The 72,089-nt window shown below is 32.6% G+C and overlaps 1 pseudogene; it reads right to left on the bottom strand.

The window, feature by feature from the left end:
• Positions 1–39,012: 39,012 nt before the first annotated feature.
• On the bottom strand, positions 39,013–65,973 carry LOC139849233 (CENP-B homolog protein 2-like; annotated as a pseudogene).
• Between the last annotated feature and the right edge of the window lie 6,116 nt (positions 65,974–72,089).

Below are 72,089 nucleotides of genomic sequence, written 5' to 3'. Positions count from 1 at the left end.
TAAAAATTTGCAGAGCATGTCCTTTGTGTTAGTGCTCAGAGTGGTTCCAACTTGGATCCGTTGTTCCGGATATTTGGGATTTGGTGACACGTAGCCGTCATCGTGCACTATGATGTTATCGGTGCCTTTGAATATCTGCAGACACTCAATCGGCACCAGCTCTTGTGTTCGGATTGTTGCTATGTCGGCTGGGGTTGGAAATTTCAACATGCCATGTACCGTGGATGTAAATGCTCCAAATTTTTGCATAACGTTACGCCCGAGGATAACGTTGTACCAAGAGTCCATTTAGACGATAGAGAATTCTATGTCTGCAGTGCTCTAAAAAGGTAATTTCCCCAGTACAACTTCCAATGTGATGGAACCTACCGGCCAGGTTGCAGCACTGTTGAACCCTGCTAATGGTGAGGTTGCGACTTTCTTTTGTCGGCGAATGTTCTCCGGGAACTGCAAGAAGCAGTGTTCGAACATGACCTCTGCTTCTGCGCCGTTGTCAGTGTATATTCGTCAAATTTGGCATATGGAGATGTGTGCCCGAATGACAACTGGGTCAGAAGAAGGGTTGATATTGAATAATGATGGGAAGATGATAGGGTCATGCTTCCATTCATCTAGCGCCTCTGTTTTTCGTCGTTGCCCAGCAACCCATGAGTGAATCATGTGTACGTCGGCCATAGCTGTGTTATTTGGGCTTGCTTCCTCATCGTCTAGCTCACTGGGGTGAGGAGTGATTAATTTCGTACCTTTAGATAGCGCCATTTGATCAAACCAAAATCGTTAAGAGTGAAATAGATTTCGGATTTGAGTGCTTGATTTGTGGAAAAGAGTGGATCGAATGTTTTAACTCCAATAATTGTGCGAACCCCGATTTGAAATCTGGATTTCAAGGGAGTAAAACAATCGACGGTATTAATCTTATTCGATTGGAATCGAATAAGTTAATATCTTAGAGTGGAGATTAACTCCGATATCGACCAGAATCTTTATCGGAATTGTATCATCAGCTGGAGAGATGTTACAGCAATTAATTTAGGCAGAGTAACATTAATGCATCCAGTGTTGGCAAATGAACGATCTTGTTCGTGTATGGATAGCTATTATGAGGGAATGGTGATGTGGTACATGTCCCTTTCATGGTCATAACAAACTTTGCTAATACCGAGGGTTGACATGGCACATGTCCCTTTCATGGGAATAACAAGTAGATCCTAACGAACTTTCCTAGATTCGTGGGCTGACGTAGCGTACAGCTTGTTTGTGTATTTGCTCCGGGATCATGTGCTTGTTCCGAGACAATGCACTTGTTCCGGGACAGTGTGCTTATTCAGAGATGGTGTGCTTGTCCCAAGATGGTGTGCTTGTTCTAGGACAGTGTACTTGTTCCAGGATGGTGTGGTTGTCCCAAGACCGTACACCTAAGTTGGGAAGACATCATTGTTCCGAGATTGTGGTAGATCCGTCTAGATCGTGACAATTGGATGCCTTGCTCTTTGTCCAGGCAAGAAGGTTTTGCTTGATGTTTATTTCAAGTGTTTCTTCACGGTAGTGCAATGACCGGGCAGGATTGTAGTCAGTTTATAAGTATCTTTGTAAAGGTTGTCGGATGCTAGACGCTCATAGTTCAGTAGGCCTTTTTGTGTAACGATATGGTTCTTGGCTTCTCAATACCTTTGCATCCGGCTAAGTGATGTTGGTAGCCTACACACTTGCCCAGGTGGGATGAGTTTTATGTAGCGTCCTGGCTAGCCAACGTCCGGTACGCATATTCTCAGATAGCCTTCTGATTGGGTTACTAAAGTGAAGCCGAGAAGGTTCTTTTTTGCCCGGGATGGTTCACATTGGGTACGTTTTAGGCGAAGTGCTGCCAATGGAGTGCCTTTCTGAGACGAATCACTATGCGTGTTATCAATCTCCATTTCATTTTATGTGCCAGGTTGTGCCTTCAGTGTTTCTTTCAAACCCCCGTTATTGCCATCGCCGTTACCTTTTTCAACATCATAATTATTATCATTAATTTTATCATCGACTTTGCTGAAACTCTCTCTTGTTCCCATGCATCTTGACCCTTGATCTTCTACTCTATCGTTAGCCACCGCCACCAAAATCTCTTCCATTACCGGAATACATTGGGTTTCTGGTACAGAACAGAAATTGAAATTTCAATCTTCATCATTGACTGAAAGATTCTCAGTTTCCCATTCATTTTATTGGTGTTATGTTCTTTAACTTGGAATATATCTCTTGGATCTTTAATGACATTGGCATAGAAGATACCTTCATTGGCTTTTACCATAATTAATTCACGAATTAGATTTGGACCCATGATCTTCACCAGAACCCTACCATGTGTTAGATTTTAGTCCCCTTGTAATGAGCAGTTTGAAGATCAAAAATTGGACCCCACCACGATGCTATCTTCCTGAACGTGGATTCTTCCCAACATGAAACGGGTACCCGGATTATAGACAACCAAGTAAGATGTCCAGGGTTTTTGATTGTCACTTACCATTTTCTAATTTCAGTAATCCACCTCCTAATACTATGATTTCCATCTTCAAGTATCATATTCATCATTGCATCCGTGTCACATACTAGCAGGACATCCAACCCTCCCAAAAATTTAATATCAACATCTCTTAAGCCTTCAACATCACATATGGACCTACGTTGGACTAATACCTTCATATATTTTACCTTACCCACAATGGCTTTATTGAGAACCTTCAAATTGTTGGTGTTATCATCCAGAATGACAAGTCTCTCCTTCTCATTACCATTTGCTATCTTTGACCTGGACTGATCTGGAACATCTTCTTCCATGGTAGATTTTCTAACCCACTGACGATTTCCAGTGTTAATTCTGTTACACGCAACCTCGTTATACTTTCTGCAGTCTGTAAAGATATTTGTGTTAATGTGGGTTTTTGGACCACCACCTGTCGCCATTATATCTGGACCCTTATTAGCTTTTGAGGCTTCATGTTCCATATGCACGCCTGTGGGGCCTCTATCTGTTTGCTTCTCTCCATCTTCTTTATTTCTATCAGTGGCTTTGAAGGCTCTTAGTGGCCACTTTTCTATCGTGATATTGTTAAGAATCCTCGGCAAGAAATTGACGTCATTAACCCCTTCGAATCTTATGTATGCGAATTTTTTCCGTTTTGTAATCTCTTTCTTGCCAAATACACATCACGTAGACCTCCATTTTGTTTGAAGAATCTCCAGAAATCAGGAACTTCCCAAGAATTCGGAATGTTTAAAACCATGAACGATGTTAATCTTGAGTTGTTTGATCTCACAAATTGAACCTGTCTGTTGTTACCGTTGTACTGTCCTCGATCTCCAGCAGCCTAATGTACATCTGTTGCCCTAGATGTGCTTTGATTTCTTCTGACAGTGTGCCACTCACCCTCACCCTGTCTCTCCGTTGCTATCATGCCACTTGTAATTTTGTACATTATACCTTTTCCATTAACCACCTTACTATCTACTTATATCTCAAAATAAATATCTATATAAAAAAATTAAACAACATTAATCTCTCATTCACTCTCATTTATATTACTCATAATCATGAAATAAATTCAGTCAAGCTTTATATTAAAATATATGGGAAAAATTTATATTTATCGTACATATTTTAAATTCAACAAAAAATTCTAGTGAACAATTTTTGTAAGACGAATGTATTAGTATTTTTGAAGGACAACATTTTGAGGTATTTTAACATATATAAAATTGGTATATAACAGACTTATGAAAAATAACTTTTTGTCCTTTTCTATTTTCTATTTTTTTAAGTTGTAATTGAGTTTTTTTTTTTTACTAATTTCAATGTGTTTCATACTTTTCTATTTTTACCCTCTTTTTATCAAGCACTATTTCTATTTTTTGGTTGTAAGTGTGTTTTTTTTTACTCTTATATTTTTTTCCCTCTTTTTTATTAAACAAATTTAACAAACGCTTTGCTCGCGAGCACCCCACCTCGTTGATTATAAAACCAAATGAGCATGGTATACCCCCAACTCAAAACACAAACACAAAACTGTCAAAACATGCCTAGTAGTGCAACTTACTGTTTGCAACATTAAAAACCGTATAACTTGTACTAAAATTGTTGTATATGCTCATATTTACCACTCTTAAAATTGTGACATTTTAATTATATGAGGTCATGTAACAAACCAATTTTTATAAAGTATTATTTTATTGTTGTGAGTAGGGTTAAAATGGTAATTTGAGTTAAATATCCAATTGGTTAAAAGGTGGGCAGCAGTCCTTTCTCAGTATTTATGAAAACTTCATGAAAAGTTTAGAAAGAAAGGAGTAGAGAGAGATAGTGACGGTTTGGAGGGGATTAAGCAAGAACACACCAAATATCTTCATACAATTAGATTCAAAGGGTTTAAATCAACCTTCTTGTTACATGCTAGCAACTTTAGAGCTCAAGATTCTTCCTTGTTCATCATCTTCTCTTCATCTGTTTGGTGATTTTGGGGGTTTTGTAACCCTAGACTTGAGGTATGAGTTTTATTGTTTTAAAAGTCGACTTTATATGTTTAGATGATGTTATTAGTGTTAAAATGAAGTTTATAACTTCATACAAACCCTAAATTGAATTTGTAAATTGGGGTTTTTGTGGGTTAAAAGTTGAGGATGATGATGAACTAGTGAAATTGAATTAGTATGTTAAATGGGTTGTGTTTTAAGGCTAATATTTGTTATCAAGTGTTGTAAATTTTTAGAGGTTTGGTTAAACATGAATTTTGGTTAGAAAGATGATGATTTTGTAAAGAAACAAATTGGTAGTTGAAAAGTTAGTATGATTGAGGTCTAAATCTGAGTTGATTAAATTTACTAAAATGACTTTTAAGTATGAAAGTTAAGAATTGATGTTTAAAAGGAGTTATATTGTTTAACAAAATTTTTTGCGTTAGATTAAGGATTAGAAAAGACTTATGTAATAAGTCTTGTGTTTGTTTAATTATATCAAAAATGTGTTTTGTGTGTTTAAAAGATAAATCCCATGTGTAGTTGACCTTGTTTGACCAAATGAGTTTTGTGGATCAAATTGAGCTTTGTGAATTGTGAAGACTTATGGTTATAAGTCATGGGAGTAGTCAAAAGATGTTTAGAGATGGGGTTGAGGGTTTAATGATGAACCCTTGATAATTGGTCTTGAATGACTAAGATGATTATGTTGTGATATATATGTGTGTACGTTTATATGCTAGGTTGTATTGCTTGGATATTGATTGTGGACCTTGCTTTATTGAAGTTGAAAGAGTCTTGCATAGACTCGTGGATTAAATGTGCATTGTTATTGATAATCTCTCAACCAAGGTGGGTACAATAAATATGTACATGTATCTGTATGCGTTTAGGGCGTTCGGGATGCCGGGTATATTATTTGATTGTGGAGGAGTCCTCGGGACAATGGTTACCTACTTAAAGTTATGCGTTAAGTTTGAGGTCAAGCATCCGAAATGCAGGTGGGGCCTTCAGGTGTGCTCGGTACAAAGCACACTAGAGTGTCCAATTTGGCACTTCAGTGTATTGTTGGAAGTCTCTATATTAGTGTTCGGTACAGGGCACTTCTAGAGCCGGCATCCGGGATGCCGAGGGGGTTTGTATCATGATGATATGGTCAAACCTCGGGATGACATGAGTTATCATTGATTGAAGTACGAGATGGATTGATTGTGGTTGACGGTATGCATACACGTATATATTTATTGTATTCACAAAGTGTTTAGCTTATTCCGTTGTTGTTTACATTTTGTAGGGACAAGGCAAGATATGGATAAAGATAACTTAGGTATGTAGCTTATTTAATTGATGATGCGATTGTGTGCTTTAAGATGAGGATGTGTGTGCTATTTGTGAATGCTAGGAGCGTTGAAAGGTACCTTGGGTGGGATAGATATATCCCAATAATCATGCTTTGATCTTTTGATTGTCGAATTGTCAAATGAGTCATGTTTACCACTTAATATGTAACGGGTCCATTTAATATCAAGTTCGGTAGTTATGGTGTAAATTTGTTGAAAGTTTTTGTGTAAATGTGGATTTTGCAACTGTTGAGAAAAATGTAAATTTCAGTGTAATGGTGTGCCGCATTTGATCTTTGTAAAAAAAATGTTGTCGTTTTTTCGAAAATGAGTCAAGGTCGTTTCAAGTGGTATCAGAGCATGGTTTATGGGATCTAGGAGTCTGTCTGTAGAATAGAGTTACCTAGACTTAAACCGTAGAGATTGTGTGCTATGTGCAAATATGTAAGACCTAAATTTATGTCTGATGATATGACCCGAACATGATGTTGTTTATGTGCTTAGATATAAGTTTAGTACCTGTGGGATATATGTGAGTACTTTGTGCATATGTGATTAATAGATTTAATTGTGTTGTGCAAAATGTTATATGATTGGGATTTGTAGTACATTGAAAGACGTACTATGGGTCACTGGCGTAGGGGACACATTTGATGTTGTTTGGCATTGGGTACGCCCATGTCTTGGACATCGGGGATGTCAAGGGATTTGCCAAGTGTCTTGGACAAAGTAAGAACCTAGCGAGCATGAGGTGAAACGTGTATGATGTTTGTATGTAGCTGGTATATATATTAGTTTGGCACTGTAGTGTGCATTTAATGGTTTTGTTTTGGTTTAGTAGGAGGTGACTGGCTAAGGTTAGTAGGTAGGTCGAATGACGAATAATATGCTGATTGTGTTAACTGAACTTCATGTGATGACAAGGTATGTGTGAATAGGTGTGGCTTAGCTTATTGCTAGGTAACGATGTTTCGGTAGGAAATAGTTGACTACTACAAGTAAGTGGATAATAAGATTTGTATGATAATATGTACTTTGTATATGGTATGATGTAAAAGGGGGTAATACCTATAGAAAATAGGTAAGTAAATGACATGGTTATGTGATTCAATTGCAAATGTGAACATGTCTGCATGTAAATGTGAATGTGAAATTGTATGTGTAAGGATTGTGTGACGATCGCTCCAAATCCACTTTGGACGAATACATCATTCATTGATTTCATAGTGAGGTTTTGACCTCTATATGATACGTTTTGTAAACATTGCATTCTTTTAAAAAGGCACACCATAAATGAATATATAAATCCAAGGTTTTCGATGTCTGATTATTTCTACGTATAGACAATTACCGTATATAATAGTTTACAATACTACATCCGTTGACAATGCAGTCAAAATAAGATACACGGTGATGATTTTGTGAATGCAAAGATTTCTTGAATAAAGCATGTATGACTCCATGCACATAGCTTGTATAACGTATAAGTAAACAACGAAAGACTTCTAGAAACCTGAGAATAAACATGCTTAAAAGTGTCAACACAAAGGTTGGTGAGTTCATAGTTTTAATGTTGCACATAAATCGTATGTAAAGGTAGATCACAAGATTTCAGTTGTTTCATCCAGAAACGTTTATCAAATGATTCTACGTAACAGAGCACCCTGGTAACTAAACTTTAACGTTATAATGATAATTACCCCATTCGTTTTAATACACGCAAACCAACGTGTCATAAACTCAAATAGCATGCGTCCGTTAAAAGGCTAGCGCTCTAGCTCGGACGGGGATGTCAAGCCCTATGGATCCATATACAATTATTCGCGCCCACCAGTCCACATCCTATGTACTGGCAGCTACTAGTTACCAAAGCTAAGGGATTTTCGGTTCAAACTCAGTGTAGAATTAAGTATGTACTTGTATCCATTGCGTTTAAATATATTGCATGTATTCTCAGCCCAAAAATATAGATTACAAAAGTAATTAAAAAGGGAGCAAATGAAACTCACCTTAGCAGCACATAAGGTCATTTACCAAAAAGTGACCGAAACTCGGAATGCAAAATTAACCGTAGATCTCAACCTATAGAACATATGTTGATCAATACATGTCTAATAAGCTAGGTTGGGTCATAGTGTATCACAATCCTAATGCTCGTGATTGACATACAAAAGTTATCAAAAGTCATTTCAAAAAGTCAACCTGACCCAATATGATCTTTTAAAATCTATACTATAGTTTGAATGATCATGGTAATCGAAAATAGTTTAACATTTCACATGGTTTCCCAATTCTTGAATAATTAGACTATAGTTTTATAAAGCTTTAAAATATGATAAAACAGTCAATTTTGATAATTGTTCAACAAATCGAGACGTGCCTTATATAGAAATTCATTTACTCGATTAGTAATATTTGAAAATCCAAATTATCAATCTTATAAATAAGTTGTTTACATATCAATTGCAGATTCAAAAGCAATTTCAATTAATGTTAATCATAATTCAGTTGTCCATATCTTTTAATTCGTTCATCGAAATTACGCGGTCTCTAAATGAAAAGTTATTGATTTTTCGCCAGCTTTCCAAAAACATGCATATCATATACCTTATATCAGTAATATATGTATTAAATTCGTGATCTATCATAAACTATTTAAAGACAAAATTAATCGTACTAGCATGCATAATCCTATATACTCGAGCACTAGTCAGGGATACAATATTAATATATAATAGATAAGATATAAATGCTTACGTATCAATATTGTGATTCAATATTTTAGGAAAGTACGTAGACGCAACAGAGATGATAAATACTAGTTTGACTCACGAGCAAAACCCTTGAACAATACCCAAAACCTCCTTAGTAATAACCCATAGTTTCCATAGCTCTATCCCGCTTGAAAACCCATTTTGAAAGTGTCACGCTCATGACCTCATCGTAGTATTTTAAGTGATATAATTAGTAGTAATAATAATACTACTAATAATAATAAAATAAATAATAATAATAATCTTAATAATAATATTAATATTAATAATATTAATATAAATAATAAATAATAATAATATTACAGAGGGAGTAGTATATGTGTAAAAAAAACTCGAGCAAAAACTGGCCTTTTATAGGCAACTTTTTGGAATCTAATGCTCATACGATCGCATGGGTTTTTAGTGTATTTGCCATGCGATCGCATGGCCGCCTGATCCAGCTCAAAATGTTTTTGTTTTCTTGTTTGTCGACATATTATTATATAATATATATAATATATATAACTTAAATAATTAATTATATATTATATTAAATTCATGTGCATAGTTGACTTGTAATTTTCGTTTCGATGACTAGTACGTTGTCACTCGACTTATGTCCCGGTTCCGGTTTCTCGAACGCATTTTCGTACGCTTAGAAAACTCGCAATTTATGTTTTGTGACTCGTACCTTTGTCAAAATATAGTCTTAAATTATCAATAAACTATATCATTCAAAGTGTATCTTAAACTTTCGAGTGTTTTGGTCATTTACTTCTATAAATCATTGTCTCGCTATTTGTTAATATATATATAATAACAAATCGTTTTATGACCAAGTTAATATATATTTTCAACATTCATAAACACGTTTTAAATATACGTCACAAGTTATTCATATAATTAATATTCCAACTTATCATATATATTCAAATAAATATTTAAACCAATAAGTTTAATTTACGGTAACAAACAATTAATACATTGTTACGTTTTCAAGTTATAGTATATATATATATATATATATATATATATATATATATATATATATATATATATATATATATATATATATATATATATATATATATATATATATATATATATATATATATATATATGTATCTATATACATATAATTATTCGCGAATCGTCAAGAACAACCGAAAGGTATTTGAATATATGAAAGTAGTTCAAAAATTTTGAGATTTAGTTTTACAGACTTTGCTTATCGTGTCGAAAATGTTAATCATACAAAGATTAAGTTTAAATTTGGTCAGAAATTTCCGGGTCATCACAGTACCTACCCGTTAAAGAAATTTCATCTCGAAATTTGAGTGAGGTAGTCATGACTAACAATAAAAATGTTTTCATGACGTATATTTGTTGATAAATAGAGTTTTATCACCGTTGAATAATATGGATAAAACAATCCGATTATTCGAAGCGTTTGAGAGAAGTTATCGTAAAAGAGTGAAATGAAGAATAGAGATTCGTCTTAACTCTTGACATATTAACGATTGATTTTCGTAATTTAAGGAATAGAAAATCTTCATAATCTAAATAAGATTTGATTCTTCGGAATTTAAGGAAATTAAGATTTCTTTTGATTAAATGCGTAATTTGCCTTGATTGCTATGCTTGATATTTCGCTATAAATTGACCTCTTTCATTTCATTATTTTCATCACTCTTACATTTTCTTCCTCATTTCCTATTTTCAAAAGATTGTGAAAAATGCTTCATCCAGTTCTGATTCTTGATATACTCCTAACTTTCATATCTGTCATTCTTCTTTTTCATCTACCACCGGAGGAATCTGCTTACTTCTACTTTAACCTTGGGGTTATAGTGCTTTTAATTCTCCTGTGTCTTTATGTTGCGATAAACATAAATATACACGGTTTATAATTTATGTGTTGTTATCGGGCTTTATATTCTCCCTTATATTTCAAAGTTCCTACTTCTGTCTTCTATAATTATTGTCATCCCCAGTTAGTGCTTTCTTTTATTTGCTGCGATTTATACCCCAATTTCTATTTCGGAGTTTTGTCCCTTCCTTTCTTCTTCTTGTGACTAAGCATTGCTTGTAATGGTCCAGAATTCACAGATATGAATCTCAGAATGAACATTGTTAATGTTCTACGAAGAAAATGGTAATGGAACGATTTTGATTTGTTAAATTACCAGAATATCCCGGAAAAGGCCGAATCATCAAGAAAAATATTTTCTTGAGAGGTTAAGTAGGATACAAGAGTCGTGTAACATGGCACATGATGACGTTATGATCTGTGAATCATCACATTCCATTTAGAAACTCAGCATGACTTATTGTAATATAATCACGTTGATCAAGTGTCATTATATTATACTAACTCATGCTTCAGCTCCCAACACCACTTCAAAAATATTCATATTTTAAACTCGAAGGTTTCAGAATTTGGAAACTAAAATAGTTTCTTTTATGATGTAATACAGATATCATAAGGAGAAAATTGATTTTCGATAAGAATGATTATGGAATTATCTCCAGAAATATGGAGGATATTTATAATGAAAGATACGATGATATCTTAGAATTTCTAATATCAGAGGATGATGAAGAATATTGTCCGTAAGGGTTTAGATTCGGAAGCAAGGTATTTGTTAATGGCTTCAGCAAATACTGAATCATTTGGATTCTTGAAAGGCAGGTTTCGTCCTTGTGATTTATCCACAGCCTCCTTCATACTTTGCTCAATCCGTTTTTTAGTTCCAAACCTTTTCTTTTTCTGAGCTTTGCCAACATACTATTCTTTATCATCAAACTTTTTACTGTTAAGGTCGTTTACAGTTTTTGCTGCTTCATCATTACTTTTCAAAATTTCGAGAACTAGTTCGCAGTTTAGGGTGTTTTTCAGAAACTTCACATTCGGAGTCTGTAAGTCTTGGAGGTAAACGTTATATGTATATATATAACTGTTGGCGTAAAATTACTACGAAATTCAAAATACTGATTGCTAATTCCCAATAGTTGGTATGACAATTGTTGTTACAAGTTGTAGATGAGTACTTGATATAGTTTCAATGAATAAGTATCGTGATTTTTTGGAGAGGCTTAAAGATCAATGAAGTTGTTGATAAGTTTACTGCTAATGTGGCAAGATATGAAAGATTCCTCGGTAACAATGATGAAGGGGTAATCGTTAAAATAAGGCTTATTCGAATGAACAATTGAAGGTGATTTGCTGAACTAGTGACAGAACTGTCTATTTTGAAAAGGGATTGAAAAGTTATTTTAGCTAATAAATACCAAAGGGTCTGACACGGATACGTGTTAAACTATGACTTTTATTTCGAGGGTTCTTCAGGTACAAGACTGTAGTGACCCGGAAAATTTCGACTAATTTTGAACCAAACTCACGATACGATTTCATAACTTTGACACGATAAGCAAAGTCTATTAAACCGAGTCTCAAAAATTTTTAACTATTTATATGGATTCATTTACACTTTGACTGTACTCGACGATTCACGAACAACTATTTGTATATAGATATATGTGTATATGTATAAATAATAATTGGAGGTATAATTTGAAATATTAAATTTTGTTGTTATGAAATATGATATTATAATATTTATATTTAAAACATATCTATATATAAATAAAAGTATATTAAAAATAAATATTAAATAATTGTAATACTCGTTTGATGTTTCGATCGATATTAAACAAGTTTAATTCGAACTTATATGATTTTAAAATAAATGGTGATACGAAAATGAGTTATATAACTTATGGGCTTATTAAAAGTATATTTAGGATCTAATTATTTAATTTTAACATTTTTTATATTTTACCCATAAATGAGAGAGACAGTTGATGTAATTTTTATTTAACAAATTAAGGATCGAATTTTATACCATAATGACCGAAATAAATAAATATATTTAATATAAAAATTTGGAATTTTTCTAAAGACTTTTTATCCGCCACTGATTCACAACGGAGTACGAAATAATACCCACTAAAGGTGTCGGTAGTTTAATAGGTACATGTTATCTGTAATAATTGAAATTATTACTTTGTGATTAAGCATCACATGTTTTTATTTATAGTATATTATAATTAATATATTATATTACACATAAATATATCTATATGTAGGAACCTGTGTTATGTACAAACACCCGAGAACCACTAGACAACTCTCCTTGTTCTTCTTCCCCATCATCGCCGGCCACCACCACGCAAACCCGTCCCCTTACGCCTTCCACCGGCCACCATCACAACCTCTCTCATTCTCTCTCTCTCTCCTTTTTCTGTTTAAAATTCGAGTATCATCAAACAACAACTAATACTCCTCTCCTGTTTATGTTCGAACCAAACACTGGAACTACTTGTTGTTTACTGTCATCAACAAAGAACAAGAAACCATCACAACCTGCAAATTGACCGTCCATATTTTACGTGTCTGTTGGTCGACCAGACCATAACATCACCACTTGATAATACATATCACCACTAGACTACCTGAAACATCATCACCTAATCATGTTTTGTCCAAACTATTGTTTTCCAGTTTTCTGTTCGGATCAACTTAGAACCCCAACCGACACTATCGTGATTAAACTACTCCCTGTTATTGTTTGTTTTGATTTATGTTTCACCTGTAAAACACCACCACTTGAAACCATTACCACCTCCACTATCCCCTCTCTCTCTTCTATAAATCCTATTTCTGTTTTTTTTGTTTAGAATCACCATGAAGCACCACTCTCGTCAAACACAAGTCATAATCATAACCTCCTACCGATTCGACTGCAACTGCAGCTGTTGCTGTACGCGTTTATTTTTCTTCTTTAGCCCAAACACCTTCGTCTACTACTGGTTTCTGTTTATGATCGAAGAAGAAGATGAAATAGTAGGATGTTCGATGTTTAATGATGTTGGAGATGGGATAAAGAATATAATAATCGTGAATGATGATCAAGGTGATGATTATTCTCTGATTAAAACAATGATGGTAATACGATTATGAAGATGACGATGATGAATTATAGTTAATAAGCTTGATGAAAGATGTTAGATGATTATGATTGTGACTAGGGAAGATGAAGGAAATAAGAGATTAAAAGAAAAGAAAATAATAATAATAACATAAAGTAATCAGCAGCTCAATGGTGTGGTGGTGTGTGTGTTGAACCGTAGGTCTCGGGTTCGAATCTAAGCCAAGACATATATTTTTTTCTTATTATTCGACTGGGCTGCTGATTGGGCTGCTATATTTGAATTTAATTGGGCCACTAATTCTTGTTTAGGCCGAATAGCAATGATAAGATGAAAACAGATGAACATGGGTTAAAGGAATTAAGTCGTGAATTATAATAGAAAAACGGAATTGGAGTAGATGGTTAGGAGTGTTTGTGTTAACCGAGAGGTCTCGGGTTCGATTCCGGGAAAAGACAGTTAGTTCTTTTTGGAGCTTTTTCTTGTGAGGTAGCATTATTATTATTATTATTATTATTATTATTATTATTATTATTATTATTATTATTATTATTATTATTATTATTATTATTATTATTATTATTATTATTATTCATAAGTATTAAGTATTAGAATTATAAATAACATTAGTATTATAAATATTATTAGTATTATCATAATTATAAGTAATATCACTATTATTATTAACATCATCATTATTATTATTATTATTATTATTATTATTATTATTATTATTATTATGATTATTATTATTATTATGAAAATAATACAATTCATTATTATTAGTATTAGTATCATTTATGTAATTACTAGTATTATAACTATTATTATTAACCTAAGTATCATTTTTAAATAATATCATTACTATTAATAGTATTATCATTATCAATAAAATTATTATTATTATGAGTAAATCATTATTATCAAAACTATCATTTTTTTTAACAGATAAATGTATTGTCCATAAAATATACTTTATACATATACTAAAAGTACATTAATATTTCATATACAATATATCTAACATATTAATAGTATTTATATAAACACTTACATATAACCAACAAATGATATAGGTTCGTGAATCCGAGGCAAACTCTGCATTGTTCAATGTCGTCATATATATTTTTACTACAAAATACATTAGGTGAGTTCATTTGATTCCCTTTTACTCTTTACATTTTTGGGACTGAGAATACATGCGCTGTTTTTACAACTGCTTTATTAAATGCCTTTGAAATATATTTTGAACTGCGAATACATGAAATGCTTTTATAAATGTTTGACGAGATAGACACAAGCAAAACATTCCTCGAATAAATTATTATGCAGACAGAAGTTCTGTGGATTATTATTGAATTATGTGGACATGATAATTGCCACCATTGAATTATGTGGACATGATAATTGCCACCATTGAATTATGTGGACATGATAATTGCCACCATTGAATTATGTGGACATGATAATTGCCACCATTGAATTATGTGGACATGATAATTGCCACCAATTGATATGAATGTTATGTATCGAGAGAATGATTTTTATACACATGTTATGTGTATTATATTTTATGCACGAGATATGTGTACGGTTATTAAGATTTATGAAAGATGATTTCGTACACGAGAAATGTGTACTGTATTTAAAAGATATCGCATGTACATTACAGGTGGGTATAGGATTCGGGCCCATTTGTACCATGCAGCATTTAAATCTTGTGGTCTATCAAAATGATGAATTTTATTGTTTTATGATAAACCTATAAACTCACCAACCTTTTGGTTGACACTTTAAAGCATGTTTATTCTCAGGTATGAAAGAAATCATCCACTGTGCATTCGTTCATATTACATGGAGTCGTTCATGGCATATAGAGGTCAGAACCTCGCAATGGGACCAACTGTTGAAGACTTCGTCCGGATGGATTAGGACGGGTCACTACAGGTGGTATCAGAGTGGTGGTCTTAGCGAACCAGGTCATGTATTAGTGTGTCTAACTAGTAGTCGTTAGGATTCATTAGTGAGTTTGGACTTCGACCGTGTCTGCATGTCAAAAGTTTTGCTTATCATTTTTGTCGGAAATCGTCTGCTTATCATTCTTAGGGAATAACTTGCTTATTATTCTTAGTCTAGACACATTTTACTGCATCGACTGCATGAATAGTGTATAGACGAAATTCATATCTTAGCGAATCTGCTAATTCATATCTTAGCGTATCAGTTATTTTTACCATTGCCTAACAGCTTCCGTAGATTCCTCCGTAACTTATGGGATTTTAGTATTATATATGCATATGTAAATTATGTATTGCAGGGTACTAATCTACATCATATTCTATTCCTTATCGAAAATCCTTCATCTGATCATACGAGATGAGTCCCTCAACCAGTTCGAGTCCCTTAGATTCCGATAACTATTCCGATAGTTATTCCGACAGCTATTTTGACATAGAGTTTCACTCGAGCTCTGAAAGTAGTGTCACCAGAATGAATTAACCAATCAGCCATCCCCAATTCATCTGATGGTTTCGTAGTCGACTAAATCAATGGAGACGAGAAGAAGGCGATCCTTTCCACTCACCAACCTGCACTCTTGGTGAAGAACCTGAAGCACTTACCGGCGAACCTGATCATAACACCATTTTCACCCTCATTTCCCGAATATCTCGCCACGACTATATCATAACTCAGATTCTAAACCTTATTCATCCGCTCGTTTCAACCGAAAATCATCCTAGAGTAATAAGCCAACTAACTTCACGCTCGAATAATCAATTTGAAAAATATGGTGCAAAACGTACCAGCTTCAGCAACATCATCGGCACTAACAGTACCATCAACATTCCATGCTTCAACATCTCATTCTGTACCTCGAGCATAATCATCAATCTGTGAATCGTTCAACATCATTTATCTTCGTTCGACATAGTGATTATGTAATCTCTAATGTTTTAGAGATTATATATTCTTATTCTAACGATAAGTCAAATGAGTTTAATATCATATTGACTCATTAAATCCATGATTACATCTGAAGAAAATATATATGTATATATATATTCATAAGATTGTAATTAAAAATTCTTTTGTACAAACTGTTAATCGTGAAAATATTTTAACAGGTAGGTAATACCCGAGGAATATTGATTTCACATTAAAAAGTTTCACAGTACATTCTTCGAATCTATTTCAACAATCATTTACTATCCTACTTACAACCACCGATATACGTATCCGTTCACCGCAGAATAATCATTTTCATTCAATTTCATATTTGGATTTTGACCTATCAGAATCCAACAAGTGGCAAAATGAAGAAAACATTTGACAAAATAAAATTTGTTAGAAACGGACAAATTAACTATGAGAAATTTTGTTAAGAATCCACGCTAACTGTTCCTAGCTAACTGTTAATTCCGTATTACATTTTAATTATCGCAATTTATTTATCGCAATTTCATTATCGCAATTTATTTATCGCAATTTCATTATCGCAATTTATTTTATCGCAATTTTAATTCTCACAATTTTATTTATGGTCATTTAAATTCTGTATTTATTTTACGCACTTTAAATATCGGGACACGTATACAAGGTTTTGACATATCATATCGACCCATCTATATATATTATTTGGAATAACCATAGACACTCTATATGCAGTAATGCGGGAGTTAGCTATACAGGGTTGAGGTTGATTCTACAATAATATATATAGTTTGAGTTGTGATCGAGTCTGAGACGAATACGGGTCATGATACGTATTAATTAATTCGGATATTATATATTAAGCTATATATGAATTATTGGACTGTTAATTGTGGACTATCAACTGTGGACTGCCGACATTGAACAATTAAAATGAATTAAAATATTGATTATAACATATGAAACTAAACAAATTCTTCAAGTTGCCACTTGATTTCATCTTAGCCTCATTTGTATCTTGACAATTACAATCTGCGTTCAAACCTTTCACGAATCCTGGGAACACCTAAATCAAGTGGATGAACCAACCGCATTTCATCTACGGAAAGAAAGATTGATGCATATAGTTATGCACCTGAAAACACTCGGAACCTGAGCAAACATTTAACATGTATCGGTGCTAGATCCTTTAGCAATATTATTACCCAAGATAACTTTACAATCCCTTTTTAAGGTAGTTAATTTTGTCACCGCTCCAGCAAGTCAACTTCGACTTTTCATTCAAAACAACCTTATTATAATCTTGATATATCTGCGTGCTCTTTTATTGTTACCGAGGAACCTCTTATATTCCACGACATTATCAGAAGATGTACCAACAACTCCGTTGATCTTTGATTTTCCGAAAACCATTATATTCATTGAAACCCTGTCATATACTCATCCGCATCTTGTAACGAGTATTGCCATACCAAATACCGGGAATCAGCAATCATTATTTTGAATCTCGCAACAATTTTACAACAACAGTTATGTGTGTGTGTGTATATATATATATATATATATATATATATATATATATATATATATATATATATATATATATATATATATATATATAACATGTACCTCTTAAAATCATGATCTTCAATTCTGAAATTTTGAACAGCACCCAGTCTACAAATCAATACCACAAATTCTGAAAAAGCTGAATACAGCAGCACAAATTATACACGACCTTAACTGTCGAAAGTTTGATGATAAAGAATGGAGTATTGGAAACACTCAATAGAAAATTTAGTACCGAAAAGCGGATTATGCAAAACTATGAAGGAAGCCGTGGACAAATCACAAAGAATAAGTTTAACTTCAAAGAATCCAAATGATTCTGTTTCTAATGAAATCTTTAGCGAATACCTTGCTTCCGAATCTAAACCCTTACGGATAAATCTTCTTCATTATCCATCGATATTAGAAATTCCAAGATATCATCGTATCTTTCATTATAAATATCCTCCATATTTCTGAAGATATTTTCATAACTATTCTTATCGGAAATCAATAATATCTTCGTGCTATCAGTGTTACATCATATAGAAACTGTTAGTTTCTATATTCTGTAAACTTTCGAGTTTAAAATATGAATGTTATTAAAGTAGTGTTGGGAACTGATGTATGAGTTAGTATAATATAATGACACTTGATCAATGTTATTATATTACAGTAAGTCATGTTGAGTTTCTAATGGAACGTGATGATTCACAGACTATAACGTCATCATGTGCCATGTTACACGACTCTTACATTCTATCTAATCTATAAACACATCCAGAACATATTTTCTTGATAGTTCTATCTTTTCTCCTGAATTCTGGTAATTTAACCAATCAAGATCGTGATATTACAAATTTTCTCTTAGAACATTAGTCATGTTCATTCGCAACTCCATACCTACGAATTCTGGATCATTATTAGTTTGACTTAAAATCGAGAAGAGAAAACAAAAGTTTGAGTTGAGGGAGAAAGAAAGAAGGTGTGAGCTGTGAAAATAAGGAAATGAAGGGAGTGGATTTATAGTGAAATATTAGACAGAGCAATCGAGACAGATTATCGCATTTAACCAAAGAAGATTCGAATTTCCTTAATTACCAAAGAACCAAATCTTATTACGAAGATTTTCTCTCTAAATTCCTTAAATTTCAGAAATCAACCATATCTACATCAAGAGATATGACGAAACGATATTTTCTCATTTCACCCTTTTGTAATAGCTTCACTCATATGCTTCACATGATCGAATCGTTTTATCTATATTAATCAATAATGATAAAACCCTAATTATCAACTCATATTCATCATGAAAACATTTTTATTGTTAGCCATGACGACCTCACTCAAATTTCGGGACGAAATTTCTTTAACGGGTAGGTACTGTAGTGACCCGGAAAATTTCGACTAATTTTGAACCAAACTCACGATACGATTTCATAACTTTGACATGATAAGAAAAGTCTATTAAACCGAGTCTCAAAATTTTTGAACTATTTATATGGATTCATTTACACTTTGACTGTACTCGACGATTCACGAACAACTATTTGTAAATAGATATGTGTGTATATGTATAAATAATAATTGGAGGTATAATTTGAAATATTAAATGTTGTTGTTATGAAATATGATATTATAATATTTAGTATTTAAAAACATATCTATATATAAATAAAAGTATATTAAAAATAAATATTAAATAATTGTAATACTCGTTTGATGTTTGGATCGATATTAAACAAGTTTAATTCGAACTTATAAGATTTTAAAATAAACGGTGATACGAAAATGAGTTATATAAGTTATGGGCTTATTAAAAGTATATTTAGGATCTAATTATTTAATTTTAACATTTTTTATATTTTACCCATAAATGAGAGAGACAGTTGATGTAATTTTTATTTAACAAATTAAGGATCGAATTTTATACCATAATGACCGAAATAAATAAAAATATTTAATATAAAAATTTGGAATTTTTCTAAAGACTTTTTATCCGCCACTGATTCACAACGGAGTACGAAATAATACCCACTAAAGGTGTCGGCAGTTTAATAGGTACATGTTATCTGTAATAATAGAAATTATTACTTTGTGATTAAGCATCACATGTTTTTATTTATAGTATATTATAATTAATATATTATATTACACATAAATATATCTATATGTAGGAACATGTGTTATGTATAAACACCCGAGAACCACTAGACAACTCTCCTTGTTCTTCTTCCCCATCATCGCCGGCCACCACCACACAAACCCGTAACCTTACGCCTTCCACCGGCCACCATCACAACCTCTCTCATTCTCTCTCTCTCTCTCTCTCTCTCTCTCTCTCTCTCTCTCTCTCTCTCTCTCTCTCTCTCTTCTCTCTCTCTCTCTCTCTCTCTCTCTCTCCTTTTTCTGTTTAAAATTTGAGTATCATCAAACAACAACTAATACTCCTCTCCTGTTTATGTTCGAACCAAACACTGGAACTACTTGTTGTTTACTGTCATCAACAAAGAACAAGAAACCATCACAACCTGCAAATTGACCGTCGATATTTTACGTGTCTGTTGGTCGATCAGACCTTAACATCACCACTTGATAATACATATCACCACTAGACTACCTTAAACATCATCACCTAATCATGTTTTTGTCCAAACTATTGTTTTCCAGTTTTCTGTTTGGATCAACTTAGAACCCCAACCGCCACAATCGTGATTAAACTACTCCCTGTTATTATTCGTTTTGATTTATGTTTCACCCGTAAAACACCACCACTTGAAACCATTACCACCTCCACTATCCCCTCTCTCTCTTCTATAAATCCTATTTCTGTTTTTTTGTTTAGAATCACCATGAAGCACCACTCTCGTCAAACACATGTCATAATCATAACCTCCTACCGATTTGACTGCAACTGCAGCTGTTGCTGTACGCGTTTATTTTTCTTCTTCAGCCCAAACACCTTCGACTACTACTGGTTTCTGTTTATGATCGAAGAAGAAGATGAAATAGTAGGATGTTCGATGTTTAATGATGTTGGAGATGGGATAAAGAATATAATAATCGTGAATGATGATTAAGGTGATGATTATTCTCTGATTAAAACAATGATGGTAATACGATTATGAAGATGACGATGATGAATTATAGTTAATAAGCTTGATGAAAGATGTTAGATGATTATGATTGTGACTAGGGAAGATGAAGGAAATAAGAGATTAAAAGAAAAGGAAATAATAATAATAACAGAAAGTAATCAGCAGCTCAATGGTGTGGTGGTGTGTGTGTTGAACCGTAGGTCTCGAGTTCGAATCTAAGCCAAGACATATATTTTTTTCTTATTATTCGACTGGGCTGCTGATTGGGCTGCTATGTTTTGAATTTAATTGGGCCACTAATTCTCGTTTGGCCCGAATAGCAATGATAAGATGAAAAGAGATGAACATGGGTTAAAGGAATTAAGTTGTGAATTATAATAGAAAAACGAAATTGGAGTAGATGGTTAGGAGTGTTTGTGTTAACCGAGAGGTCTCGGGTTCGATTCCGAGAAAAGACAGTTAGTTCTTTTTGGAGCTTTTTCTTGTGAGGTATTATTATTATTATTATTATTATTATTATTATTATTATTATTATTATTATTATTATTATTATTATTATTATTATTCATGAGTATTAAGTATTAGAATTATAAATAACATTAGTATTATAAATATTATTAGTATTATCATAATTATAAGTAATATCACTATTATTATTATTATTATTATTATTATTATTATTATTATTATTATTATTATGATTATTATTATTATTATGAAAATAATACAATTCATTATTATTAGTATTAGTAACATTTATGTAATTACTAGTATTATTACTATTATTATTAACCTAAGTATCATTTTTAAACAATATCATTACTATTAATAGTATTATCATTATCAATAAAATTATTATTATTATGAGTAAATCATTATTATCAAAACTATCATTTTTTTAACAGATAAATGTATTGTCCATAAAATATACTTTATACATTTACTAAAAGTACATTAATATTTCATATACAATGTATCTAACATATTAATAGTATTTATATAAACACTTACATATAACCAACAAATGATATAGGTTCGTGAATCCGAGGCCAACCATGCATTGTTCAATGTCGTCATATGTATTTTTACTACAAAATACATTAGGTGAGTTTATTTGAATCCCTTTTACTCTTTACATTTTTGGGACTGAGAATACATGCGCTGTTTTTACAACTGCTTTATTAAATGCCTTTGAAATATATTTTGAACTGCGAATACATGAAATGCTTTTATAAATGTTTGACGAGATAGACACAAGCAAAACATTCCTCGAATGAATTATTATGCAGACAGAAGTTGTGGATTATTATTGAATTATGTGGACATGATAATTGCCACTATTAAATTATGTGGACATGATAATTGCCACCATTGAATTATGTGGACATGATAATTGCCACCATTGAATTATGTGGACATGATAATTGCCACCAATTGATATGTGTACGGTTACTAAGATTTATGAATGATAATTTCGTACACGAGAAATGTGTACGGTTATTATGTGTATTATATTTTGTGCACGAGATATGTGTACGGTTACTAAGATTTATGAAAGATGATTTCGTACACGAGAAATGTGTACTGTATTTAAAAGATATCGCATGTACATTACAGGTGGGTATAGGATTCGAGCCCATTTGTACCATGCAGCATTTAAATCTTATGGTCTATCAAAATGATGAATTTTATTGTTTTATGATAAACCTATGAACTCACCAACCTTTTGGTTGACACTTTAAAGCATGTTTATTCCCAGGTATTAAAGAAATCTTCCGCTGTGCATTCGTTCATATTACATGGAGTCGTTCATGGCATATAGAGGTCAGAACCTCGCAATGGGACCAAGTGTTGAAGACTTCGTCCAGATGGATTAGGACGGGTCACTACAAAGACTGCGGTTAACATGTGGTTGGATTATCATCTCGATGATTCATTATTTGAAGTGTCTTCAGGAATTTTGAGGGATTTGAACATAGATTGTAATCGTTAATATTCATATGATGTTCTAGGAATTTGAATGATACAAATACTTTTCTGGGTTCTATGATGTTCTAGCACAGTTTTGAAGTCAAAGTATAGCTTCGAAAGATGTAGGAATCTAAGAATGATGTCTTTTGTTAAATCTTGACTTGGATTTTGATTTGTCAAAATCAAAATATGTAATCAAATTTGGATGAGGATGGTTGCTTTGATTTTTATAAAAGAATATATATTGTTGTGAAAGTAGTGAGTATAGTTGATGATTTGTTGAATCAGAATCGAAGAATGTAACATATTAATTGTGAATTTATATATCTCTCGGGTATTACCTACCCGTTAAAATATTCTCACCATTAACAGTTTGTACAAAAGAATTTTCTTAATTACAATCTTTATGAAAATATACCTACATATATATTTTCCTTAGATGTAATCATGGATTTAATGAGTTAACATAATATTAATCTCATCTGGTTTTCAACTAGGACTAGAATATATAATCTCTAAAACTTTTAGAAACTACATATTCTCTCCAAAATATTTCTTCGATGAAGTTATGAATCAATACTTCATCGTTTGTTGTTGTTGGTATTCCTTGGTATCTATGGTGCGTATGACGTTGATGTTCGAGGTACAGATTGTGATATTGAGATGTGCAATGCGGATGTTGTTGTTGGTGGTGGTGATGCTACTATTGGTGTTACTGATGGTGGTATTGTTGCAGCCGGTGCTGCCGCTGGTGTTTGTAACCTTTGCACCATATTCTCTAAAGCCACTACCCGAGCGCGAAGCTCGTTGACTTCTTCTATTACACCGGGGTGATTGTCGGTTCAGACGAGCGGACGAGTAAGATCTAGAATTTGAGATAATATATAATCATAACGAGATACTCTGGAAATGACAAAGAAAATGGTGCTTCGGATAGGTTCGCCGGTAAGTGCTTCAGGTTCTTAGCCAAGAGGGCAATGTGGTGGATGGAAGGGATCACCTTCTTCTTGTCTCCAATGACTAAGTAGGCTACGAACCCATCCCCAATTCATCCAGAATAGATGATGGCTATTTGGTTGATCCATTCCGGTTACACTGTCTTCGGAGTTCAGGTGAATATCCATATCGGAATAGCTGTCGGAATCTAAGGAATTTGAACTAGATACGTGATCCATCTTGTATAATTAGAGAATTGATTTTTGATATGAAATAGATTATAGAATTTAGATTGGTACTCTTCAATACATAATTTACATATGTATATATAATACCAAAATCCCGTAAATTACGGAAAAATTTTCGGAAGATGTCAGGAAAAGTTTACAATAACAGATATGCTAAGATATGAATTTTGTCGGTACACTATCTATGCAGTAAATGTAGTAAGACGTGTCTAGACTTAGGAATGATAAGCAGATAATTTCTAACAAGAAATGATAAGTAAAACTCGGTAAAAACAGATACGGTCATAGTCCAGACTCACTAATGCATCCTAACAATTACCAGTTAAACACACTAATACAAATTCTTGTTCCCTATAACCTCAAGCTCTGATACCAACTGTGACGATCACTCCAAATCCACTTTGGACGAATACATCATTCATTGATTTCATAGTGAGGTTTTGACCTCTATATGATACGTTTTGTAAACATTGCATTCTTTTAAAAAGGCACACCATAAATGAATATATAAATCCAAGGTTTTCGACGTCTGATGATTTCTACGTATAGACAATTACCGTATATAATAGTTTACAATACTACATCCGTTGACAATGCAGTCAAAATAAGATACACGGTGATGATTTTGTGAATGCAAAGTTTTCTTGAATAAAGCATGTATGACTCCATGCACATCGCTTGTATAACGTATAAGCGAACAGCGGAAGACTTCTAGAAACCTGAGAATAAACATGTTTAAAAGTGTCAACACAAAGGTTGGTGAGTTCATAGTTTTAATGTTGCACATAAATTGTATGTAAAGGTGGATCACAAGATTTCAGTTGTTTCATCCAGAAACGTTTATCAAATGATTCTACGTAACAGAGCACCCTGGTAACTAAACAATGATAATTACCCCATTCGTTTTAATACACGTAAACCAACGTGTCATAAACTCAAATAACATGCGTCCGTTAAAAGGCTAGCGCTCTAGCTCGGACGGGGATGTCAAGCCCTATGGATCCATATACTATTATTCGCGCCCACCAGTCCACATCCTATGTACTGGCAGCTACTAATTACCAAAGCTAAGGGATTTTCGGTTCAAACTCAGTGTAGAATTAAGTATGTACTTGTATCCATTGCGTTTAAATATATTGCATGTATTCTCAGCCCAAAAATATATATTGCAAAAGCAATTAAAAAGGGAGCAAATGAAACTCACTCTAGCATCACATAAGGTCATTTACCAAAAAGTGACCGAAACTCGAAATGCAAAATTAACCATAGATCTCAACCTATAGAACATATTTTGATCAATACATGTCTAATAAGCTAGGTTGGGTCATAGTGTATCACAATCCTAATGCTCGAGATTGACATACAAAAGTTATCAAAAGTCATTTCAAAAAGTCAACCTGACCCAATATGATCTTTTAAAATCTATACTATAGTTTGAATGATCATGGTAATCGAAAATAGTTTAACATTTCACATGGTTTCCCAATTCTTGAATAATTAGACTATAGTTTTATAAAGCTTTAAAATATGATAAAACAGTCAATTTTGACAATTGTTCAACAAATCGAGACGTGCCTTATATAGAAATTCATTTACTCGATTAGTAATATTTGAAAATCCAAATTATCAATCTTATAAACAAGTTGTTTAAATATCAATTGCAGATTCAAAAGCAATTTCAATTAATGTTAATCATAATTCAGTTATCCATATCTTTTAATTCGTTCATCGAAATTACGCGATCTCTAAATGAAAAGTTATTGATTTTTCGCCAGCTTTCCAAAAACATGCATATCATATACCTTATATCAGTAATATATGTATTAAATTCGTGATCTATCATAAACTATTTAACGACAAAATTAATCGTACTAGCATGCATAATCCTATATACTCGAGCACTAGTCAGGGATACACTATTAATATATAATAGATAAGATATAAATGCTTACGTATCAATATTGTGATTCAATATTGTAGAAAAGTACGTAGACGCAACGGAGATGATAAATACTAGTTTGACTCACGAGCAAAACCCTTGAACAATACCCAAAACCTCCTTAGTAATAACCCATAGTTTCCTTAGCTCTATCCCGCTTGAAAACCCATTTTGAAAGTGACACGCTCATGACCTCGTCGTAGTATTTTAAGTGATATAATTTGTAATAATAATACTACTACTAATAATAATAAAACAAATAATAATAATAATCTTAATAATAATAATAATAATAATAATAATAATAATATTAATATAAATAATAAATAATAATAATAATATCACAGAGGGAGTAGTATATGTGTAAAAAAAACTCGAGCAGAAACTGGCCTTTTATAGGCAACTTTTTGGAATCTGATGCACATGCGATCGCATGGGTTTTTAGTGTATTTGCCATGCGATCGTATGGCCACCTGATCTAGCTCAAAATGTTTTTTTTTCTTGTTTGTCGACATATTATTATATAATATATATAATATTTATAATTTAAATAATTAATTATATATTATATTAAATTCATGTGCATAGTTGACTTGTAATTTTCGTTCCGATGGCTAGTACGTTGTCACTCGACTTATGTCCCGGTTCCGGTTTCTCGAACGCATTTTCGTACGCTTAGAAAACTCGCAATTTACGTTTTGTGACTCGTACCTTTGTCAAGATATAGTCTTAAATTATCAATAAACTATATCATTTAAAGTGTATCTTAAACTTTCGAGTGTTTTGGTCATTTACTTCTATAAATCATTGTCTCGCTATTTGTTAATATATATATAATAACAAATCGTTTTATGACCAAGTTAATATATATTTTCAACATTCATAAACATGTTTTAAATATACGTCGCAAGTTATTCATATAATTTATATTCCAACTTATCATATATATTCAAATAAATATTTAAACCAATAAGTTTAATGTACGGTATCAAACAATTAATACATTGCTACGTTTTCAAGTTACAGTATATATATATATGTATCTATATACATATAATTGTTCGCGAATCGTCAAGAACAACCGAAAGGTATTTGAATATATGAAAGTAGTTCAAAAATTTTGAGATTTAGTTTTACAGACTTTGCTTATCGTGTCGAAAATGTTAATCATACAAGGATTAAGTTTAAATTTGGTCAGAAATTTCCGGGTCATCACAGATTGTGTGAATGCCATCTTACTCCACGTAAAGTACTTCTTATGTAATGCAAAGGCGATAAGGTACGTGTTTGTAATAGTGCTTGATCAACATTATTACAAACATGTATTTTGTCACACGAGCATGATATATTGAGTATCGAACGGAGGTACGTGACATGGTTAGGAATGAGTGTGGTGAATAGGGAGTCATGTAGTGGTTCCTAGAATGTAATGACTTGTGAGCTAGTGTAATAAAGGATCGTTGAATCCTAGACAATCCTTGGTGTGAAGTTTGTTGGATTAAGAAAAGTTGTGAATTGAGAGTATTAATGAGTTATTAGGTAGAGTCTTGTAAGGACTCATTTTTACCCTTATGGGTTTGTTTGATGAGGACGGTGGGCGTCAATTGAGAGAAGTTTGAGGATAATGCCCATTCTGTAGGGCATATGAAATGAGAGATATGTGCCAGGGAGCATGTATTCTAGAAACGAAGTTGATGGACATGAGTACGTCCTTAGAGGTGAGCCTGTTGTGCTTATCAGAAAAATGAGACCAATAATAGTAAGTAATGTGATGTGGAGGTTGGGTAGCCTTTCGCGTTAAGGCGTTATGTGTAGGAATCTAGAGTAATGTTCGTTATACACCAAATGAAATATTGTAGATATGTGGCAGTGTTAGTGCTCATCAATATGTACGGGAGAAAATGACCTTAAAATTATCCTTGGGAACTTTTTGTGGATGTGTATAGAAAGGCTTGGTTCAGTAGCAAGCTGTTCGTAAGAGGTAAAGACTCCTCCTAATAAGTGTAGTGGGATTTCCATCCTAACAAAGTGAGAACTCTTGATGATGATAGCTATGACGAGTTTAGTTCTTGTGCAGAAATTTAGGGGTCCGTGAACCCTAATTTTGATATCTTGATGTCAAAAATTATGAAAGAGACTCTATTGAGTAAACTGGACCTAAGAGTGATAGTTCAGCTAATAGTGTTGCGAAGTTTTAGACTTCGAAAAGCATGGGAGCGAGAGTAGGTGGATCATCAGTTGGAAGTAAGTTCTCCCACCTTAAGTAATGATGGTTAAAAGAGATTTTGATATTTACATGAAGATTTACGATTGAAGTATGGTGGTATGAAGACGTCTGTTGATGTTGTTAGCTGATGTTGAGATGACTGGTGACATTAATGTTTTCAGTTTATTAAAATTTGAGGAAACAGTAGAAAGGTTCCGAAGATGTAATGAGGATAGTATCACGGTCTTAAGTGGGGAAGATAGAAACCTCAGTTGGTGAAACTGAGGATTTAGCTTGTTAAGTGACGATAGATGATAGGGAGTAATATGATGTGGCATCAAGTGCCTCACTATTTCTCTTCATGTACGGTTCGACTCTGGTTACGTTAAGTTAAGTGCGGTGTTATCCGTTGGTATGTAAATAAATGTGTAAGAGTGTTGTGAAGACCCTTTGTAGTAACGATAGTTGACAATGTGCTGGTAACTGTTTGTATTAAATCATATAATAGAAGGTGTAACAATAAATGAAAGGACAATAATAATTAGCTAAGTGGAGAAGGAGCGAAGTATGACTTAATGTCATATGATACCGTTGGTGTGCGATCAATAGGTATTGAAAGATAAAGTAGGTATGGTGAGTAAATGAGACGAGCATATCTCATTGTTCTTATATGTATAATAACTTAAGGTTAACTCAAAGAGTGAGTTATTGGTGGTTGAAATAGGTTGGGTAGACTAATAAACTTGACTTATATCCATTTAGGAGATGGGTGGAATGATGAAGAAAGACGAAACACGATGGTGTTAGTGAAAAGGTGTTAGGCCTAATGTGAGGTTCGGTCAGGTGATACAATGTGAGGTTCGGTTGTGAGAGACATGTCTATTGAATAAGGACCCAACTTTGGAAAGAGAAATTAATTATTAATGAAGAATCGATCATGTTAGCAGGAATTAGAAAAATTGTTATCGAAAAAGGGGTCGTAGATGCAAGATGATTATTCAAACATTGAATTGTGGATCAGGGTATCAAAGGATAGCCACAGAAGTAGATAAGGGTTACCCCGCTCTTGAGATTGAAGTAATGGTAATGGTACTTGCTTTGATGATGTGATATCATTGCTTATGTGACGCAATGTGTGCTACCTGTATTATATAAGCTTGAAGTATTTACTCGATCTTGAAGATCTGAATTACAAACACCGAGGGTGGCATGATCTTTTAAGGATCCATGAATGTTAAATGTTGTACCACCTAGACTAAGCTAATATTGTGACAGATGCGTTGAGCGAAAGAGTTGGCATGAGGATTCAATCTAACTCCTTTTGAATAGTCATGTGAATAGTATTTTTTATGAATGTGTGAGGCTAAATGTGACTATCTTGAAGACGGGTGTAAGCCTGAGGATTTAAATCATTAGAATGCAATCAAATTGTACGCGATATACACGCTAATAATTAATGATCGATAAGCAAATTGTTGTGTAAAGAGGAGATTGTAATGCGGGGAGTTGATTTTAAATTTTGCAGATAGAGATGCGTAGTTTACTTATTGTTTTTGTAATGCTCAACTGTTTTGTTGATAAAAATTGTTGGAGTGTGAAACTCAGAGGAACTAATGTTTTCCCCAAGATGCGAAGAATAAATTAGGATTATCATAGATCTATCGGAGGCGGTTTGAGGTAGGGAAAGTTTTATGTGAATGAGAAATTGAGACCAATTCAGTTTCATGAATTGATGAATAAGTATTGTGATAGGGAAGAATTATAAGGTTTAGAAAGAGAGAAATAGTTGGTCCATATCATGATGGGTTTTATATTCGATCGTTATTAAAGATTTTGAAAAGTAGCGTATCGTTTGGTGTTGTCAATCGAATTGGTAGGGATGCATGCTACTTTCTGTGTTTCCTACTTAAGGAATGATTTTTTGAAGAGGTTAATACAGTGTTGAAGATAAGTTGAAGGTAAATTTTAAACTTAAGAGTTGAAAGGTCGTTTTTTTTTATAATTGATTAAAACAAAAGAAATGTTTTGAATAAGCTAATAAGTCAAAGGACTTTTGATGAAATACTTACTTTTTGGCATGTAGCACCGATCATGAGGACGTAATCCGAGATAAGTGGGAAAGAGTTGTAACAATCCAAATTTTATAAAGTATTATTTTATTGTTGTGAGTAGGGTTAAAATGGTAATTTGAGTTAAATACTCATTTGGTTAAAAAGTGGGCAACAGCCCTTTCTCATTATTTCTGAAAACTTCATGAAAAGTTTAGAAAGAGAGGAATAGAGAGAGATAATGACGGTTTGGAGGGGATTAAGCAAGAACACACCAAATTTCTTCATACAATTAGATTCAAAGGGTGTAAATCAACCTTCTTGTTACATGCTAGCAACTTTAGAGCTCAAGATTGAAATGTCCCGTTCTTATTGATTAAAAACGTTCCATATTAATTGATTTCGTTGCGAGGTTTTCACCTCTATATGAGACGTTTTTCAAAGACTGCATTCATTTTAAAACAAACCATAACCTTTATTTCATCAATAAAGGTTTAAAAAGCTTTACGTAGATTATCAAATAATGATAATCTAAAATATCCTGTTTACACACGACCATTACATAATGGTTTACAATACAAATATATTACAACAAAATAAGTTTCTTGAATGCAGTTTTTACACAATATCATACAAGCATGGACTCCAAATCTCGTCCTTATTTAAGTATGCGACAGCGGAAGCTCTTAATAATCACCTGAGAATAAACATGCTTAAAACGTTAACAAAAATGTTGGTGAGTTATAGGTTTAACCTATATATATCAAATCATAATAATAGACCACAAGATTTCATATTTCAATACACATCCCAAACATAGAGATAAAAGTCATTCATATGGTGAACACCTGGTAACCGACATTAACAAGATGCATATATAAGAATATCCCCATCATTCTGGGACACCCTTCGGATATGATATAAATTTCGAAGTACTAAAGCATCCGGTACTTTGGATGGGGTTTGTTAGGCCCAATAGATCTATCTTTAGGATTCGCGTCAATTAGGGTTTCTGTTCCCAAATTCTTAGATTACCAGACTTAATAAAAAGGGGCATATTCGATTTCGATAATTCAACCATAGAATGTAGTTTCACGTACTTGTGTCTATTTTGTAAATCATTTATAAAACCTGCATGTATTCTCATCCCAAAAATATTAGATTTTAAAAGTGGGACTATAACTCACTTTCACAGATTTTTTCTTCGTCGGGAAGTAAGACTTGGCCACTGGTTGATTCACGAACCTATAACAATATATACATATATATCAAAGTATGTTCAAAATATATTTACAACACTTTTAATATATTTTGATGTTTTAAGTTTATTAAGTCAGCTGTCCTTGTTAGTAACCTACAACTAGTTGTCCACAGTTAGATGTACAGAAATAAATCGATAAATATTATCTTGAATCAATCCACGACCCAGTGTATACGTATCTCAGTATTGATCACAACTCAAACTATATATATTTTGGAATCAACCTCAACCCTGTATAGCTAACTCCAACATTCACATATAGAGTGTCTATGGTTGTTCCAAAATATATATATATGTGTCGACATGATAGGTCGAAACATTGTATACGTGTCTATGGTATCTCAAGATTACATAGTATACAATACAAGTTGATTAAGTTATGGTTGGAATAGATTTGTTACCAATTTTCACGTAGCTAAAATGAGAAAAATTATCCAATCTTGTTTTACCCATAACTTCTTCATTTTAAATCCTTTTTGAGTGAATCAAATTGATATGGTTTCATATTGAACTCTATTTTATGAATCTAAACAGAAAAAGTATAGGTTTATAGTCGGAAAAATAAGTTACAAGTCATTTTTGTAAAGGTAGTCATTTCAGTCGAAAGAACGACGTCTAGATGACCATTTTAGAAAACATACTTCCACTTTGAGTTTAACCATTATTTTTGGATATAGTTTCATGTTCATAATAAAAATCATTTTCTCAGAATAACAACTTTTAAATCAAAGTTTATCATAGTTTTTAATTAACTAACCCAAAACAGCCCGCGGTGTTACTACGACGGCGTTAATCCGGTTTTACGGTGTTTTTCGTGTTTCCAGGTTTTAAATCATTAAGTTAGCATATCATATAGATATAGAACATGTGTTTAGTTGATTTTAAAAGTCAAGTTAGAAGGATTAACTTTTGTTTGCGAACAAGTTTAGAATTAACTAAACTATGTTCTAGTGATTACAAGTTTAAACCTTCGAATAAGATAGCTTTATATGTATGAATCGAATGATGTTATGAACATCATTACTACCTTAAGTTCCTTGGATAAACCTACTGGAAAAGAGAAAAATGGATCTAGCTTCAACGGATCCTTGGATGGCTCGAAGTTCTTGAAGCAGAATCATGACACGAAAACAAGTTCAAGTAAGATTATCACTTGAAATATGATTGTTATAGTTATAGAAATTGAACCAAAGTTTGAATATGATTATTACCTTGTATTAGAATGATAACCTACTGTAATAAACAAAGATTTCTTGAGGTTGGATGATCACCTTACAAGATTGGAAGTGAGCTAGCAAACTTGAAAGTATTCTTGATTTTATGTAACTAGAACTTGTAAAATATATGAAGAACACTTAGAACTTGAAGATAGAACTTGAGAGAGATCAATTAGATGAAGAAAATTGAAGAATGAAAGTGTTTGTAGGTGTTTTTGGTCGTTGGTGTATGGATTAGATATAAAGGATATGTAATTTTGTTTTCATGTAAATAAGTCATGAATGATTACTCATATTTTTGTAATTTTATGAGATATTTCATGCTAGTTGCCAAATGATGGTTCCCACATGTGTTAGGTGACTCACATGGGCTGCTAAGAGCTGATCATTGGAGTGTATATACCAATAGTACATACATCTAAAAGCTGTGTATTGTACGAGTACGAATACGGGTGCATACGAGTAGAATTGTTGATGAAACTGAACGAGGATGTAATTGTAAGCATTTTTGTTAAGTAGAAGTATTTTGATAAGTGTATTGAAGTCTTTCAAAAGTGTATAAATACATATTAAAACACTACATGTATATACATTTTAACTGAGTCGTTAAGTCATCGTTAATCGTTACATGTAAGTGTTGTTTTGAAACCTTTAGGTTAACGATCTTGTTAAATGTTGTTAACCCAATGTTTATAATATCAAATGAGATTTTAAATTATTATATTATCATGATATTATCATGTATGAATATCTCTTAATATGATATATATATACATTAAATGTCTTTACAACGATAATCGTTACATATATGTCTCGTTTAAAAATCATTAAGTTAGTAGTCTTGTTTTTACATATGTAGTTCATTGTTAATATACTTAATGATATGTTTACTTATCATAGTATCATGTTAACTATATATATATCCATATATATGTCATCATATAGTTTTTACAAGTTTTAATGTTCGTGAATCACCGGTTAACTTGGGTGGTCAATTGTCTATATGAAACATATTTCAATTAATCATGTCTTAACAAATTTGATTGCTTAACATGTTGGAAACATTTAATCATGTAAATATCAATCTCAATTAATATATATAAACATGGAAAATTTCGGGTCACTACAGTACCTACCCGTTAAATAAATTTCGTCCCGAAATTTTAAGCTGTTGAAGGTGTTGACGAATCTTCTGGAAATAGATGCGGGTATTTCTTCTTCATCTGATCTTCACGCTCCCAGGTGAACTCGGGTCCTCTACGAGCATTCCATCGAACCTTAACAATTGGTATCTTGTTTTGCTTAAGTCTTTTAACATCACGATCCATTATTTCGACGGGTTCTTCGATGAATTGAAGTTTTTCGTTGATTTGGATTTCATCTAACGGAATAGTGAGATCTTCTTTAGTAAAATATTTCTTCAAATTCGAGACGTGGAAAGTGTTATGTACAGCCACGAGTTGTTGAGGTAACTCAATTCGGTAAGCTACTGATCCGACACGATCAATAATCTTGAATGGTCCAATATACCTTGGATTTAATTTCCCTCGTTTACCAAATCGAACAACGCCTTTCCAAGGTGCAACTTTAAGCATGAACATCTCTCCAATTTCAAATTCTATATCTTTTCTTTTAATGTCAGCGTAGCTCTTTTGTCGACTTTGGGCGCTTTTCAACCGTTGTTGAATTTGGATGATCTTCTCGGTAGTTTCTTGTATAATCTCCGGACCCGTAATCTGTCTATCCCCCACTTCACTCCAACAAATCGGAGACCTGCACTTTCTACCATAAAGTGCTTCAAACGGTGCCATCTCAATGCTTGAATGGTAGCTGTTGTTGTAGGAAAATTCTGCTAACGGTAGATGTCGATCCCAACTGTTTCCGAAATCAATAACACATGCTCGTAGCATGTCTTCAAGCGTTTGTATCATCCTTTCGCTCTGCCCATCAGTTTGTGGATGATAGGCAGTACTCATGTCTAGACGAGTTCCTAATGCTTGCTGTAATGTCTGCCAGAATCTTGAAATAAATCTGCCATCCCTATCAGAGATAATAGAGATTGGTATTCCATGTCTGGAGACGACTTCCTTCAAATACAGTCGTGCTAACTTCTCCATCTTGTCATCTTCTCTTATTGGCAAAACAAACCATATTAATTGATTTCGTTGCGAGGTTTTGACCTCTATATGAGACGTTTTTCAAAGACTGCATTCATTTTAAAACAAACCATAACCTTTATTTCATCAATAAAGGTTTAAAAAGCTTTACGTAGATTATCAAATAATGATAATCTAAAATATCCTGTTTACACACGACCATTACATAATGGTTTACAATACAAATATATTACAACAAAATAAGTTTCTTGAATGCAGTTTTTACACAATATCATACAAGCATGGACTCCAAATCTCGTCCTTATTTAAGTATGCGACAGCGGAAGCTCTTAATAATCACCTGAGAATAAACATGCTTAAAACATTAACAAAAATGTTGGTGAGTTATAGGTTTAACCTATATATATCAAATCATAATAATAGACCACAAGATTTCATATTTCAATACACATCCCATACATAGAGATAAAAGTCATTCATATGGTGAACACCTGGTAACCGACATTAACAAGATGCATATATAAGAATATCCCCATCATTCCGGGACACCCTTCGGATATGATATAAATTTCGAAGTACTAAAGCATCCGGTACTTTGGATGGGGTTTGTTAGGCCCAATAGATCTATCTTTAGAATTCGCGTCAATTAGGGTTTCTGTTCCCAAATTCTTAGATTACCAGACTTAATAAAAAGGGGCATATTCGATTTCGATAATTCAACCATAGAATGTAGTTTCACATACTTGTGTCTATTTTGTAAATCATTTATAAAACCTGCATGTATTCTCATCCCAAAAATATTAGATTTTAAAAGTGGGACTATAACTCACTTTCACAGATTTTTTCTTCGTCGGGAAGTAAGACTTGGCCACTGGTTGATTCACGAACCTATAACAATATATACATATATATCAAAGTATGTTAAAAATATATTTACAACACTTTTAATATATTTTAATGTTTTAAGTTTATTAAGTCAGCTGTCCTCGTTAGTAACCTACAACTAGTTGTCCACAGTTAGATGTACAGAAATAAATCGATAAATATTATCTTGAATCAATCCACGACCCAGTGTATACGTATCTCAGTATTGATCACAACTCAAACTATATATATTTTGGAATCAACCTCAACCCTGCATAGCTAACTCCAACATTCACATATAGAGTGTCTATGGTTGTTCCGAAATATATATAGATGTGTCGACATGATAGGTCGAAACATTGTATACGTGTCTATGGTATCTCAAGATTACATAGTATACAATACAAGTTGATTAAGTTATGATTGGAATAGATTTGTTACCAATTTTCATGTAGCTAAAATGAGAAAAATTATCCAATCTTGTTTTACCCATAACTTCTTCATTTTAAATCCTTTTTGAGTGAATCAAATTGCTATGGTTTCATATTGAACTCTATTTTATGAATCTAAACAGAAAAAGTATAGGTTTATAGTCGGAAAAATAAGTTACAAGTCATTTTTGTAAAGGTAGTCATTTCAGTCGAAAGAACGACGTCTAGATGACCATTTTAGAAAACATACTTCCACTTTGAGTTTAACCATAATTTTTGGATACAGTTTCATGTTCATAATAAAAATCATTTTCTCAGAATAACAACTTTTAAATCAAAGTTTATCATAGTTTTTAATTAACTAACCCAAAACAGCCCGCGGTGTTACTACGACGGCGTTAATCCGGTTTTACGGTGTTTTTCGTGTTTCCAGGTTTTAAATCATTAAGTTAGCATATCATATAGATATAGAACATGTGTTTAGTTGATTTTAAAAGTCAAGTTAGAAGGATTAACTTTTGTTTGCGAACAAGTTTAGAATTAACTAAACTATGTTCTAGTGATTACAAGTTTAAACCTTCGAATAAGATAGTTTTATATGTATGAATCGAATGATGTTATGAACATCATTACTACCTTAAGTTCCTTGGATAAACCTACTGGAAAAGAGAAAAATGGATCTAGCTTCAACGGATCCTTGGATGGCTCGAAGTTCTTGAAGCAGAATCATGACACGAAAACAAGTTCAAGTAAGATTATCACTTGAAATATGATTGTTATAGTTATAGAAATTGAACCAAAGTTTGAATATGATTATTACCTTGTATTAGAATGATAACCTACTGTAATAAACAAAGATTTCTTGAGGTTGGATGATCACCTTACAAGATTGGAAGTGAGCTAGCAAACTTGAAAGTATTCCTGATTTTATGTAACTAGAACTTGTAAAATATATGAAGAACACTTAGAACTTGAAGATAGAACTTGAGAGAGATCAATTAGATGAATAAAATTGAAGAATGAAAGTGTTTGTAGGTGTTTTTGGTCATTGGTGTATGGATTAGATATAAAGGATATGTAATTTTGTTTTCATGTAAATAAGTCATGAATGATTACTCATATTTTTGTAATTTTATGAGATATTTCATGCTAGTTGCCAAATGATGGTTCCCACATGTGTTAGGTGACTCACATGGGCTGCTAAGATCTAATCATTGGAGTGTATATACCAATAGTACATACATCTAAAAGCTGTGTATTGTACGAGTACGAATACGGGTGCATACGAGTAGAATTGTTGATGAAACTGAACGAGGATGTAATTGTAAGCATTTTGGTTAAGTAGAAGTATTTTGATAAGTGTATTGAAGTCTTTCAAAAGTGTATAAATACATATTAAAACACTACATGTATATACATTTTAACTGAGTCGTTAAGTCATCGTTAATCGTTACATGTAAGTGTTGTTTTGAAACCTTTAGGTTAACGATCTTGTTAAATGTTGTTAACCCAATGTTTATAATATCAAATGAGATTTTAAATTATTATATTATCATGATATTATCATGTATGAATATCTCTTAATATGATATATATATACATTAAATGTCTTTACAACGATAATCGTTACATATATGTCTCGTTTAAAAATCATTAAGTTAGTAGTCTTGTTTTTACATATGTAGTTCATTGTTAATATACTTAATGATATGTTTACTTATCATAGTATCATGTTAACTATATATATATATCCATATATATGTCATCATATAGTTTTTACAAGTTTTAATGTTCGTGAATCACCGGTTAACTTGGGTGGTCAATTGTCTATATGAAACATATTTCAATTAATCAAGTCTTAACAAATTTGATTGCTTAACATGTTGGAAACATTTAATCATGTAAATATAAATCTCAATTAATATATATAAACATGGAAAAGTTCGGGTCACTACAAAGATTCTTCTTTGTTCATCATCTTCTCTTCATCTCTTTGGTGATTTTAGGGGTTTTGTAACCCTAAACTTGAGGTATGAGTTTTATTGTTTTAAAAGTCGATTTTATGTGTTTAGATAATGTTGTTAGTGTTAAAATGAAGTTTATTATTTCATACAAACCCTAAATTTAATTTGTAAATTGGGGTTTTTGTGGGTTAAAAGTTGGGGAGGATGATGAACTAGTGAAATTGAATTAGTATGTTAAATGGGCTGTGTTCTAAGACTAATATTTGTTATCAAGTGTTGTAAATTTTTAGAGGTTTGGTTAACCATGAATTTTGGTTAGAAAGATGATGAGTTTGTGAAGAAACAAATTGGTAGTTGAAAAGTTAGTATGATTGAAATCTAAATCTGAGTTGACTAAATTTGACTAAGATGACTTTTGAGTATAAAAGTTAAGAATTGATGTTTAAAAAGAGTTACAGTAGAAACTCGATAAATTAATACTCGATTATTTAATAAAATCTCTAAGATAATATTTTTTTCCGGTTCCGACTCGGGGATAGGGTGCTAAATTAAAAATTCGCTAAAATTATAAGATAATACAATTTTGATAATATCTTTAGACCCCATATAAAATATAAATTAATAATTCCTTATACAGTATATAGCATATTACATGAATTATTTATGAAGGTTTTTTGAAAATGACTCAATTGTCTTTTGTTTTTTGTTGAAATCAATTTCCCCTTGAATCTCGTCTCTAATTTTCCTTAGCATGGTAAGAACTTCTGGTGTTGTTTTCTCATAGCTCAACAAGAAATTATTCATGTGATTGCCGCTTTAATAGCTTCGTTTCGCGAAGGGGGCTCCACTGTAGAACTTTCATCATCTTCTTCATCGATATCATCTTTATTAATTTCAATAACGTTTTCAATAATTTCTTCATCAGTCAGCAACTATGCAACTACATTTTCTTCTGGGTGAATCAGAACATCTTCGACATCCATTGCATTGCGATAACCCAACTCCTTTATCAAATTCTGGCATTCTTGAGTGCTTTCACCACCTTCATCTGAGTTCTCAAAAGTCATGTTATCTGTTGATCGAAGTTTACAATGACGAAAGCAGTTTGCAATTGTATTTGCACGAACATCCATAGTCCATGCTGAAATTGCAAGATTCATTGCATCTAATACATTTATTTTTGCTGGATTTGGAACCCCTAATTCATAACCCTCCAAAAGGCTTCTATAAAATCGACGACGATAATGCATCTTAAAAGCTCGTATGATCCCCGCGTCACAAGGTTGAATTTTTGAAGTTGTGTTTATTGGCAAAAAAAATAATTCAACATTTCATAATCCTTCAATAATTTTTGGATGAGCAGGGAAATTATCCACAATCAAGAGAATTTTTCTTCCAACCATTTTTTTATCAAGTTGGTGAACATATTCTTCAAATAACACACCAGTCATCCAAGCTCGTTTGTTAGCACGATACTCATAGTTCAGACTGTTCAAGTTTACATTCTTGAAGCACGTTGGTTTAGCATATTTCCCAATAATCCATAAAGGAAGTTTTTCTGAACCGTCCTCATTACAGCAAATAGCAACAGTTAGTCTTTCCTTATTTTGTTTTTTCCCTTCTAGCTGCATTGTTGTAAGGGAATGATCCGGTTGAAGTCTAAAAAACAAACTTGTTTAAGATCAAAACATGTAAATAATTACATCACTAAAGTACAAAATATAATATAAAATAATAAAAAAACAAACATGTTTCATCCATATTAAAGATGTCTTTCATTTCAAACTGATCAACTTTGTCTCTTATGGATTTTAATTTGTCCTCCATGCCCTCCATTTCAACAGATCCACTCTCTCCAAAACGCCAGAAATTTTTAATTCCATATCTTGCTTTGAACTTTCCAAGCCAACCAATAGAAAAAGTAAAGTCCAGAGTATCCACTGGATACACATCTTTCATGAACTTTTTTGCCTTCCCGATAATTAGTTCACCTGTCATATTCACATGTTCTTGATATTGAAGAATCCATTCATAGAGAGATTTTTCTAGGTCAGGAAATTTTGTCGATTTGTGTCGCTTAACATCGCCTCTTTCGGGAGCAAGTGAGAGATACTCTAAAGACTGCTTAACTGTATTCGATATTGTCGCTTGACTCACCTGCAAACCATAGTTACTATGAACCCATTCTTGCAATTGCTTTTGAGTGAGACTTGGATTATCCTTGTTGTGCTTGCATAATAAGGAAGGGAAGCCATGTTGTGTGTATGATTTGTTTGTGTTAACCTATTTTGATCTTATATTTATATAGAAAATATTTTTAATGTCCATAAAGTGATACATTGAACACAAGAAGCATAATAAGGTGGGAGATTGAAGGTTTCTTTCAAAATGGGTCGTTCATTTGATATACACGCATTGTATACAATAATTAGTGGAAGGTTGAAAGGTGTTTGTAAACTGAGTATTCTACTATAATATATAAATTATTAATTATTAATTTATCGATTAATTAATAACTCTTTTAATTAATAAATTTTGGTGGTCCCAAGTGTATTATTTTATAGAGTTTCTACTGTATATTGGTTAATGTGAAGTTTGTAACAAAACTTGTTGCATTAGATTAAGGATTAGAAAAGACTTATGTAATAAGTCTTGTGTTTGTTTAACGATGTCAAAAATGTGTTTTGTGAGTTTAAAAGATAAATCCTATGTGTAGTTGACCTTGTTTGACCAAATGAGTTTTGTGGGTCAAATTGAGTTTTGTGAATTGTAAAGACTTATGGTTATGGTTATAAGTCATGGGAGTAGTCAAAAGATGTTTAGAGATGGGGTTGAGGGTTTAATGATGAACCCTTGATAGTTGGTCTTGAATGACTAAGATGATTATATATATATATATATATATATATATATATATATATATATATATATATATATATATATATATATATTTATATATATATATATATATATATATATATATATATGTGTGTGTGTGTGTGTGTGTGTGCGCGCGCTAGGTTGTATTACTTGGATATTGATTGTTGACCGTGCTTTATTAAAGTTGAAAGAGTCTTGCATAGACTCGTGGATTAATTGTGCATTGTTATTGATAATCTCTCAACCAAGGTGAGTACAATAAATATGTACATGTATGTGCATGCGTTTAGGGCGTCCCGGACGCCAGGTATATTGTTTGATTGTGGGGGAGTCCTCAGGACAATGGTTACCTACTTAACGTTATGCGTTAAGTTTGAGGTCATGCATCTGAGATGCAGGTGGGGCCTCCAGGTGTGCTCGGTACGGGGCACACCAGAGTGCCCAATTTGGCACTTCAGTGTATTGTTGGAAGTCTCTATATTAGTGTTCGGTACGGGGCACTTCTGGAGTCGGCATCCGGGATGCCGAGGGGGTTTGTATCATGATGATATGGTCATGTAGTCACCCGGAAAATTTCGACTAATTTTAAATCAAACTCTCGATACAATTTAATATCTTTGACACGATAAGCAAAGTCTGTTAGGTTGAGTCTCAAAAGTTTTGAACTGTTTCATATATGCAATTACCCTTCGACTTTTCTCGACGATTCACGAACAACTATTTGTAAATATATATATATATATATATATATATATATATATATATATATATATATATATATACATACATATATATTTCTATTTGAAATATAATATAGGATTTAACTGTAAGAACTAAATTTAAAAATAATCAACGTTATAATAAAATTGTTATTTAAAATGAATCTATAGATATAGATATGTGTATAAATTATATATAAAAAATAAATATTAAATGATGGTAATATTCGTGTGATGTTTCGATCGATATTAAATAAGTTAAAAACGAACTTATGTAATTTTAAATAAACGGTGATCCGAAAATGAGTTTTATAAATTTTAGGCTTACTAAAAATGTATTTAGGATTTAGTTGTTAAATTTTAACACTTTTTATATTTTTACCCAAAAATTGAGAGGGACGGTTGATGTAATTTTTTTTATTTAAATTAAGAATCGAATTTTATACCATAACGACCAAAATAAATAAATACAGTTAATTTGAAAATAAGGAATTTTTCTGAGGACTTTTTATCCACCACTGATTAAACAACGGGGTACGATTTAGTAGTCTATGAGAACTGTCGGTATAATCAAACAACTTAGTGGCTGCTAACATTTCTTTTCATTATTTAACTTGTTAGCACGTTTTGTTTTTTTCTCTGGTTGATTCAATGAATAAGTGTAATATTTATTATTATATTATTTATCTTACATTACATATATTACTCATTCATTCACCTCCACACAAACCATAATCAAGTTAATGGCTGCTTTGCTGTTTACTTTTCAAATTACGTCTTGATTGAATTCCTATTCTTATAATATATTATTATATTATTTTAATATTATTATTATTATATAAAAATTCATACATGCAGTCAACTTGAAAACTCATATTACTGTTTCCACTTTGTCTCATTTACATATAATATATATATATATATATATATATATATATATATATATATATATATATATATATATATATATATATATATATATATATATATATATATACATACATACATATATATATACATGTATATGATGCATACATGCATCTCTCATCACAACAAGACCAATTATAATCTATATATGTACATGCATCTTTTCTGTTCTAACTTCGGGTAGTGTTAAATCAAACCCAACGGCTTTGATGTCTTATTTTTATTATTATTTTTTTTTACATTGAAAATCAACAAAACCCATCAACCCCATAACCACCACTACAAAACCCGTTTATTTATTCTTGCAAATTTCTTCTTGTTTGGTTGTAACCCAAACCCGCCGTCATCACCTTAGTTCACCTTCAATCTACCATCGAACACCCTTCAAATACCACTCCCAACCCGTTAAACCATAAACCATTTGATCACCATCGAAGTCACCATCAACAGACCCTTTTCGCTACTGCAGCTGTAACCATATTTTTTTTATTCTTCTTTTTCCTGTCGAGCTACAACCGAGACCCAACACCACTTTTTTCTTCACCCCTCTTCATTGTGAGCACACCCAAATAACCACCATTCTCGACCTATTACTACTATTTTCTGTTTTCAATTTGATACACCAAGAACCACCATTATCATGAAACACCACCACTCGATCAATTTTGCTATAACACGATTGCTTTTAATGTTGCAGCCGAAAAACCAATACAATCACACACCACCCTCTCCATTACCACTTTAAAAATTTATGACCACCAAATTAATAAAGATGATGATAGTTTAAAAAGTTTGGCACGTTCCTTTTATTTTTTTGCTGGCCGACAAATATTAATCAAACTACCCCACTCATACATACCCACTAACTTCTTGTTATTTATAAAAAAAACTGAAAGTTATAGCATAAAAGTGGCTAGGTGGTTGATTAATTTATTTCCATTCGAATTTCGGCTTCAGACAATTTGGGTTGTGATTCTATGATGATATTTATGGGGCCGTATTCAGCTTGTTTGGACTATGATCCAAATTTTTCCTTTTCGAACAAACTGAAACTAGGGCAATGAATATTAAGGGTGATGATGAAACAGTTAAATGATGAAGATGGTAAGTATGATAGAAACAAGAATAATGATCGAGTATATTTATTTTTCTGTTTAATCTCCTAACTAACAAACCAAAATCAATGGAGTGTTTTGGTATCGGGCTTCCATGGGCTGTAATGATGCGAGATGATGATAATGAAGATAATGACCATCGAAGATGATGATCGAGATATTGAGGGTGAGTATCGAAGATTTTGATGATGAGGTTTTGATGAAACTCGATGATGATGTTAGGAAATTGATGATGATACAATAAGGGATCGAGTTGTGGTCGTTGCTGCTACACTTGTTGACTTTCTTTCTGCAATTGATGAGCCATACCACAAACCCAATTAGTAATGGACTTAAACAATATTGGACTAGGTTAAACACTCTTGGGCCTATCTTAACGGTTGGGTCGCTAGATTACCAGAGCTTATGTTGGGCCTTTCATGTGTTAGATTCAAGAAAAAGAACAGAAAGAGATGCCGGATAAATAAATATGGGTGTAACATTAAACAGATAAACAGAAACGGAGGAGTGATTATGAGTGTTGGGATTTAGCGAGAGTTCGCGGGTTCAAGCCTGGGCTATGACACTTATTTATTTTTAGGCTTGTTTGGAAGGTAGCCCTCTTTTATAATTATGATTATTATTATTATTATTATTATTATTATTATTATTATTATTATTATTATTATTATTATTATTATTATTATTATTATTATTATTATAAGTATTAGTAAAATTATTAGTAGTATTATTATCATTATAGTTATTAATATAAATATTAGTATCATTATTAGTATTAGTAAAATCATTAATTTTATAATTATTATTAGTATTCATTATTATTAAAATTAACATTTTTATTAAAGGTATCATTTTTATTAAAGTTATCATTTTTTTATCATTAATATTAAAAGTATTTTTTTAAAACTCTATTAACATTATTATCATTATCTTTATCATTATTGATATTAACTTAGTATAATTAGAACTAGTGTCTGGATAAACGAATGAAATACATAAATATATATTCAACACATATCACCTAACAAAATATTTTTATCATATAAAAGGAATATATGAAATATAAATATACGATTAATATAAAAATAACATCATTAATAGGTAATATAAACAAACTTATTCGATTACGAGCATGTGTATTAATATATATACACAAATGATATAGGTTCGTGAATCCGAGGCCAACCCTACTTTTGTTCAATGTAGTCATATGTATTTTTACTACAAAATACATTAGGTGAGTTTCATTTGCTCTCTTTTACTCTTTACATTTTTGGGAATGAGAATACATGCGCTGTTTTTACAACTGCTTTATTAAATGCTTTTGAAATATAGTTTTGAACTGTGAATACATGAAATGCTTTTATAAATATTTGACGAGTTAGACACAAGCAAAACATTCCTCGAATGAATTATTATGCAGACAGAAGTTCTGCGGATTATTGTTGAATTATGTGGATATGATAATTGCCACAGTTGAATTATGTGGACATGATAATTGCCACTATTGAATTATGTGGACATGATAATTGCCATCATTGAATTATGTGGACATGATAATTGCCACTATTGAATTATGTGGACATGATAATTGCCACCAATTGATATGAATGTTATGTATCGAGAGAATGATTTTATACACAGGTTATGTGTATGTTATTTTTGTGCACGAGATATGTGTACGGTTACTAAGATTTATGAAAGATGATTTCATACACGAGAAAGGTGTACTGTATTTAAAAGATATCGCATGTACAATACAGGTGGGTATAGGATTCGGGCCCATTTGTACCATGCAGGATTTAAATCTTGTGGTCAATCAAAATGATGAATTTTATTGTTTTATGATAAACTTATGAACTCAACAACCTTTTGGTTGACAATTTAAAGCATGTTTATTCTCAGGTATGAAAGAAATCTTCCGCTGTGCATTTGCTCATATTACATGGAGTCGTTCATGGCATATAGAGGTCCGTTCATCGCAATGGTACCAGATGTTATTTTATCCGTTCAGGAAAATTTGGACGGGGTATGACTTGTGGTATCAGAGCGGTGGTCTTAGCGAACCAGGTCTTGCATTAGTGTGTCTAACTGATAGTTGTTTAGATGCATTAGTGAGTCTGGACTTCGATCGTGTCTGCATGTCAAAAGTTTTGCTTATCTTTTCGTGTCGAAAATTACCTGCTTATCATTCTTAGGGAATCATTTACTTATCATCCTTAAGTTTAGACGTGTCTTACTGCCACTATTGCATCGATAGTGTATAGACAAAATTCATATCTTAGCGTGTCTGTTATTGTTACCTTTGCCTGACAGCTTCCGTAGATTCCTCCGTAACTTATGGGATTTTAGTATTATATATGCATATGTAAGTTATGTATTGCAGGATACTAATCTACATCCTATAATCTATTTCTTATTAAAAAATCCTTCATCTGATCGTACGAGATGAATTCTCAATCAGTTCGAATTCCTTGAATTCCGACAGCTATTCCGATATGGAGTTTCACCTAAACTCCGAAAGCAGTGTCACCAGAATGAATCAACCAATTCATATGATGGGTTCGTTGTCGACTTAATCAATGGAGACGTGAAGAAAGCGATCTCTTCCACCAACCGAATTTACCTCTTGGCGATGAACCTGAAACACTTACCGGCGAACCTGTTTGTAATACTATTTTCTCTCTCATTTCCCGAATTTCTCGCCAAGATTATATTCTATCTAAAATTCTAAACCTTATTCATTCGATCGTTCCTACCGACAATCATCTCGGAGTAATAAGTGAACGAGCTTCGCACCCGAGTTGTAGCCTTGGAAAATATAGTGCAAAATGTACCAACTTCAGCAACATCACCGGCACCATCAGTACCATCAGTAACAGCACCAGTATCATCAACAATCCATGCCTCAACATCTCAATCTGTACCTCGAGTATAATTATCGTTCTGCATCATTTATCTTCGTTCGACATGGCGATTATATAATATCTAATGTTTTAGAGATTATATATTTTTATTCTAATGGTAAATCAAATGAGTCTAATATCATATGGACTCATTAAATCCATGATTACATCTGAAGAAAATATATATGTATATATGTTTTCATAAAGATTGTAATTGAAAATTCTTTGGTACAAACTGTTAATGATGAAAATATTTTAACGGGTAGGTAATACCCGAGGAATATTTAAGATTTCACATTAATAAGTTACACTGTACATTCTTCGAATCTGATTCAACAAGTCATTTACTATTCTACTTACATCTACCAATATACGAATCTGTTCACCACAGAATAACCATTTTCATTCAATTTCATATTTGGATTTTGATTTATCAGAATCCAACAAGTGGCATAATGAAGAACACATTTGACGAAATAAAAATTTGATAGAAACAAACAAATTAACTACGAAAAAAAAAATTGTTAAGAATCCACTCTAACTGTTCCATCCAACTGTTCCTAGCTAACTGATTACATTTTATTTATCGCAATTTAATTATCGCAATTTACATTCTTGCAATTTTATTTATTGTCATTTAATTTCTGTTATTTACTTTACGCACTTTATTTATCGTCATTTATTTTCTGTTATTTAATTTACGCACTTTAAATATCGGGACACGTATACAAGGTTTTGACATATCATATCGACGCATCTATATATATTATTTGGGATCACCATAGACACTCTATAGGCAGTAATGATCGAGTTCTCTATACAGGGTTGAGGTTGATTCTACAATAATATATATAGTTTGAGTTGTGATCGAGTCTGAGACATGTACACGGGTCACGATACGTATTAATTAATTCGAATAGTATATATTAAATTATATATGAATTATTGGACAGTCAACTGTAGACTATCGACTGTGGACTAATGACAATGGACAATTAAAATGAATTAAAATATTGATTATAACATATGAAACTAAACAATTCTTCAAGTTTGCCACTTGATTTCATTTTAAACCTCATTTGCATCTTGACGATTACAATCTGCGTTCAAATCTTTCATGATTCTTGAAAACACCTCAATCGGGAGGATGAACCAACCGTACTTCATCTACGGAAGGAAAGATTTATGCATATAGTTATGCACCTGAGAAACTCTCAGCAACTGAGTAAAAGTTTAACACGTAGCCGCGTCAGATCCTTTGACATTTATTAGTAAAAATAACTTTGCGATCCCTTTTCAAAGTAGACAATTTTGTCACAGCTCCAGCAAGTCAACTTCGACTTTTCATTCGAAGTAGCCTTACTATAATCCTAATATATACGAATACCCTTTTGATACAGGAGAATTCTTTTATATTCCACCATATTACCAGCAGACGTACCAGCAACCTCGTTGCTTCTTGGCTTAAATCTCTCTGATAAATCATTATATTTATTCATTGAAACCCTATTATATACTCATCCGCATCTTGTAATGAGAACTGCCATACCAATTACCAGGAATCAGCAATCAGTACTTTGAAAACTCACAGCATATCTACATCAACAGTTATATGTATGACATTTATCTCTTAGAATTATGATCTCTCATTCTGAAATTCTGAAAAGCACTTAGTCACAAATCAATACTCTGAATGTTGAAAAAGCTGAATGAAGTAGCAGAAACCATAGACAACCGTAAACAACCTTAATCATCGGAAGTTTAATGATAAAGAATAGTATGTTGGAAAAGCTCAGAAAAGTTGGAACGAAAAAACAGATTGAGCTAACTACGAAGGAGACCAAGGACAAATACAAGGACCATACCATATATTCAAAGAATCCAGGTAATTCTGGATCCGATGAAATCTTCAACGAATATCTTGCTCCGTACTCATGTTAAAATCTTGCGGAAAATTTTTCTTCATCAACCATCGAACTTAGAAATTCCAAAATATCATCATAAATATCTTCGATATTTCTGAAGATATTTTCATAAATATTCTCGTCCAAAATTATTTATCTCTTCGTGCTATCTGTATTACATCATAAAGGAAACTATTTTAGTTTCTAAATTTCTTTAAAATTCGAGTTTGAATTATGAATGGTTTTTGGAGAAGTGTTGGGAATTGAAGCATGAGTTAGTATAATATAATGACGTCAGGCCAACGTGGTTATATTACAGTAAGTCATGCTAAATTTCTAATGGAACGTGATGATGATTCACAGATCTTACCCTCATCATGTGCCATGTTACATAACTCTTTCATTCTACTTAACCTCTAAACATATCAAGAGATTATTTTCTTGATAGTTCTATCCTTACCGTGATTCCAACAGTTTACTAATTAATCATAATATTACATTTTCTTTCTGATTAGAAGATTTCCTTAAAATCCTTGAATCCCGGAAATCAACCTTGACTACGTCAGAAAATAAGACGAAACTTTATTACCTCATTTCACTCTTTTGTAATAGCTTCACCTATACTCTTCGAGTAATTGAATCGTTTTATCTATATTAATCAATAATGATAAAACTCTAACCCATATTCGTCATGAAAACATTTTTATTATTAGCCATGACGACCTCACTCAAATTTCGGGACGAAATTTCTTTAACGGGTAGGTACTGTAGTGACCCGAAAAATTTCGACTAATTTTAAATCAAACTCTCGATATGATTTAATATCTTTGACACGATAAGCAAAGTCTGTTAGGTTGAGTCTCAAAAGTTTTGAACTATTTCATATATGCAATTACCCTTCGACTTTTCTCGACGATTCACGAACAACTATTTGTAAATATATATAAATATATATACATATATATATATATATATATATATATATATATATATATATATATATATATATATATATATATATACATATATATACATATATATATATATACACATATATATATATATATATATATTTCTATTTGAAATATAATATAGGATTTAACTGTAAGAACTATATTTAAAAATAATCAACGTTATAATAAAATTGTTATTTAAAATGAATCTATAGATATAGATATGTGTATAAAGTATATATAAAAAAATAAATATTCAATGATGGTAATACTCGTTTGATGTTTCGATCAATATTAAATAAGTTAAAAATGAACTTATGTAATTTTAAATAAACGGTGATCCGAAAATGAGTTTTATAAATTTTAGGCTTACTAAAAATGTATTTAGGATTTAGTTGTTAAATTTTAACACTATTTATATTTTTACCCAAAAATTGAGAGGGACAGTTGATGTAATTTTTTTTATTTAAATTAAGAATCGAATTTTATACCATAACGACCAAAATAAATAAATATAGTTAATTTGAAAATATGGAATTTTTCTGAGGACTTTTTATCCACCACTGATTTAACAACGGGGTATGATTTAGTAGTCTATGAGAACTGTCGGTATAATCAAACAACTTAGTGGCTGCTAACATTTCTTTTCATTATTTAACTTGTTAGCACGTTTTGTTTTTTTCTCTGGCTGATTCAATGAATAAGTGTAATATTTATTATTATATTATTTATATTACATTACATATATTATGCATTCATTCACTGTAACAACCCAACCCATTAACCTTCCGAAAATGTGCCACAAAAAAAAAATTTCTGGAACAGTTGATCTGGACGGCGTCCAAAAGCTTGGACGGCATCCAGCACTTAAGACTGGGTCGGCGTCCAGCCATCTGGGACGGCGTCCAGATGTACTAAAACATTCTGATCAGTTTACAACACACACGCGGGCGAAAAACCCGCTTTCCGACACTTTTAAACCAAAACACTTTCACAATATATTACAATAGTTTAAACTAAGAGTTTTTCACAATAAAAATCGAGTTTTTACGACACCGGGCCCACATCGACCCAAAATACCACAAGTGACTATTTCGACCCATTAGTTTATACAAAAACATAGACCGAGCATGGGATTGGGGACACGCTACCCAATCCTAATCAAATCCAAAAGCAAGCCCACTAGTCCTCGCGCTTACCCGAGCCACCGCATCCGTGCAATCTATAAAAATGTAAACAACGAGAGGGTAAGCTAACGCTTAGTGAATGATAATATACTACATACATATATATGTATAAAGTGGACACGCCACACAAATATCAAATACCGCATACCGAAGCATCCATGTATAAGGCAACTACCCTAAGCATACCGTACGATCTCTAAGCAACAAGCTAAAGATATCAACAAAGTATAAGTTCATCAACGACGATGTGAACAACGCCAATAAGCTACATCCGGAGGGTTAGCTACATCACGACAATACAACATTATACGTATACAATATTTAATATGCTAAACAATCACAAACACAATATGGTTAACCATAACGCTATGGTGCTACCGGCTCGTGGTTCACACCATACGTATTTGAGTCATACTCTTTTATAGTGCTACCGGCTCGTGGTTCACACTTCGACGCTACCGGCTCGTGGTTCACGCCTCGTTTTATAGTGCTACCGGCTCGTGGTTCACACTCGATGCTACCGGCTCGTGGTTCACATCTATTTTTATAGTGCTACCGGCTCGTGGTTCACACTCGATGCTACCGGCTCGTGGTTCACATCTATTTTTATAGTGCTACCAGCTCGTGGTTCATACTCGATGTTACCGGCTCGTGGTTCACATCTATTTTTATAGTGCTACTGGCTCGTGGTTCACACTCGATGTTACCGGCTCGTGGTTCACATCTTATCGCACACATGTTATGGCACTACTGGCTTGATGGTTCATACCATAACACCAAAAAATAAATACGCCATATAAACGTACGTATAAATACTCCACTCACAATATTAACCCTTCGCCATTGGGGTTATATAATCCACATCACACGCCCATGTGATAACGTACACACAAAGTGTGCACCTCGTCAAAGGTGGTCAACCAAAATGCACAACCGTGCCAATTGGACCTATACACAAGTCCATCAATCCACCTATATGTGAAGTGAGCTCTATAACGGAGAACCACTTCACCCGACCCGCACCCATCCTACACATACATATGCACATAGGATATTAACACTCACCTTGTCGCCTTGCTGAATGCTTCCAAGTAATCCGCGACTCGTCAATGAAAAATACCTATTCCATTATCATAAATACCACAACATAATTAGGGTGGATTTACAAACCAACCCAATTTACACTTAGTGCAATTCCGACCAAAATGCACTTCCAAGCACAAACCGCGCCCAAACTAACCAATAATCACTAACACGAGTGAAAATGGTCCTAACACGCCAATTAAACCCGGACACAAGTGTTAAACACGTGTCATACCCATTTTGACACCAAAACCCTAATTTGACCCATTTCAAAATTAGGCAACCAAACACACCCAAAAGTGTTCCAACACTTACGTAATCACTAAACCTAGTGATTAAACTCAAGATCAAACCCTAATTAACGCTAAAATGTCAACCGACCTAAAACCCGCCAAGTGACAAGAATAACAAGTCACCATAAACCTACTTCATCATCTAGAAGGGTTTTACAACAAACTACCTCAAAACCCTAACTTGAATATCAAATCTAACAATTGAAATTCGGAGTTTGAGCTTACCAATACTACCACAACGTAGCTAGGAGCGAGATGAACAACTTTAGAACCCGAGCTTTAGCGAGAATCCGACTCCTTCTTCTCCAAATCCACCTCTCTCTCTCTAAAACCCTTACTCTCTCTCTAGATGAGGTTGAGAGTGTTTGTGTGGGTGTAAAGTGATCCAAAAATGATCAAGGGATCAGCCTTGAAGGCTTCAAACCGGCACCCAAGTGAAATTACCATTTTACCCATTTATAACAAATTAAAACAGCTGGCTCGACAGACAGTTTGGACGGCGTCCCAAACCTTGGACGGCGTCCCACCTTTTGTTGCTGGACGGCGTCCCCCTATCTGGACGGCGTCCCCATCTACTACAATATCAGAAACAGAAACAGGGTGTTACATTCACCTCCACACAAACCATAATCAAGTTAATGGCTGCTTTGCTGCTTACTTTTCAAATTACGTCTTGATTGAATTCCTATTCTTATAATATATTATTATATTATTTTAATATTATTATTATTATATAAAAACTCATACATGCAGTGAACTTGAAAACTCATATTACTGTTTCCACTTTGTCTCATTTACATATAATATATATATATATATATATATATATATATATATATATATATATATATATATATATATATATATATATATATATATATATATATATATATATATATATATACATGTATATGATGCATATATGCATCTCTCATCACAACAAGACCAATTATAATCTATATATGTACATGCATCTTTTCTGTTCTAACTTCGAGTAGTGTTAAATCAAACCCAGCGGCTTTGATGTCTTATTTTTATTATTATTTTTTTTTACATTGAAAATCAACAAAACCCATCAACCCCAAAACCACCACTACAAAACCCGTTTATTTATTCTTGCAAATTTCTTCTTGTTTGGTTGTAACCCAAACCCGCCATCATCACCTTAGTTCACCTTCAATCTACCATCGAACACCCTTCAAATACCACTCCCAACCGGTTAAACCATAAACCATTTGATCACCATCGAAGTCACCATCAACAGACCCTTTTTGCTACTGCAGCTGTAACCATATTTTTTTTTATTCTTCTTTTTCCTGTCGAGCTACAACCGAGACCCAACACCACTTTTTTCTTCACCCCTCTTCATTGTGAGCACACCCAAATAACCACCATTCTCGACCTATTACTACTATTTTCTGTTTTCAATTTGATACACCAAGAACCACCATTATCATGGAACACCACCACTCGATCAATTTTGCTACAACACGATTGCTTTTAATGTTGCAGCCGAAAAACCAATAAAATCACACACCACCCTCTCCATTACCACTTTAAAAATTTATGACCACCAAATTAATAAAGATGATGATAGTTTAAAAAGTTTGGCACGTTCCTTTTATTTTTTTTGCTGGCCGACAAATATTAATCAAACTACCCCACTCATACATACCCACTAACTTCTTGTTATTTATATAAAAAAAAAACTGAAAGTGATAGCATAAAAGTGGCTAGGTGGTTGATTAAATTATTTCCATTCAAATTTTGGCTTCAGACAACTTGGGTTGTGATTCTATGATGATATTTATGGGGCCGTATTCAGCTTGTTTGGACTATGATCCAAATTTTTCCTTTTCGAACAAACTGAAACTAGGGCAATGAATATTAAGGGTGATGATGAAACAGTTAAATGATGAAGATGGTAAGTATGATAGAAACAAGAATAATGTCCGAGTATATTTATTTTTCAGTTTAATCTCCAAACTAACAGACCAAAATCAATGGAGTGTTTTGGTATCGGGCTTCCATGGGCTGTAATGATGCGAGATGATGATAATGAAGATAATGACCATCGAAGATGAGGATCGAGATATTGAGGGTGAGTATCGAAGATTTTGATGATGAGGTTTTGCTGAAACATGATGATGATGTTAGGTAATTGATGATGATACAATAAGGGATCGAGTTGTGGTCATTGCTGCTACACTTGTTGACTTTCTTTCTGCAATTGACGAGCCATACCACAAACCCGATTAGTAATGGACTTAAACAATATTGGACTAGGTTAAACACTCTTGGGCCTATCTTAACGGTTGGGTCACTAGATTACCAGAGCTTATGTTGGGCCTTTCATGTGTTAGATTTAAGAAAAAGAAATAGAAAGAGATGCGGGATAAATAAATATGGGTGTAACATTAAACAGATAAACAGAAACGGAGGAGTGGTTATGAGTGTTGGGATTTAGCGAGAGGTCGCGGGTTCAAGCCTGGCTATGACACTTATTTATTTTTAGGCTTGTTTGGAAGGTAGCCCTCTTTTATAATTATGATTATGATTATTATTATTATTATTATTATTATTATTATTATTATTATTATTATTATTATTATTATTATTATTATTATTATTATAAGTATTAGTAAAATTATTAGTAGTATTATTATCATTATAGTTATTAATATAAATATTAGTATCATTATTAGTATTAGTAAAATCATTAATTTTATAATTATTATTAGTATTCATTATTATTAAAATTAACATTTTTATTAAAGGTATCATTTTTATTAAAGTTATCATTTTTTTTATCATTAATATTAAAAGTATTTTTTTTAAAACTCTATTAACATTATTATCATTATATTTATCATTACTGATATTAACTTAGTATAATTAGAACTAGTGTCTGGATAAACGAATGAAATACATAAATATATATTCAACGCATATCACCTAACAAAATATTTTTATCATATAAAAGGAATATATGAAATATAAATATACGATTAATATAAAAATAACATCATTAATAGGTAATATAAACAAACTTATTCGATTACGAGCATGTGTATTAATATATATACACAAATGATATAGGTTCGTGAATCCGAGGCCAACCCTACTTTTGTTCAATGTAGTCATATGTATTTTTACTACAAAATACATTAGGTGAGTTTCATTTGCTCTCTTTTACTCTTTACATTTTTGGGACTGAGAATACATGCGCTGTTTTTACAACTACTTTATTAAATGCTTTTGAAATATATTTTTGAACTGCGAATACATGAAATGCTTTTATAAATGTTTGACGAGTTAGACACAAGCAAAACATTCCTCGAATGAATTATTATGCAGACAGAAGTTTCAGAAGTTCTGCGGATTATTGTTGAATTATGTGGACATGATAATTGTCACAGTTGAATTATGTGGACATGATAATTGCCACTATTGAATTATGTGGACATGATAATTGCCACCATTGAATTATGTGGACATGATAATTGCCACCAATTGATATGAATGTTATGTATCGAGAGAATGATTTTATACACAGGTTATGTGTATGTTATTTTTGTGCACGAGATATGTGTACGGTTACTAAGATTTATGAAAGATGATTTCGTACACGAGAAAGGTGTACTGTATTTAAAAGATATCGCATGTACATTATAGGTGGGTATAGGATTCGGGTCCATTTGTACCATGCAGGATTTAAATCTTGTGGTCTATCAAAATGATGAATTTTATTATTTTATGATAAACTTATGAACTCACCAACCTTTTGGTTGACACTTTAAAGCATGTTTATTCTCAGGTATGAAAGAAATCTTCCGCTGTGCATTTGCTCATATTACATGGAGTCGTTCATGGCATATAGAGGTCCGCTCATCGCAATGGTACCAGATGTTATTGTATTCGTTCAGGAAAATTTGGACGGGGTATGACAGGTCAAACCTCGGGATGACATGAGTTATCCTTGATTGAAGTACGAGATGAATTGATTGTGGTTGACGGTATGCATACACGTATATATTTGTTGTATTCACTAAGCGTTTCGCTTATTCCGTTGTTGTTTACATTTTGTAGGGCCAAGGCAAGATATGGATAAAGATAAGCTAGGCATGTAGCTTATTAAATTGATGATGCGATTGTGTGCTTTAAGATGCGGATGTATGTGCTATTTGTGAATGCTAGAAGCCTTGATAGGTACCTCGGGTGGGATAGATATGTCCCAATAATCATGCTTTGATCTTTTGATTATCGAATTGTCAAATGAGTCATGTTTACCACTTAATATGTAACGGGTCGATTTAATATCGAGTTTGGTAGTTATGGTGTAAATTTGTTGAAAGTTTTTGTTTAAATGTGGATTTTGTAACTGTTGAGAAAAATGTAAATTTCAGTCTAATGGTGCACCGCATTTGATCTTTGTAAAAAAAATGTTGTCGTTTTTCCGAAAATGAGTCAAGTTCGTTTCAGGTCATCATAGATGTCGTTGACGGTACGGTATATATTTATATGTGCATTTTACGAATTAAAATACTCGTATAACATTTTAAAATTGAAAACTTAGCAAAATAATGGAAGTATTGCAATTTTACAAAATTGGGTCACATTGCATAATCTTTGATTTGGTTGAAATTTGATGGTCAAAGTTTGATGCTTTGTTATCTGAAGTGGTCAATTGCCGTCTAGCTAATTACAATTTATTTTTAAATTTTTATTCTTAGCATAATATACTCGTTAGTTCTCCATGGGTATGAGCTGCCTTCATGTTGCTTTTGACTAGATCATATTTTATTCATTCATCTCATTATTATATCACATGATTAAATAATTTTTAAATAAAATATATTGTTTTAATATATTTTAATATTAGTATGCGAGAGTTTATTTCTAGTAACTTTGTGTTTGTATTTATTCGTCCACTCGTCAGTCTTCATTGACATTTTGGTTTATATTTTCTAATTGATACTTAAATATCTTTGTTAAAGTATACGAGTATATTAGATAGATTTCGCAATTGTAATAAAAGATAAAAAAGTAGTTTTGCATAATTATTTATATATTTAAATTTGTTATAATTCAGTAGGCTTATAACTAATTTTGACCTAAGCCTATACAATCCTTAAATATGGTGTGTATATGTGTGTTCATTATCCACATATATATAGTACAAATTTTTACTATCCATATTTGACTAATTACCATCCATATTTTACTACTAAATTTACAACACTCCCCCTTGGATGGTAATTTTTTTTTTAAAGAACAATTAATACTGCCTCGTTAAAAACCTTACTAAAGAAAATCCAGTGGGATAAAACTTTAGCTAAGGGAAAAAGAGTGCAGCATAGAGTTGACTTCCCCTCAAGTAGACAACGCTGAGTCGTCACATCTTTTGAACTTGCCTCATGCCAATATTGTGAATGTATGTTTTGAAAAACAGCGATTGACAGTGCTTTGGTATAAAGATCAACAGAGTTGTTGATTGAACGTATCTCATTTTAATCTGGTTGTCTTTTACGAGATCTTGAGTATATGAGAAGAATCTGAGGTTTTCATCTGAAACTGTATCATCTAAATCTTTTATGTACAAGTTTGGTCCACGTGATTTGTCTACAGTCTCCTTCATGGTTTGTTCAAACTGTTGTTTCAATTCCTATTCCCTTTCAGTCTTTTTCTGAGCCTTACTAATATACCATTCTTTTCCATCAAACTTATGACCGTTGAGACTGTTTATAACTTTAGCGCCTCGTCAGCATTTATGTTTTGTTCTGTCATTTTTTGATACTCTTCTTTCATTTGTACTATGTAAGCTGTATTATCTTCATAGATAGTTGTTAGGCTTTTATAGCGTTCTAGTCCACAAGAATCAATAATGATTTGTATCATTGATCTTAACTAAAATCATTCCCGAGTAGCTTCATGTAATGCAATCACTTCGGCATGATTTGATGATGTTGCAACAAGTGTTTGTTTTGAGAACGTCATGATATTGCGGTGCCTCCATTTAGGAATACATATCCAGTTTGAGATTTAGCTTTATGTAGATCGGATAAATAATCTGCATCTGTATAACCAAACAAATCTTGTTTCGAGTTGTTAGAATAAAATAATTATAAATCAGTAGTTCCCCGAAGGTATCAAACTATTTGTTTGATCCCATTCCAATGTCTTTTGGTAGGGGCTGAGCTGAACCTTGTCAACAAATTAACTGCAAAAGAAATGTCAGATCTTGTATAATCTATAAGATACATAAGAACCTCAATTGCACTAAAATATAGAACTTCCGATCTGTTAAAATTTTCATGATCTTCGCAGGGATGAAATAGATCAGTGTCAATATTGAGTGATCTAACAACAATGAGTTTGTCTTTAAAAAAAAATGTTTTAAAATCTTTTCGGTATAAGTTGTTTGATGTACAAGTAAACCATTAGGCATATGCTCAATTTGCAATCCAAGGTAATACTTGGTTTTTTCAAGATCTTTCATTTCAAAATAATTCTTTAGAAGTTGAATGATTTCATAGATCTCTTTATTTGTTCATATGATGTTAAGAACATTGACATAAACAACTACGATCTCATATCCGAACATTGTTTTTATAAAACATACGTGCAAAATAAGTTTATATTTATACCCTTTTTTTTATCAAGTAGTCATTTAATCGGTTATACCACATACGTCCCGTTTGTATAAACCCACTTAGAAATCTTTGTGATTTAATGGAATATATTCCCTTGGGTTTTACATTAGATGCTTATGATACCTTAACCCTTTAGGTATATTCATATATATCACTATTAAGTGATCCATACAGATAAGTAGTAACAACATTCATGAGATGCATTTAAATAACTACCAGGTTGATTAAGTATCTAATAAGTAATTGTATCCATTACAGGAGGATAATTTTTCCTCCTAATTCATTTCTGGTCTTTGTGGGAAATATTGAGTTACAAGTCTAGTTTTGCCTTGTAACTTCATTTGCACATTTCTTTTCGGATAAAAATTCATTTGTATCCCATACGTTTCACATCTTTAAAAGTGATAACGATTGATCCGAAAACTTTTCTTTTATCGAGCGATTCTAATTTAGCTCTTATTGCTCCTTTCCATTGAGCTCAATCATGTCCATTTTGTATATTCAATGACAGATTTTAGTTCCAGATCATCATCTTTATTCATGATGTCATTGTAACATTATATGAAAATATCTCATAGAGATTTTAGTTTCATTTCGGTTCCATAATATTGCATAATTTATCGCAATTTTAGTATTTACATTTATCAATATCCTCTGCAGAAGGAATATTGATTTGTGGTTCTTCTTGAACACTTTCTCTTACCTCATTATCAGCTGATTTTCTTTTTCGAGGATTTTTATCTTCGGAACCAATTGATCTTCCACGTTTGATGCGTGGCAAAGACTCAACAGTGACATTATTGCCAGCTTTTGGAATTTCAGTTCGAGCTGGAGCATTTATCGCTGGTATATATGATTTAGTCACTTTTTTATATCTGTAAATGCATAAAGTAATTAATTTGCAAGTTCTTGCATATGCATTATTTTTGAACTTTCGTTTCACATTCTTTTGTGCGAGTTCAATATACCTTAATTGATGTTCGCATCATGAAGCATCATTTTATTTTTTATTTTTATTTCTCCCCCTAATCTAGGGAACAATGTTTTATTAAAATGACAATCAGCAAAACGTGCTGTAAAAACATCACCCATCATGGGTTCAATATATCTTATGATTGAAGATGTTTTATATCCAAAATATATTATCATCTTTCTTTGAAGAACTATTTTATTGTGTTGTGGTGATACAATTGGAACATACACTGCACAACCAATGTTTTAAGGTAGAAAATATTTGGCTCTTGGCCAAAATCAAGTATTAAGTGAAAATATTTACGACTTCCACATGGTATAATGCGAATTAATGTCGCAGCATGTAAATTTACATGTCCACATATAAATATTGAGAGATTTGTACTCATTATCAATTGTCTAGTTATTAGCTGTAAGCGTTTATCTATTGATTCAGCTAAACCAATTTTGTGTATGCACATGAGCAACTGGATGTTCAACAACAATCCCTATAGATATATAATGATCATTAAATGCTTGAGATGTTAACTCACCAGCATTATCAAGTCTCATCCTTTTAATGGTGTAATCAGAATAATGTGTTCTCAACTTAATAATTTGTGCAAGAAACTTTGCAAATGCCATATTACGGCTTGATAACATACAAATATGAGACCATCCGCTAGATGCGTCTATTAGAACCATGAAATATCAAAATGGTTCACATGATGGATGAATTGGTTCATATATCTTACCTTGAATTCTTTCAAGAAACATTTGTGATTCTTTATCACAATATACTTTTCATTAATCACCATATGTGCTTTCCATTAATCACCATATGTGTTTTTTTTTTTTTTTTTTATAAATCACCATATGTGTTTTTTTTTTTTATCATATATCCTTTTCACCATATACGCTTTTAATCATATGCGCTGTGTTTTTCACCATATGCGGTTTTAATCATATGCGATTTTCATCATATGCGTTGTGCTTTTCATCATATTCGCTTTTTATCATATGCGCTTATCATATGCGATGCGCTTTTTATCATATGCGCTTTTTTATGTGAATAGTAAATTAATTAATTTTGTTTTACTATTCATATGAATTAATTTAGATTTACTATTTTGTTAATTGAGTAATATATATATACATCATATACTTGTGACTCCGAAGGCTCAAATGAATTTGACCATATAGTTATACGTTGTACCTTGCACATTAATTTTCAGTAGAAGCTTTAGATGCATATTATTTTCAGTAGAAGCTTTAGATACACTTTTTTTTTAATCACCAAATACCACAAACACTTTGTTTGCGTTTGTTCATAGTCATCAATGAAAACCATTTTCTTTAATTTTATTTTATACAATAAAATTAACGCATCATTATTCTTTTCAAAAACAATAATCTATTGTTATTGTTCACTTGTGCCATGTTTAACAACAAAAGTCAACAACCTCTGTCTTGTTTGTTGTGACAACCAAAAACAACCTTTGCTTTTGTTACCGAGAATCCAAGACCAAAAAAAAAATTAATTTTTAATTAATCTTTTATCAAAACCATAAATGATTTTATTGATCTACGTTGATATGGCCATAAAGAATTGACGGCTGACCTACTTTTGTAAGTGTATTTCGGCTATCATCCCGAAAACGCACAACGACCTTTTTTTTTTTTAGGAACTATTTGTTTCATATCTAGCTTAGGCAATTATTGTGAACATTTGGTCCCTATAAGAGCATTTATTTTTTAGACTTTTAGTTGATTTGTACTTGTCACAATTAGGGATAGCACCCGCGGGTCGTGGATGCGGATCCATTGGATCCATCACCCGTACCCGCGAATTTTTTTTTAAGAGACATCCAATTGAACCCTTGTTCGTTGAAACAATTTGACTATATTTTTACTCCCCATTATTAAACGGGCCATTTTGATGCACACTCTTAAAAAAAATAATTTGTTTTTTAAGTTTTATTATTCAACCTCCTTTTTTCAACGGTCACGTTTTTAACAAAACATTTTGACAAGTTTGGAAAAAAGTTTTTTATTGATTATCATCAAAAGTTTTCTATTGTCACTCTACTGGATGGAATTATGGTATACAACCAAAATTGCAACCCAACACTACATAAGAACAAAAAGGTTGTTTTTAATTAACATATGTATATGTGTTAAACTCGGAATAATAATAACTTATTTTAGAAAATTAACATAAGACATGTTGAAACATTTTTGTCACATTTAGCTCATCAAGTCTAATACTTATCATTGATAGATTTTATCACGTCTAGGAGATGTTTACTTTTTTCTTGTATTAAGTCCTACTTTCATTTACCTTTGTTTGGAAAAAAGTTTTTTTTTTTTTACTTTGCTTTCCCCCTTTCTGTAAAACTCATTTAAACACTTTCTTTGTTTTTTTTTTTTTAAAAAAACTTCCTTTTTTTTACGTTACCCGTAAATTATAAATATATAAAAAAAAACTTTTGTTTAAATTTTTTTTCTAGTTTTTAAAAGGCCACTTGACCAATTTTTTAATTCTTTCACAACACCTGATATCGTGATCGTGACCTTTCACCAAAGCAAGAGATATTCTTGATAAACTAAATACGGACTCGTGTTTGAAATTGTCGGCCACAAAAAAATTCATTTGATAAAAGTATATATATTTTTTTTTAGTTATAGAAGGAGACCACTTCATTTTCAATACTTCATTTTTGACAAAAAAACTATTCCATTTTACCATCCTTTTTTTTTCTTACTTTAACTTTTAAGATATACTTTTAATAAAAATACAAACTACTTTTTCTTATTTTAACTTTTAAGATTTACTTTTAATAAAAGTACAAACTACTTTTTCTTATTTTAACTTTTAAGATTTACTTTTAATAAAAATACAAACTATTTTTTTATTTTAACTTTTAAAATTATAAATTTAAGAATAAACATTAGTATGCATGAAATAAATAATGATTAATTGCATAAGTAATCATAAATGTTAGATAACATATAAAGACCCCGTCGTATTCGTATTGATCGGAATTAATCTCGACCCATGGTACCGTGTTGTCAAATGACGTGTTGCGTACATAAAGTACCGTGTTGTCAAATGACATGTTGCGTACAATCATGAGGTCTTATTAACATAAATATAAATGTTAGTGAAGTTAATAAGAGTTAGATTACAGAAAATATAATTCAGGCGGTATAACCGGCCATATATAACTTAAATAACATAAATATAAATGTTAGTGAAGTTAATAAGAGTTAGATTACAGAAAATATAATTCAGGCGGTATAACCGGCCATATATAACTTAAATAACATAAATATAAATGTTAGTGAAGTTAATAAAAGTTAGTAAACATAAATGATAGTTAGGCGACAGTGTCGACCATATATAATTTAGGTGGCAGAGCCAACCATATAATAAGAACAATACAAATGCACTAAGAACTTAATAAAAATTAGTAGTTCAAAATGTTAGTAGTCCAAAATTTGATATGTCCGAGTCTGAAAAACCTTAATAATTTCATACCTTGATTAGTGACTCGTGATCGTTTGAGATATCCTTTGATTACACTAAGCTCTTCGTGCTGATAACGTGTTATAATTCAGTAAGCTTATAATTAATTTTGACCTAAGCCTATACAATCCTTAAATATGAGAGAGTATTAATGGAAGAGAGAGAGAGTATATTTCTTATATGTAAGAAAATGGTGTGTGTATATGTGTGTTCATTATCCACATATATATAGTACAAATTTTACTATCCATATTTGACTAATTACCATCCATATTTTACTACTAAATTTACAACAAAATTTACCTTTTTTCATTTTTTCCAACATATACTAGTGGATATAGATACGGATAAAGAGCTAGTTTTCTATGTTACTTGAAGATGATCAGTTTTTAATTTATATATACGTTGAGTAATCGTGTAAATCTCTGACCATTTCCAATCCTAAATAGCCAAATAGGTATATTAATTATCCAGATTTAGAATATCACAATGAGACAAATAAAAGTACGTAACACTATACATTTATAATTCCATTCCATCAATTATTATAAAGGACTTACTAATTAGCTGTTGCTTTGCTAAATGATGGTTAACAAGAAAATTATACAATAATAAACCTTAGGGTATACAGTTAAAATAAAAAATGGTTAAAAAGATAAATTAATGATAACTTAATTTGATAGATTAAACAATGTATAATAAATTACGTGATGATATTGTTTCAACAAAGTGTTTTTATTAAATAATGAAAAGATGATAACAAGTAACAATAATAATTTTTAAAAAAGTGTTTTTATTAAATAATGAAAAGATGATAACAAGTAACAACAATAATTTAAAAAAAAAAATTATGCGGCCGGTTCGAACTGTATCGCTTTTTACCATAATGACGATTTCATTCCGTTTGCTCCCTTTTGATGTTATTTTATTTGCATTCTTATATATATTTCCTAAAGAAGATATGATCATGATGAAACGTTATTAAATAAAAAATTACTTTATACACCACCAAATTCATTGATGTGGTGCATATGCTATAAGCCTAGCTATAATAATATTGTGGAACAAAGTACGCTAAAGTTCACCCTCCATTTAATTTGATTTGTTTGGTGTTATAGTAATAGGAGACATATTAATTAAGTGCGAGGATGGCGACCACAATCATATGGTAGCTACCTAAGCTAATTCAACAGCTCGCACTCACTTTAATCTTCACTCCATTTGGATGCAATTCAATTAACTGTTTCTTCATAGACTGGACCCTAACTAGTGTCTCATTTAGACACCCGTGAACCTCCGTTAAGTTTTCTTAATTCATACAACAAAAATTTGGAAATAATTGTGTGGACGTACAAAAAGTGTCACGTTTTTATATGTTAATATTTCAATGATAATGACCAGTAATGTTAAATTCATCAATAAAGGAAGTGAAATAGAATTGATTGAACAACTAACTAAAGGTTTGCCCTGCTCTATAGTTAAGTACGTGTGTTCGGTGGTTAGGATTCAAGCCTTTCCGGTGATATACATATATATTTTTGGGCATTAGTAATTTATCACTCTACTTTAGATGGAAAATGGACTTTTGTAAAAAGGGTAAATGATTCGGACTCGGGACAATCTCTGTGTGATAGCCTTCTGAATAATTTCGATTGTGAACTTTCGGCAATGTTTTCATCATCCTGATTCACGTTTTCAAGAAATCGACCATACCGTTCAGATTGTAACAAGAATGATTTGCTTAGACATTTATTTTTTAATTATATAGTACTTATTATTATAGTAATATTAAATTAAATTAATATTAATTAATAGTAATAATATAATAAGTATAGGTACTATTTGAAAGAAAGTAGCAACAAAATAATAATTAGCAGTGATTTTGAGTTGATTTGTTATACGTTGTTTGGGATTTAAAAAGCTCTAAACTAATAATAATAGAATTTTATTAACGATAGCTCTTTTGCGAACATGCATTAAAATCATTGTACATAGCAGTTACTGGTTAATTTTATTATAGAGGTTATCAAAATATACAATATCTTAAAGCATGTTAATGACAGCTTAAGTTTATCGTTAGCAAAATCCACAATAATATTGTCTTTTAATCAACACGTCATACATTTTTTTTAAAAATCAAATTAGGAGAAAATCAAAAGAAAAACACAATGATAATTACCGAGTAAATGACAAAATGCGATTTCAAATTCTACACTTTAGTATGAAACACACAGACAATGTTTCATTTCTTCTCTTAAAATTCTTTTTTCTCTAAAAAATCATCCATGAAGCCACTTGAAGATTCCAGCTTTGATAGTTTTAAAGGAGCCCTATAAATCGGCCAGAAGCTCCGCCGCCAGTTGAACTTGCAAATCGAAGTAGAAACTTGCTAATCGAATTAGAACCCGTCGCCATCAAGCTTCAGATATGAACATCTTCAGATATTTCTCACCTCCAATTCGCTGACGATACAATCTTTTTTGGTGACTGGCATAAACGAAACATTAGCAACGTTCATAAGACTCTCATGTGCTTCCAAAAACTTTCTGGGCTGAAAATCAACTTCAAAAAAAGTCAATTGTATGGTGCTGGTGTTCCTAAGGCTGTCACCGATCACATGGCCACACGATTGGGTTGCAAATCTGGCTCGTTGCCTTTTATTTATTTGGGCATGCCTATCGGGGATAATATGCAGAAAAAAGGAGCGTGGAACCCAATTATTGATAAGTTTAAAAAACGTTTCTCGGGTTGGAAATCTAGAACAATGTCGTTCGGGGGTCGGTTGACGGTTATCAAATCGATCCTAAGTAGTTTACCTCTTTACTTCTCATTGTTTCAAGCACCTTCATCCGTCATCAACCTTCTTGAGAGCATGCGACGTAAGTTTTTTTGGGGTGGGACGAGTTCCGATTTTAAACTCAGATGGGTAAAATGGGATTCAATTCTTCTACCATACAATGAGGGCCGGCTAAATATTACCTCTCTTAAATCCAAAAATTGGGCACTCTTGGGCAAGTGGTGGTGGCGTTTTCGCAACGAAAACGAATCACTATGGGTAAACATAATCAAAAGCATTTACGGGCGGGATGGCGGGTTGGGCTCTTGTATGTCTAACAATTTGAAAAGGCATGTTTCAGTGTGGGACAACATTATCAAGGTAGGTGCGAACATGAAAGAGGCGGGCATTCCTTTTGAAGAGCAATTCATACATAATATTGGCGACGGGCAGGACATACAATTCTGGGACGACATTTGGGTCGGTAACAACCCCCTCAAATCGTTATTCCCTAGATTGTGTAGACTCGAATCCAATTATGCGTGCTCGGTCAGAGAGAGGGATACATGTACAAATGGCATTTGGAATTTCAAGTGGAATTGGGCAAGAATCCTAACAGGAAGATTGCATGGAGAACTCGATCGTCTTACGAGCTTAATCACTGCGTATGAGAAAATTGGGTCAGGCACATCAAAATGGGTATGCAAACTGAACGACATCAGCGGTTACTCTTCAAAAAAAATGGCTGCATTCATTGATAAAACCATCATTGCAAGAGTGAACGTTAGCGGTAAAACTCTCCTGAATAACTTGATACCACTCAAAGTGGGTATTTTTATTTGGCGAGTATTGAAAGAAAGAGTTGCAGTAAAAACGGAGCTAGTAAAGCGAGGTGTAAATTTATCCTCAATCTTATGCCCCATGTGTAATAAGGAAGTTGAATCTACAAACCACGCTTTACTATCTTGCGATCTTGCAACGGATGTGTGGACAAGAATTCATAGGTGGTGGAATCAAAGTTTCAATCATAACAGTTGTATTGTCGACATATTAGAAGCTATAAACCACAACACCATGCCAACAGCTCTACTCAAAATGTGGCAAGCAATCACGTGGACGACGACTTACTTCATTTGGAAAAACAGAAATCAAAAAGTTTTCAACGATGATTCATGGTCGGCGGCAAAAATTGTATGCGATATTCAAGAAAAATCGTACGAATGGATCATGAATCGATCGAGAAGAACGCGCAAAGATTGGTTACAATGGATCCTAAACCCCATCAACCTCGGAATACTTGACGTCTACAACCTGGATCCTGGTTAATCTCACATCTCATCTTATGTCTTCTATTACGCATTCGTGTTTACAAGTGGTCGAAATATATAATTCTGTAATGTGATTTTGGTGCTCCTTGCACCCAACTCTGTACATATTATTTATATATAATATACATATTGCCTTTAAAAAAAATATATATATATATGAACATCTGCAACCCTTCTAATGCCGACCACCTGAATGTTAGAGGAATACATTCTTCTGTTGTTGTTGGCGACGGGAATGCTATTCCTGTCACTAACACAGGTCATAGTGTAAATATCTGTAATGCCTGTAAATACCTGTAATGCCCACAATGCAATCGGGCTAATCATTCTAATACTCTAACACTGAATACCTGTAAATATCGCCACTCGAATCGTTCAGTAAATCCCCCGTTTGTAAACAATCGGTGATAATATTATTATTATTATTTTTTTACAGATCTTGATGTTTCTTTTACAAATCGATGACGGATCTATATGATAGCAGTCTCAGTTATATGTCAATTTGTAACCAATATTAAAATTTGTAATTTGTAGGGTTTCTAAAATAATTTATTGAATTGAAACTAGGAAAAGCCCTATAATTAACTCTCTATGTTCCAATTCAATAGGCTTGTTTTTTTTTTTTTTTTTATGAGATGTACCAATTTAATAGCCTACTTTTAAAATTGATAAAAATAATAAGGTAAAATTCTTTTATACTCTTGTTTTACGTGTGTAAAACAAAAAAGCGGGTAAAAATAATGGGTAAAACAGAAAAATGAACAAAAAACTACAATGTGATGATGACATTTCTTACACTGTGTGTTTTTTGTATGATGACTATTAAATTGGGACGGAGAGGGTATTTGATAGTTTTTTTTTTTTTTTTTTGAAAAGCAAAAATATTATTATTATTATATGGAATATTACAATACAAGTCCCTATATGCTTTTATACAATGCTATAAACGAAACGGATCGGCTGAGAAAATATGGAATAATTATCTGAACTTATGATCGGGGGAGACGTAGATTAGATAACACTACGAGGGACGAACTTGCGTAAAAGAACAACAAGCGGGGAAGGAGGGGACAACCGTGCCGATCAAGCGACTACAAAGTTGACACACAACCAACCCATTTAATCTAACCCACATAGGCTATATAGAATAACGAAACCATCCCGATTTGAATTAAGTTATGTTAACCGACGCCTATGCGGTTTGAAGGAGGTGACACGTAAAATGACGGGTTGAGTAGCCATTGATGCCAATCGATAGGTGTTTTCTTTCGTGAACGATTTGAGATCCAGCTAAAGCTTTGAGATTGGATCTCGGAGATTATCACAGCGGGGTTCCATATTTTTCCGGAAAAAATCTTTAAGTTCCTATGTTTCCAAATAATGTAGCACGCAATCCATTTAGCAGCTTGCCATATTGAAGAACCAATGGAATTATGTGATATGCCTTGATCCGAGATGATGGCATCATTGATGTTAGAGATACTTATGTTGTTTTGATTCCACCAATCGAGAAATTGTATCCATATTGAAGATACTTTTTGACAATTTAACAACGCGTGGTCAATGGTTTCAATTTGGTGCTCACATAAGGGACATAAGATGGTGTGAAGGTCAATTCCTTTTTTATCGAGTTCGCTTCTAACCGGGATTTTTTGTTGAACGGCCCTCCATGAGAAAATGAATATCTTTTGTGGAACGAATTTGTTTTGAGGTAGTGAAAGGTTTCTAGAGTTTGTGCCGTATTTAAGCTTATTGATCAGATTTGACAGTGCTGCTGAAGTGTAGATGCCGGATGTGTCAAGGGAACATTTCCATGAGTCGGGGCGATCTGAAATAATAACAGATGTTATTAGGTTGTTGAGCTCCGTGAGATAATCCTTTGCACGACCACTAGGAGGGCGGGACCAATCCCAATTACCGATCGAGGTAGAGTTAACGTTCATTATTCTATCAGCAACAGTTGCTTCTTTGCGGGTTTCCAACATGAATAGTCTATGAAATGTATCTTTTAAGCACTCAGATCCGATCCATATATCATGCCAGAAGCTTATTGATGTGCCATTTCCTATGCGCTTTGAAATCGAGGATGTGAAGGTTGTGCCTATATTGTCAGCAACTTTTCCAGCTTTAATAATCTCTTTCCAAATGGTGCGACCTGAAATGTTCCTGCATAAAAAGTTAGTATCCAACCCTCCCCCCGGCCCATAAATGCTTTTGATTATTTTTACCCATAATGCATTATCTTCGTTTTTAAAACGCCACCACCATTTACAAAGTAATGATATGTTTTTAGCAAAGAGGGACCCCACGTTTAAACCCCCACAATCGTATGGCAAAATTATTTGGTCCCATTTGATCCAATTAATTTTATTATCGTTTGAAGATCCTCCCCAGAAGAATTTCCGTCTTTTAGATTCAAGTACCTTAAGGATAGCGGATGGTGCATGAAATAAGGAGAAGTAGTATAATGGGATACTACTAAGAATTGATTTGATGGTCGTAAGTCGACCTCCGAAAGAAATAGATTTAGCAGCCCAATCTGAAAGCCTTTTGTCGAATTTCTCAACGATCGGCTGCCACGAGGAGGCGTGAGATGTGGGTACACCAATAGGAAGTCCAAGATAGGAGAACGGGGTATGACCCGCAGAGCAGTTCATGTAGCAAGCCATTTGTTCGGTTTCGGTCGTAGATGTACCTATACCGTAAAGTTTGCTTTTACGGAAGTTAACTTTGAGGCCTGAAATATTTTCAAAACATTTTAGTAGTTTGGAGATATATTTGGCGTTTCTTTTATTCCATTCTCCGAAGAAGATTGTATCATCAGCATATTGGAGGTGTGTAATATTGAGATTGTCATGTCCGATCTTTAATCCTTGCAAATGACCATTGGCTAATGTTCTTTTGACAAGTATGTTAAGACCTTCAGCAACAATGATGAACAGGAATGGCGAAATGGGGTCACCTTGTCGAATTCCCCTTTCAGGGGAAAATTCTTTGGTGGGAGAGCCGTTGATTAGTACAGAAATAGATGATGACCAAAGGCATGCCCGAATGAAACCAATCCATTTTGGACCAAAACCCATGAAGTGCATGGTTTTAAATAGAAAGTCCCACTCAATGCAGTCAAATGCCTTTTCGAAGTCAACTTTAAAGATTAAACCTTTTTGTTTTTTACGTTTTAATTCATCAATTATTTCGTTTGCAATTAGGACACTATCTAGGATATTTCGACCTTTGAGGAAAGCTGTTTGTTCACTACCAATGATTTTATGAATGACCATGGCAAGGCGATTGGAGAGTATTTTGGTGAGAATTTTATAGTAGCTACCTATTAGACAGATTGGGCGATATTCATTTAATCCGATTGGGTTGGGTTTTTTCGGGACTAATGTGAAGAAAGATGCATTACATCCTTTGGAGATTTCTGAGTTTTCCCAGAACCAATCTAGAGATTTAATGAGGTCGGTTTTAATCAGTTCCCAATGTTTTTTAAAGAATCTCATGTTGAAACCGTCCGGCCCAGGAGCTTTAGAGCTATCGCAATTACATATGGCTTCCCATATTTCTTTTTCGTTAAATTTAGCTTCTAGGAGTTGATTGTCCAAGGAAGAAATGTATTCAAGATGTGCAACATGATCGAAAGGGCATTCGTCACGTAAGTGTTTGGATCGGAAGATGTTGTTAAAATAGGAATATGCTTCTTGTTTTATTAGATTAGGATCTTCAGTCCATGTACCATTAATTGAAAGCCCGTGGATGTTGTTTTTACTTGTTCTTCTTTTGATATAGTTATGAAAGTATTTCGAATTTTCATCACCCTCAAGCGCCCATTTGATTCTAGATTTTTGTTTAAGCATGTTTGTTTTCTTTTTTTCTTTGACGATGTGATGCATTTTTTCATCGATCCATTTTTGTTTTTCAGTTTCGGATAAAGGTCTAGTTTCGGCGGTTTGTTCCCAATTATTACATTCAGTAAGATGATCACGTATTTGGGAGTCTAAGTTATCAAGTTGATTACTATGTTTTTTAGGGTATTTGATAGTTTGTATAGAAGGAAAGATATGTGATAACGATAATTGTTGCGATGCTTGGATATAATGATGATTGATGCTTGAAAATGAAAGAATAAAATGAATATGGGCTAGGGTGTTCGTGTTTCCACTTCCACCAGCAAATGATGATAAACGAAGGGCATGAATGTTTATATTTAAAGAAACGGGTAGAAAAATGTGAAGGGGATAATTGTTAGGTATGAAAAAATTAGAGTTCTTGATAAAAGGGATGGAAGAAAGATGTGAAAGGAAAGAAAAGTAAATGTCGAAAATACCCACACATGGATGAAATATAAGTGAATAAAACGAACTTTTTTAATGGACGTGAGGCTCAATAACCAACCGCGTAACTTTTGCAAAGTTGATTGACTAATAACGTCGAAAAAAAGTTTAGGCCAGGATACACGATTTGGTGTAAATCACAAGAACCAACGGCGAAATTTTATTTTTTTTTGTTAATAATTCAATAGAAAAGTAC

Source organism: Rutidosis leptorrhynchoides, chromosome 5, assembly GCF_046630445.1.
Source record: "Rutidosis leptorrhynchoides isolate AG116_Rl617_1_P2 chromosome 5, CSIRO_AGI_Rlap_v1, whole genome shotgun sequence".
Classification (NCBI taxonomy): Eukaryota; Viridiplantae; Streptophyta; class Magnoliopsida; order Asterales; family Asteraceae; genus Rutidosis; species Rutidosis leptorrhynchoides.
The sequence above is the reverse complement of the archived record's forward strand: the minus strand, read 5'-3'. Positions and strand labels throughout refer to the sequence as shown.